This window comes from Danio rerio, chromosome 24 (genome assembly GCF_052040795.2).
Source record: "Danio rerio strain M-AB ecotype USA chromosome 24, GRCz13ab, whole genome shotgun sequence".
Taxonomy (NCBI): domain Eukaryota; kingdom Metazoa; phylum Chordata; class Actinopteri; order Cypriniformes; family Danionidae; genus Danio; species Danio rerio.
In genome coordinates this window covers 11,292,641-11,364,729 of record NC_141044.1, presented here as the reverse complement: position 1 = coordinate 11,364,729, position 72,089 = coordinate 11,292,641, and the positions used below count along the sequence as shown (strand labels likewise).

Below are 72,089 nucleotides of genomic sequence, written 5' to 3'. Positions count from 1 at the left end.
AACAGAAAAATTGCATGCACCTCAATGGAAACCCCACCAGTGCTTTCACTTGATTTTAGAATGAAAAAGACGCAAGTGACGTAACATGCTTTTTCCGCTCAGTTGACTTTTTTTTTTTTTTTAAATATCTGATCATACCAGTTCATTAAATTAAAAGAAGACATCATTAAATTTATTGTCTTTTTGGTACTAACACACCAGATACCCCTCTCTGACTCGAAATAAACCAATATCCTGAGTTATTCAGTTACTTGAACAGCACATTAGCTCATCTGCTGTGAAAAAGGAGACCTGGTGATGAGAAGTGTGAGCCGACTGTTCCCTCGCAGCTCGCTCTCTCATTCTGTGTGCTTTAACCTGACTAAGGTCATTTTTATTCTGCAGTATATTTTGTAAAAATCTATTAAGCAAGGTAAAAAGTAACTTGCGTTACATTAAAAAATATAATAAAATAACTTAAAAATTATAACTTTTTAAATGTAATGTGTTAACTCGATACTTTGGTGAATATGATTACATAACATGTTACTTATAATGCGTTACCTTTAACACTGTTAACCGCTCACTTCCATAGTAGTAAAAACAAACATTGAAATCAGTGTTTCCAGCTTTCTTCAAAACATCTTCTTTTTGTGTGTAACAGAAACCAGTTTTAAACCAGCGGAAGGTAAGTAAATTATGACATTTTAATCTTGCATTTAGGGAGATCTGAATAATTCTTGACCATGTCATGTTATAATGTAAATCTTTAGTTTGGTTTTCCATCTTAGATTAACAAATCACCTGTTTTTCCCTTCTGTAGATCTAGAAAAGACTAAAGAAGTCATAACATATGTTTAACTCAACTGACCACTCTACAACCATCTGCTTCTTTATATTTTGTACACTGAACATTTGCATGACTGATTTGAAAACAAACATTTTTTCCCTGTTTCAAAACAAAGTGGAGCTTCCAATAGCATTGCTTTGCAAAGGTTGACAAAGCAATATTATCACACTTTATCTATCACAGCATACATGGGACCATTCTTTTAACTGTCCTGCGTGATTAATGGTGATATGGATGAGTTCACATCAATGGTGCAGCAACAGGTGTCTAGACTTTGGTGTGTGAGCATGTACATGCACACGGAAATGTCCCTTTACACGCAATCTCCCTGAGCAGTCTGCTTGTTTAAATGACGACAACAGTGCTGTTATTTTGCATTATGTAACATGCGTGTAGTTTGTTTACACACAACAAATGTTGCCAACGATCCCTGACCTCTGCACTTAACCGTCATTCTGGAATTACAAACAAACAAAACTATCGGGAAGATCTAAACACATACTGAATGCACCCTACAAAAGCACAAAAAAAGCTTCTGTTTCAAATGAAAAGGCACATTTGATAAAGATTTACCCCCATTTCCAATGACAACATATACTCTTTCTTAGATCATTTAACACATTGTTTAACATTTCGTTAATGATGGTAATGCTAATGGTCACAAGATATGCAGGCAAGTATCACATATCTATCTATCTATCTATCTATCTATCTATCTATCTATCTATCTATCTATCTATCTATCTATCTATCTATCTATCTATCTATCTATCTATCTATCTATATCTATCTATCTATCTATCTATCTATCTATCTATCATCTATCTATCAAGATCTTTACGTTATGACAACTTGAAACTACAGAACAACAAAAAAAATCTAACAAATAAAAACAAGCAAAAACATAAAAACATAATAGATGATCTATAAAATTAACAGTTTCAATTAAATGTATATTACTTGTATAAAATATATTTTATTATAACATTTATCGCTATTACTGTAGGTCTAAGTCTAAATGAACTGGTCTAAATGAGTCTGTAGTAGCTGGGCTGAAATTGGTTTAGTCTTATTCTCAATGATAAAATAATCTCATCTCATAATGAGATGAGATTCTTCTCAAGAGTTATGAAGAAATGCTCAGTCTGGTTCCTGTAAGGTGATGTGGAGATGTCTTCCAATATGTTGCTGAATACTTTAAGCATGTTTCCGAATATCCATATAGATGTGCAGATATATTAAAAAACCTGCATCAAATCATACATGCGTATTGAGCGTTTTAAAATGTGTGCTGCTTATGTTTGTGCTGCGTTATGTCAGACTACAGCAGAGGTCATCAAACTTGTTCCTGGAGGGCCGGTGTCCTGCAGATTTTAGCTCCAATCCTAATCAAATACACCTGAACCAGCTAATCAAGGTCTTACTAGGTATACTTGAAGCACACAGGCAGTTGTGTTGAGGCAAGTTGGAGCTAAACACTGCAGAGTCACCGGCCCTCCAGGACCAGGATTGGTGACCCCTGGACTACAGAATACACAAGACATTCGTATACTTTTCAATGGGGAAAAGTATATTGCTTCAAAAGACCAGCAAAAGTGAACAAGCCATTATTCAGAGGATGATAATGTGTAACTTTGCAGAAATGATCAGATGTGCTCCAACATTAGGCACATTTAAATCAAGACTGAAAACAAATCTGTTTAGCTGTGCCTTTACTGAATGAGCACTGTGCTATATCCGACAGATCAGACTATGTCTTCTTTTTTTTTTTTTTTATCTTTTTCATTCTTTTAAAACCTGTTTAACACATTTAAATCCGTTTTTATTTGTTTTTAATAATTTTATTCTGTTTTATTTTTTTTATTCTTTATCATTTCCATTTATGTAAAGCACTTTGAATTACCAATGTGCATGAAATGTGCTATATACTTTAAATAAACTTATCTTGCCTAAATAAGGTTGGTGTCGTGATCTTGTTCCTTTCAAGTGTGCAACCTGAAAAAAAGCTTTTTTGTTTGATTCAAATGCTACTAGACTCAAATGGTTGATGGTGTTTCCAAATATGAAGTTTAAATCGTAAGCTTGGCAAACTGTTGGAAAATTTAATGTTTCCTCTTTCAAACAATATCCCGAGAATACTGCCGCCCGATGTGAAATGACTAGCCTTAAGGGACTTTAATTATGTGAAGTTACTTCTCTACCAAGGACTTAATTCATGTTCAGAATACATACAGATTTTAAGTTAGGAACTGAAAACAGTCTAAACAACGTTCGAGGTTACTAAAGTAACCCTTCGTTCCCCGAGGAGGGGAACGGAAGCACTATAAGTGGATTTGATTGTAAAATCCACGCATTGGGAGGTTCGGTTCAGAAGCTACTCGTCTGAAAGAGTATTGAACGGGCCAATTAAGAATGAATTGGCAGCGCAAGCCTGCGCAGGTGAGCGGCATAAGCAATCAACTGAGTATATAAGCTCACCTGGCGCCAGCAGACGCTATCCTTTTTAAGCTGAAGAGACTTTCAACAGCTAAGGGACAGTCATTATGGCGACGGAGTATAGTGCTTCCGTTCCCCTCCTCGGGGAACGAAGGGTTACTTTAGTAACCTCGAACGTTCCCCTTCGGGGGGAACTTCAGCACTATAAGTGGATTTGATTGTAAAATCCACGCATTGGGAGCCCATTGAAAGCGCCATAATGACTGCACCTTACCAACACCCCCGATGAGGAGATAGTCAAGCAAGCGTGACGCACCCACATCATGGGGGGCGCGGTCCTCCAACGTGTCCCTGGCCCTAATTTATCCTACTTCAACAGAAGTTTTACGGATTTATATATATTTTTTGGGAAGTCGTGAGCATCTAGATAATTCTAGGAAAATACGACAGTACGTTGGGAAGCGTGCAATCCCGATAGGGAGGACGCTGCGGAGGCCATCCGTTACCCAAGGGGGGATAGATGGCAGAATTTACATATGGACTAGCCCTAAAAAGGGGGAGTACGCATAGCAAAAGAGTGGTTAGCGGGGAGGGAAGACACGGGTCCGCCCAGGGGGGGGACTTAACCGTGGCGGAATAAGCATATGGGATCGCCTAGTGGGGATCACGCATAGCAGGCACCTTTACCCAAAACGCGGGCTGACCAGCGGGCAGACCTACAACGTAGTGGGCCAGCAAGTGACTCCTCCGCTGAGTCAGTGCTGGGGGCCACGGAGGAATCTGCAGGGCTCACCTGACGGGGAACTTTACTGACAGATAAAAAGGCGCACGTATCTCCGTGTTAGGGAAAATGGTGCAGCAAGCGTGTTTCAACACCCTACCGAATTGTTTCCTCAATCACCAAGGGTTACCTAATACCCTTGAGGAAACCGGCTCCACTCGCAGATGTAAAACCTTGCAAATGTGTTGGGTGTCACCCAGCCCGCAGCTCTACAGATGTCTGTTAGAGGGACGCCGCGTGCGCGCGCTCGAGAGGATGTGAAGCTCCGAGTGGAGTGCGCACGCGCTCTCGGGGGACGCGGCTCATCTCGGCTCTGATAGTGAAAGAAAGGCATCCACAATCTAGTGGGAACTTATTTCGGTACGGCACTTCCCTGCTGCCGACCGCTATAACAGACGAAGAGCTGCTCAGATGATCTAAACTCTGAGTGCGGTCCGGATAATACGCAAAACGCGAACTGGACAATAAGAAGGGCTGGGTCTGCCTCCTCCGAGGGCAGCGCTTGCAGGCTCACTACCTCGTATTAAAACGGAGTGGTAGGAACCTTGGGCACATATCGCGGGCGGGGTCTCAGGACGTGAGAGAAGCCAGCCCAATTACAGGCACGAGTCACTGACCGAAAAATGCCTCCGGGTCCCCGACCCTCTAATCGATATCAACGCGACCAGCAGAGCTGTCTTCAGGGACAGAAAGATACTGAGTCGAGGATCGAAGGGATCTGACGCGGCTTGTGTAGCGAGGGCGAGATCCTAAGAGGGCATGAGAGGGGGCGGGGTGGATTAATTCGCTTAACGCCCCTGAGGAACCGGATGATGAGGTTATGCGTTCCCACGGTGCTGCCAGCCACCGCGTTATGAGAGCGGAGATGGCAGCCACGTAACCTTGAGTGTGGAGGGCGACAGCCTGCTCTCCAACTTCTCTCGGCGTAAAGAAAGCACAACGCTGATCTGGCAAATTACGGGGGTCTTTTCAGCGAGAGACACACCATTCAGTGAATAGACTCCACGTCAGGGCATAGGCGCGCTCGGGGAGGGGGCTCTAGCCCGAGTGACGGTATTAGCCACCGCAATCGGAGGTTACCTAAGTCTTCCTCGCGTCTAAAAATCTCTTCAAAGATCGGCGAGGGTGCCAGGTGGTGCCCTGTCCCTGAGAGAGTAGGTGCTCTCTCGAAGGGACTGCCAGGGGAGGGCTATCGCGAGGGAGAGCTCTGACATCCAGGTCCGGTTGAGCCAGAGAGGCGCAACCAGCAACCTGTTCCTCGACCTCCCTGACCTTGCACAGTAACTGCGCGAGCAGGCTCACTGGGGGAAACGCGTATTTGCGCGTGCCCCGAGGCCAGCTGTAAGCCAGTGCATCCGTGCCGAGAGCACTCGGTCAGGGAAAGAACAACTGGCAATGAGCGATCTCGGGGGAAGCAACAGATCGATCTGGGCTTCCCCGAATCGCGCCCATATCAGCTGAACAGACTCGGGGTGGAGTCTCCATTCTCCAGGACGCAAGGCTGCCGTGAGAGCGCATCGGCTGCACGGTTGAGCTTGCCTGAATATGAATGGCGTGCAGCGATTTCAGCCGCGGATGACTCCAGAGGAGCAGACGGCGGGCGAGCTGAGACATGCGGCGAGAGCGCATACCCCCTATACGGCTGATATACGCCACCGCCGCCGTACTGTCCGTCCTGACCAGCACGTGTTGCCGCTCCAGCACCGGAAAAAAACGGTGGAGAGCGAGGAACACTGCCAACAGCTCCAGGCGATATGCCAATGCAACTGGGTACCTTTCCACAGGTCCGCAGCCGCATGCCCGCAACGCACAGCCCCCCAGCCCGTGTTGGAAGTGTCTGCTGAAACGACAACAAGACTGGACGCCTGTTCTAGAGACACCCAGGCCTGTAGGAACGAGGGGTCGCTCCAAGGGCTGAGGGCGCGGCGACACAGCGCAGTAACAGAGACTCGGTGTGCGCGCGCGTGCCATGCGCGTCTGGGGACTCGATCGTGAAGCCAGTGCTGAAGTGGTCTCATATAGAATAATCCGAGCGGCATGAAGCGGCTGCGGATGCCATATGCCCCAGGAGCCTCTGAAATAGTTTCAGTGGGACCACTATTTTACTGTCGAGCTCTCTCAGACAGTACAGCATCAGCTGAGCGCGCTCTCCGGAGAGGCGCGCTGCCATGGTGACCGAGTCCAGCTCCAGCCCGAGAGAAGAGATCCTCTGCACGGGGGCGAGTTTGCTCTTTTCTCGGTTGACCTGAAACCCCCACAGGTGGAAGTGCCAGAGCACTTTGTCTCTGTGCATAATCAACTGCTCTGAGAGAGGGCAAAAATCAGCCAGTCGTAAAGAAATTGAGTATGCAGATGCCCGCGAGCCGAAGGGGCGCTGAGGCACCCTCCGCGGGCTTGGTGAGGACCCGCGGAGACAGAGAGAGCCCGAAGGGGAGGGCTTTGTATTGCCAAGCTCGACCTTCAAACGCAAACCGCAGAAACTGTCGGTGGCGAGGAAGAGTGGAGACATGGAAATACGCGTCCATCAGGTCTAATGCTGCAGACCAACCCAGAGGACGAACGCACCGGAGGATGCGCTTCTGCGTGAGCATTCTGAACGGCAGCTTGTGCAGGCAGCGGTTCAAAACGCGCAGATCTAGGATTGGCCGTGACCCACCGCTCTTTTGGGCACGATGAAGCGTGGGCTGTAAAACCCGCTCTCCATCTCGGCTGGAGGGAGCGGCTCGATTGCATCCTTCGCCAGGAGGACAGCAATCTCCTCTCGCAAGACAGGGGCGGACAGGGGGCTGACCCTGGTGAATACACACCCGTGACTTGGGGGGCCGTTTCGCGAACTGAATCGCATAGCCGAGTCTGATTGTGCGTATGAGCCACCGCGAAGAGCTGGCCCGCGCTAACCAGGCAGGCAGAGCTCTCGCTAATGGACTCATCGCTACAATCGCTGACGTACCAGCAGTGGGGCAGCGCGGAGTGGGTGTGCTGATCCGGGAAGCTCGCGGGTCCCACGGAAAAGCTGGAGGTGAGATATTTGCTCTCACTCCAAACCCGAGCTCCGGAGGGGAGGCTCGAGGGGTGGGAGAAAGGAGACCGTCCTCCCAGCGCTCGTGAGCCACTGGCGAAACGCACCGAATCTGCAAGCTAGAAAGCATAGCGTCCCAGACTGGCAGATTTCGGGCTGTCACATCTGGGGAAGTGAAAAGTGCCCTTTCATAATGTTTTCATGGCAGTAAAAAGTGCCGTTGGAAATGGGGCCCCGCCCTCCAGCGGGGAAAGAGCAAGTTCCCTCTTCTCCAGATGGCCTGTCCCAGGGGCGCTTCGCGGTCCGTTGCCGGACTTAGCGGCGTTCTGGGCAGGGGGGCTGCCTGCTTCCGAGGTGTCCGACGCGCTCGCTTCGCCGGAGGCGTGTGCGGGGGCGGAGCAGCTCTCGTAGGCGGGCGCCTTCGGCGAGGAGCAGGTATGAATGGCACGGCGGGCGGAGCGGGCTACGGACCGCCGATAAGACATCACCCACCAACTGCTCTCTCACCGCCTTGAATTCCTGGGTGAATTCACAGACAGTGTCGCCGAACCTGGCTGGGGATATGGGGAAGTCAAGAAAGCGGACTTTGTCGACTTTGCGCATATCAGCCAGGGGTGGCGCTCCTGGACCACTAATGTGGACATCGTCCTCCCCAACGCACACGCAGCGGACTCAGTAGTCCGAAGAGCTAAGTCGGCGGCGGTGCGAAGCTCGTAAGCCTGGGTTGGACCCACCCTCGTGCAGCTCGGCCAGCGCCTGCGCTTGGTAGCGCTGGTAGGTGGCTATCGCATGCAAGGCGGAAGCAGCCTGGCCCGCAGCTATGTAAGCTCTAGCTCCGAGGGAGGTAGATAACTTACAGGCTTTGGATGGGAGACGAGGCGGACCCCGCCAAGAAGAGGCGCTGCGCGGATTTACCGCCATCGCGCACTCAACCTGAGGAATCGCCACATACCCCCTGGCTGTTTCACCGTCAAGAGTGGTTAGGGTGGAGGAACACGCAGCACGAGCAGAAAAAAGTGCTTTACAAGACCGCGTGAGCCTACTGTGCACCTCCGGGAAGAAGGGAACGCCCCTCTAGTCGGTCCGGCCGCGGAGCTGGGGGATAAACCATCTCCAACCCACGGCCGAAGCAGCCCGGGAAAGCACGGCTAACATGTCCGTTTCAGGATCCGTAGTGACAGCGCTCACCAGCCCGAAGGGGGCGAGCGGGTCTGGATCATCATCGGACAATGAAAGCCCACCCTCCGATGCCGCGGTGGACATCTGGTCTCCGGTGTCATCGGGCGTAAGGGCTACCATCTGTTAGACGGATCGCTTCCCCCGCCCGAAGCTTGGATGGAGCGCTTAGAGGAGCGGGAGGTCCGCGGGCCCGTGGGCGACGGATTATCTCTCGCTGAAACCCTCAGATCTGCCCGAGTGCCCGCTGCAGAGCAGGGGACAACTGGGGTGGTTCGCCCTTTTGCAAAGGCTAACCGCGATCTTGCGCAACAGTCATGGCATCGCAATGACGACATGAACTGCCCGCGAGCAGCGCATTAACATGCTGGACCCCCAGACATGTAACGCAGTGCCCGCGCCCATCATCCGAGGACAGGAAACCACCGCATCCAGAAACGCACAGTCGGAGCGCCGTCCTGATAAGGACGTGCTGCACGACTGTGTTGCTCTTTCTGTGAAGTTTGCAACTTTATACGCACCGCTCTGGAGGACCGGACCCAAAGAACGCCAGGCAAGGGAGAAACCCAGCTCGACCGTCTGCCACTGCGTGTACACACTCTGGACCGGGAGAATGCTCTCATTCGCTCAGAATCGCTGGTCACAGCAGGAGGAACCCTCATCGACTCGATCAGAAAGTCTCTGAAGCGAAAAAGGATAGCGTCTGCTGGCGCCAGGTGAGCTTATATACTCAGTTGATTGCTTATGCCGCTCACCTGCGCAGGCTTGCGCTGCCAATTCATTCTTAATTGGCCCGTTCAATACTCTTTCAGACGAGTAGCTTCTGAACCGAACCTCCCAATGCGTGGATTTTACAATCAAATCCACTTATAGTGCTGAAGTTCCCCCCGAAGGGGAACAGTAAAGTTGCATCTATTAGAATATATAGTCACTAGTTTCATCACAGATCTCAAAATGATGTTGCAAAAATCTTTCAAAGCCAAACTTTTACACTAAAAACAGGTTTAGTTAAGAAATAGAAACTGAGCTGCCATGAACAACCAGCTGTCCACCTGACAAACTTATACCGAATACATGTCCAAAATTCAATGCTTCTTGCTTCCCCAGAAAATAATAATAATAAAAAGTTGCTACTGTACATGTTTGTGACACACTTTGTGATTGTTTGTTGGAACGATGAATTTGGAAAACAGCAAAAAAAAAAAAAAAAACCTTGGAAACGTTCATTAGTGGAACACTAAAAAACAACACAATCTTTTGTAATTTTTATTATTATTTTTTTACTTGACATGTAGAAAATTTTAAACAAACACTATAATGAACACCAGACCACTCTGGAATATGAAACACTGTAAATTAAACAATGGACGTTTTTGCTGTGTAGGATTACAGTTGAACCACTAAAGCCACATGGAATGGTTTGACAATGTTTTTGGTTCCTTTTCTGGACTTTGAACTTCTCAGGGACCTTGCTGGAAGGCTAGAATTTCATCTAAAATATCTTAATGTGTGTTAAACAGATGAGTGTACGGCTAATTAATAACAGTTTCATTTTTATCATCTGTTGTGACTATTTTTATCTGGAAGTCGTCAAGTGAATAAGAACAACATTTGGCTTTAAGCCCTCTAGTAGCTTTTTTATGTTTTTGAAGACAACGAAACTTAATGCCAGGTGTAAACAGAGTCTGTCGAGCAATTATACTAGAAATTACTAGAAATAAACAGGACAACCTAACAAAATCCCACAAAAGCCCTGATGAGAGAGGTTGCAAGTGATCTATTACTGACTGTTATGTAAATTAAAGAACACAAATTATGTGTTCAAATTTTCATAGTGACCAATGCAGTCCATAAAGCGGAGTAAATTTGGTCGCAAACAAGCAGCCGATGATAGTTCATGTAAAATATGAACAATATTGCCAAATGAGTTGACATTTTTTTTTGACAATTAAAATAAGGCACAGATGTGTCTGATTAATTAAAATACACAAATCAGTATTTATTATTCACCTCAGATAATGACGCTGCAGTGAAAACTATAGCACAAGTTTTTACTGTACCTGCAGTTGTCAATTTGTCCTATTGTGAAATCTCAACTCTCGCCTACATGTCCAGCACAGTGTGTTTGAGCTATAGTTTAGATTACTAGCATTGTTTTTGTTTTGTTTGCAAACCCGGAAACTGCAACAAAGTGATATATATATAGGTCATGAATGAGGAGTATTTGTATTGATAACAAACGAGAGATAATGGAATCACAAAACAGAAAGCCCATGTTTACAATACAAACATCACTGTTGAATCATAAAAAAAGATAGTCCTGCTTTATTTGAGTAATGAGTCATTTACACGTTTAGCTGACAGTAGTAGTGACAGAGAGTGTTTTCACTGATGCTTGAGAAGATGAACAAATTAGACAGATGAGCAGTTGAAGAAGGAAAGGGGATGGGGTGAGCAGATAAAGATCTAAATGCATAACAAAGTCACATGGTGGGAAAAAATATCTCTGTTTCTGAGTGTGTAAACTACACACACTGTTTAAAAGGCATAATCAATTTACCAAACCATTCAGTGTCATTCAATGTCTTGTGTTACTTATAATAAAGAAAATAATATATGAAAACCACAAACAAAACAAAAAATCAATGGAAACAGTTTTCACTTAGAAATTGCTTGTCAATTTCACAATTAATTACAATGAACAACAGATAATACATTCAGTAAAACATTACATTTTGAAGACATAGGACAATGATAATATCTTACCTTAATTCATTCATTTTCTTTTTGACTTAGTCCCTTTGTTAATATTGGGTCGCTACAGCGGAATGAACCACCATCTTATCTAGCACATGTTTTATGCAGTGGATGCCATTTCAGCTGCAACCCATCACTGGGAAACATCCATACACACTACGGACAATTTAGCCTTCCAAATTCACCTATACCACATGTTATTGGACTGATAGGGGAAACCTGAGCACTCAGAGGAAACCCACACAACCACAGGGAGAACATGTAAATTCCACACAGAAATGCCAAGTGACCCAGCCAGGGCTCGAACCAGCTTGCTGTGAGGCAAACATGCTACCCACTGCGCCACCGTGCTGCCCTAGCCTTATAGTATTAAAACCTAAATTTTTTATTGTAGTAAATGTAGTAAATTTTTATTTGTTAAAAATTTTTAACATTTTTGGAAAATATAAATTTTTTAACATATTTATACACATTATTTGGACTGAAAACCTACTTTTCCCCCTGCAATTAAGTACGAAATGTTAATAATCTGCTGACCTCATTTAGAAACAAACCATAATACTTATATACACTGCATCCAGAATGTATTCATAGCGCTTCACATTTTCCACATTATTTTATGTTACGGCCTTATTACAAAATGGATTAAATGATTTTCTCAAAATTCTACACACAATACCCAATAATGACAATGTGAAAAAAAGATTTTTTGAAATTGGTATAAAAAATAGTTATTAATATTGATTAAAAAAAACAACAACAACAAGTACATAAGTATTCACAGCATTTGCTCAATACTTTGTTGATGCACCTTTGGTAGCAATTACAGCCTCAAATATTTTTGAATATGATGCCACAAGCTTGACACACCTGTCTTAGGGAGTTTTTGCTCATTTCTCTTTGCGGTACCTCTCAAGCTTCATCAGGTTGGATGAGAAGAGACTGTGTACAGCCATTTTCAGATCTCTAGAGATGTTTAATAGAATTTAGTTCTGGGCTTTGGCTGGGCCACTCAGTGACAATCATCATATTTTTGTGAAGCCACTCCATTGATATTTTGACGGTGGGCTTTGTGTCATAGTCCTGCTGGAAGATGAACCGTCGCCCCAGTCTGAGGTCAAGAGCACCCTGAAGCAGGTTTTTATTCAGGATGTCTCTGGACATTGCTGCATTACTCTTTTCCTCTATCCTAGTCTTCTAGTTCCTGCTGTTGAAGAACATCCCCACAGCATGATGCTGCCACCACCATACTTCACAGTAGGGATGGTATCAGCCTGGTGGACGATCGGTGCCTGGAATTCTTCAAACGTAACGCCTGGCATTCACTCCAAAGAGTTCAATTTTAGTCTCATCAGACCAGAGAATTTTGTTTTTTATTATCTGAGAGACCTTCAGATGCCTTTTGGCAAATTCCGGGAAATAAAAGGATTTAATTTATTTTGGAATAAGGCTGTAACATAAAGAAAGTGAAGCACTATGAATACTTTCCGGATGCATTGTACATGTACAGAAATGTAAAAATATACAAATCCTATAAATAATAATAAAAAATAAGTGGCTGAGAATGTACAATAATTAGAAGTAACAAGTTTGTATTAAAATTCTCATGAGGGCTTACTTCACAAACACACAGATCACACAAAATATCTAAATAAACACATATTTATTTACAAAAAGCACTTACAACAGAACCAGGAACATTAAACTCCAATAAACTTAAATATCCAGGCAGGACATAGAGTGGAACAAAACAATACCGGACAAAGAACTAAACAAATACAGGGGTATGAATATGCAGGACAAGATTGAACAGATTACAAACAGATAAGACAACAGGTGAACACTGAACATTATCACACAGCAGGGAAATGGTACAAAGGAGTATTATGACATAACCACAAGCACATGGAACACAGTACATGGAACATCACATGACATAACACAACAAAGACACACCAGACATGAAACAAAAAATATACCACAGATAAACTTTTAATTTCGTACAATAATTTTAAACAGTTTTAATAACGATCAATATATAATTTATTTCAATTTATTTTAATAATGGCAGAAAGCAGTTTAAAATAAGTTCATACAACAATATGTTGACTTCACAGTCAAAACATTAGGATTCTGTTTTAGGGTGGGTTCACATTTGGCAGATTTGGCTAATCAAACTCTTGTGTGATTTGTTCCCTTAGTATGGTTTATTTGCATAAGTGGGCATGCTGCCAAGGCCAAACAGATGCACACCAAACAAACTGAGACTGAGACCTGTGAAGATGCGAGTCTCCTCCTTCAAATGAAGTTCAACTGAAATATGACCAAAGACTACTAAAGAAAACAAAAACAAGTCACAAGTTCAAGCATACTGTATGCCACACTAAGTTCAAGCAAATATAGTCAAGCCCAAAAATATTTATACCCCTGGGGTATGAATAATTTTAGGCTCGACTGTAGTTATGGGTCAGGTTAAATTTCCTGAGGATTTGTTGTATCATGCTGCGGTCACAGTAGAGTTTGAGCGTGCAAAATTCTGATGTAAGGCACTGTGAAAAGGGGTGGGATTAAATAAGATGATTAGACATTTTAAAAAGCAAGGAATAGGGTATAGACTGATTTCACGTGGTCGCAATTTTTAAAGTGCAATCGAGGCAGCGGTGGAAAGTAACTTGGAAGTTTCGCCTAAGTCACAGAGAATATATGCTGTATATCATATTAAACAAGAGAAAGTGAGACAAATGAATCATTTCACCACCTACCAAGTGACCCTGAGATCCATTTTGAATGGATAGTAAAAAATAAAAAGGGACATTGCACTAGTTAGCTAGCTTTCTTTCCCAAACACACGTTTTAGATGCCATTTATCAAACTCAAGTTAATGAACTGATTCTTTTCACTATATTAGATCTTTCACGATACTGAATTTCGGTACTGAAATTTATGAAAATTGTCAATTTCCTGCTAACATTTAAGTGCTACTGTGCGCATTCTTAAACACTGCTGATTTTCAACTAGGGTAATTAGGGCAATTTACAGTGTGTACATTATCTCTGAAGGGGGGTAATAATATTGATACAAAAATGTAAATAAATTACTAAATTTAGCAAAACTAAAATAAAAGAGGTTTTCATCTCAGATGAATAATGACATTTTTAGTGCATTGCCTTCAACTGTACATTATTTGTTTTTGTCCAGCCATTGTGACAACCCATAATTCTCTTTCTGCCTTTGTGGCGTATGAAGAGGCCTCCGTCATTGTCTCATTGCACATGAGCTTCAAGAGCTCCCCATGAGAAAGGCTGCACATTCAAGTATGTCACGGTCTCTTTGAAATCGGGCAATGAAGGATCTCCTCATGCTTTTAACGTCCTTCAGGCAGGTCTGACAGAAACAACACGGGCTGTTCCCTTTGAAGGTGGATTCTTTACCTGAGTCAGTGGTTTCCAAGGCAGCGGAGATATCATCCGTGGCATGAATAAATGGAAGGCAGATACTTAGTCTGAATAATACAGCGTGTTTCATTTCAGCTTGTTATCTGGCATTATGAATGAGTGTGCATTAGTCTGGAGGGCCGCATCCTGCACAGAGCTGCTAAGATGAATCATGCGTCTCAACGGAGTGTCTTGTAAAAGCCGTTGTGACTGCTTTGTCTATTTGCATAACATGCATAATTCATTAGAATAACTTTGCTCCCAAAAAAGAGAGAAAAAAAATTAATCATTAAATGAATGAAGGAATATACAGATACATATATATTGTTCATTCCAATGAATATTTTTTTATTCAGTTTGCATGTAGTTACCAAGCTTTGAACATTCCAATATAGTAAAGGCTAGAGTATGTCTGTAAACTGTATCAATGAGATTCAAACAGAAAAGTAACAATTTTTATACAAATATTATAAATATTTTGTATTATTAATAAACTACTTGGTTAGCACAGCAAAAATGCCGTTGTTTGAGCCAGGATGCCTTTCTGTGTATAATTTGTCTGTGTTTAGTCTCCTGATGTTTGTGTGGGGTCTTTCTGGCTGCTCTGCAGTGTATAGATAAAATGGACAAATTAAATTGGCTATAGTTTGTGTATATGTGTGTTTGTGTAAATATGATAAATAACATATATCCAAACATTGAAGAGCAAATCCATCAATGTGCAGCTCCACAAGTCCAAACCAAGCGAGCTAGTGGCAACAGCGGCAAAGAACAAAACTTCCCCAATTGACGAAAGTGAAGGAAAAAAACGTTGAGAGAAACCAGGCTCAGTTGGGCATGACCATTCCTCCTCTGGCCAAACTTATTGTGTAGAGCTGCAGTCTAGGCAGAGGAGGCTGGACAATATTGGATGTCCATAGAATACTTCAGTGACTGGAGCCCTCTTTTTTCAAGAGGTTTTCACCTTTATTTGAATTGGACAGTGGAGATTATACCCAGACAGCATATGAATGTGGGCCACTTCAGGCAGTTATGCCGCACTGGTGGTCTTCCTTCACTAAAATAAACTTCACTAATAATTGCCTGCATAATATGTATTTATTTGTACATTTATGAGTTTAACTTCTTTTATAAGTTCCATGGTGGGCACTGCTAAACAGGACAACAATAGACTATTAACTAGTATTAATTTAAATTTTTACAAATGTATACAAACTCATAAATCTGAGATCAGGTAAAAACTTTAAAATCTGATCAGTGATTTGCCGAATGAAACCGTGACATTTATATTTATTTTTATGGTGTCATACAGATAGCCCCAAGTCAAGAACCATTACATGTTCTAAACTTTTTGAAACACGTATGATGTAACAACACTATGTTAAATGAAATCACATAACCTTGACCTTAAAATAATAGTTTGCATTTTAAATTTTGTTAAGAAATGCACAGACAAACAATTTATGTTTACCTTCAAAACCCATTTTAAGAATGACAAATGTTAGCTGGTACCGTATAGACACAATTGCCTGGAAATAAGGCCATTTTTAAGAAGAAAAGAGCACATTCTAATTAGAAGTTGATGATTAATAGCATTTGTGCTGGATAAACTATCCTCATGCACAGCTGTCTCGCCCATTAAAAATCTATATCCTGAGCCATTGAGCCTTATCTAGTGCCTGTGGGTGTGTGAAGCAGTCATGATTCACTGCTTTATGCTCTTTATGTGAAGCAGGGGCACCTGTTACTTTCTGTCTCCAAGAGAACAGGAAGTGCACAACCTCAAAGAGGTCCTTAATGTACTGTCAGACATTGTGTGAAATAGTTGAAATAGTTTTTCTGTGAGCCAAAGATTTATTACTTGTGCCCTGTTTAAATGATCAATCTATTTAAATAAAATCATTTTTGTTAGCACAACCCAAACACACTGATAGCACACAGGTATTGCATCATGGGTAATAATCAGGATAGTGCACATTTACTCAGACTTGAAGTTAGACCATAGACTGTAAAAGATATGGAAGAAGTATCCATGACGTCACCCATAGGTTTTCGAAGAACACAAATTAAGCTACAAGTAGGCGTGGCCAATCGTCACCATTTTGTTTACGCCTCATCGCATCGACTGGGGTGACCAAACAAGAGAAAAGATGCGGAGTGTCAATGGAGCTACAGAAGCCTGTTAGCATTTTGCTTAGACAGGCATTTCTTTGGGAGAAACGCTTTATACTTCATTACCTGCGATATATTTGTGATCTGACCCCTTGTGATTGGTTGTGTACTATATCAATAAAGTGATTAGTCTTTTAAAAACACTGTTGTAATACATTAAGCCACTAAGCATCATTCTTATGCTGCGTTCACACCAGACACGGAACGCGCGTCAAGCGCAAGTGATTTACATGTTAAGTCAATGCAAATGCGCAAATAGACATCCTGCGGTGCGATACGCACGAGTGAATGGCGCGGCGCAAATTGAGTGGTTTGACGCATCGCTCGAGTTCGAAAATCTGAACTTCAGCGGACATTTGCGCCGCCTTAACCAATCATTAGCTTGCTCCTGTTGGGGCGTGATTGTGACGTATCGCCTGTTGTGGGTGTCCCAGGGGAAATCCTCCAGCCGACACCGACAAGAAGTTCATCAAACTGGGCTGGGCTTAGTCAGAAGCACCGCTGACAGCCTCCGTCAGCCAGGTTAAGTTTCTGGAGGAGTTTATGAGCTCACAGAGCTGGATGCACCTCTGAAAGGATGTAGTGGGCTCAGACACGGCCCTAAACCTATCGACAATGTTTTTCAGCCTTCATAAAGGACATAAACAATGTTATTTTCTTTATAAAATCCATGTTAGCCATTTAGGTCACCGGGCAGACAATGCCCTGCCAATCACGCGTATCCGTGTCTGTTCTGATATGAATTTGATGTGCAAATGAAGCGAGTAACATCAAGTGTTCACGCGGGGATTTATCTGCAGAATTATGATGTTTTTAGGCAGGAGGAAAACGCAAATGTGTTTGCAAATGCAAAGCTACAATATTTATGAAATCCAGGCATAAAACTGTATGATAATGTTTCAGATGACCAATATAGCTTACAGCTAATCAATCTTTGATATTTTGGAGTGCGTTCAAATTCTAAAGAGAATTATAAATAAAAAATTATCCTACATGAAACAAATAAATTTATAGAGATTGTATATATGTAAAAATTGCACTCACCTGGGAAATGGAGGCAACTTGAATGGTTTGTGAGCACAATAAAGTGCACACAGCATGGCAAATTATTTGATTAATATTAAATAAATTCAAAAGGCAATTGACTGTAAGCAACATAAATGAAACAAAAATATGAGGTATATGCCGAGCTCAGCGGCTAAACAGCCGGAATCAGCTTAGGTGACATGATGGCGACCAGCGAGACCTAGCTGTCAATCAAGTGACCATGACCTTATTTATGCAGACTTAATATAACTTAATAAAAACAAAACAGATGAGTTCTAAAAAAACATTCACTCCTTCACAGTTATCATGACGTGTAACATTAGCTATCTGCACCAAAACCATATCTTGTTCCAGGCTGTAAACATGTTTTAATCAGCTGTAAAATTGGCCAATTTAGCATTGCAGTTAGTGAACATCTGGATATTCTGTAGCCAGCCCCCAAAGGCGAGTCGATGAATTGCAGTTTCAGTTACCTCCATATTGACTTTACGAGAGAAAGCGGGATGTTGCTGCTTGAGTTATGAGACATACTTTTTTTGTCACGGTTTATGGATCTGTGTGTTCCTTCTGTATGTTATGTGTCATGCCATGTGTGTTGTCGTGTGCAAGGGTGTGTGCTTGTTTACCTTTTTGTGTTGACAGCGTGCCATCGAATCAGCTGACATTATCAGCTGACTTAATCATCCTCCAGCTGATCCCTGTTTCACTGGCTATGTATTTCAGCCTGTGGTTACTGCTGGTTTTCAGTCCATTGTTTGTTCTTGTCCCTGTCTGTTCGTCTCTCAGAATTCTCTGCTGTCTGTTCGTCAGATGACGACTTTGTTTGGTCTGTTGGCATTCTTTGTTTTGAACTTTGCTTTTTCTATGTTTGCGTCTACAAGCCACTTGGTGTCCTTTGATACATATTTTGGTCCCACTTTATATTAAGTGGCCTTAACTAATATGTACTTTCACAGGAATTAATAGTTTGTTACAATGTATTTATTGTGTAAATACATGTATTTACTGTGTACTTAAGCTTGATTAAATACATGTATGTAACTACATCTGTCATTAACTTTTGTAATTACATTTGTAAATACACTGTTGACCATCCCTTACACCTTAACCCACCCTTAAACCTACCCATGCCACCAAACCTGTCCATAACCCAACCTCTACCCCAACTCAAAAGCACCACAAGTGTTCTCAAATACATTAAAAAACACAGTAAGTACATTGTATTTATTTTTTGATGTAAGTACATAGTAGTTAAGGACACTTAATATAAAGTGGGACCCATATTGTTCTTATTAAATATTACTTGCTCTTAGATCCTCTCTGTCTGGTGTCCTAACACTTTTCAATGGGCAGGAAATGTGCTAAATTAATTAAATTAATTTATATAATAAATTAAATAAATTTATATAGATTTGATTGTTTGTTTACATAAATATAAAACATTTACAAAAAATTTTACCCATACACATATAGTTTCTAAAAAGAGGTAGAAATACATACAATGACAATAATTTTATTAATTATTTTGTATTATCAATATACTATTATAAAGAGACTCGTCATAAGTAAACCTAATTCAAATAGGAGAGAGATTACTTAAAAAAAAAGCAAAACATTTCATTCTTGTTTCTTTAAATATTGCTCTTTAAAATGTATTAGTACAGTAGCTATACGTTCTGTATTGTTTGTTATGTTTAACACAGGGCAAAAACATTAATATAGCACTTACAGGTAGCTCAATATTGCATCATGGTTATTTACAGTGACAGTGCACATTTACACTCAATATCCCTCAGGATATCTTCCACTCATCCCATAAATCTTTTTAAGGCGAGCGTCGGTACAGTCCTGAGAAAGAGAGTGAAAGTGACAAGGAAACAGTTCTCCTACTTAATCGGTGTGAAAGCTTTATGACGGTGCAGATAAGATCATACCTCCGCTCACTCATTTCCCCTGTTGGCACTGAAGCGTTTGAGGTGTGTTTGAAAGGCGTTCTCACAAGGGTCATGAGGGCCTCTCTCACCACTGCAGATTTAAAGGTGTCCTGTAGCCTCAGACCCTCTCGTTCCTGGAATAACAGCCGGACATCAAAGTGTGAGACCTAAACATGTGCAACGGATTGAGAGAAACAGAGATGGTGAGGTGAGGGGGGAAGCTGTCACTTTAAAAGCCCGTAGCCTTTATGTTCATACTGAGGTAGAGGCCGTGAAGAAAGTGAGTGAAAGAGAGAGAGAGGAACACATTAAAAGATTAATATCCGAGCTGAAAACCAAGAAGCTCCACAAAGGGTTTCCAAAGCCCAAAGAACAAGGGCAGGAGCCCAACAATGAAAAATGGATAAGAGGATAGCAGCCAATGATCTGAATTTAAGATGAGCTACGAAAACTTAAATGGTATTTATCATACTTTTCGGGGGCAAAGGTGTCCTAGATATCACAATGTATTGTACTTAATGCAATATTTGCTATCCTACTGTTGCTTTCTATCTTCTCTGTAATAAAATGTTGCTTTTAAAGGCCCAACAAGACTTTTTTTCCCATTAAAATACCCAAAAATCACTTGAACAGTTTTATATATTTTGCTGACTTCATTTATTCATTTACTTTTTGGCTTAGTACCTTTAATAATCTTAAATCGTCACAGTGGAATGAACCACCAACTTATCCAGCATATGTTTTACACAGTGAATGCCTTTCCAGTTGCAACCCATCACTCATTCACTCCTATCCACATACATACACTGTGGCCAATTTAGCTTACCCAACTCACCTGTAGCACATGTCTTTGGATATTTGGGGGAAACCGGAACACCCAGCGGAAACCTACACAAACATGCAAACAGAACAATCCATACAGAAATGTCAACTGACCCAGCTAAGGCCTGAACCAGCGACCTTCTTGCTGTGAGGTGACAGTGCTACCCACTGGGCCACCGCACTGCCATATTGCTGAATTATGTATATAAATTATTCCAAATGTTTTGAAGAATGTTCACATCCAGAGAAGCAGACAACTTTAACTAGTGACATGGACCATGTGCTGTCTCTCTATGCCAGTACCTTTTGCTGTGTGCACCCCTTTCTAATATTTGACACCTGTCAAGCACCCCTTTCTCCAATTAAACTCCACATTTTTAACTACAATAATAAATATACATATTTTCTGTGCAAGCTATTTGTTTCTGTGATTAAAATAAAAATAATAAAATATGTGAATTTAATGGGCAAGCTTTTATGAAGCTGACCGTTTTCACAGCGCAATTAAGTACAGACAAAAGGTATGTTTTTGTTGCCATGTTTTTCATCGCTGGAGCTTTTTGGTGGATGCTGCAGTGTACCCAGAAAACTGATTCAGATGAAAGCTATTGCTTCTATGTGTCTCCTTTTTTCTTCTTCTGTAGTTTTCTTCTTCTGCACACACACACACACACACACGCACGCACGCACGCGCACACACACACACACACACACACACACACACACACACACACACACACACACACACACACACATATATATATATATATATATATATATATATATATATATATATATATATATATATATATATATATATATTTTTTTTTTTTTTTTTTTCTTCTTGTTCAAACTACCTAATTAAAATGAGCTGAAACAACACATTTCTTGAGAATTCATTGGGACAACTTTATTTTTTTTATGTTCAATCAACATAAATTTGTTAAAAGTGTTATTTTAATCGATTTGTGTTGGGTCAACCTGAAAGAATTATGTGGAAACCTGTATTTTTTTTTACAGTGTAAATGGCTGCGTCTTGTTTGTAAGTGCCGGACCATACAGTATATGAGGGCTTAAGACTGCTATAAGCTAAAACTTCACCACAGATGTGGATTTGGATTAGGGGTACATTTCCAATCCATGTAAAACCAAAACCAATGAAACTGTCACCATATTTGCATTTCTTACTTGACATTTTCTCACTAGCGTAGGCCTAATTCTCTTCATCAGTACATCTTTGCTGGATTTCTCTGTTCCTGCTGGCGCCTCTTTATCTTGTTCGTTATCCTCCAAGTCCATATATTCAAGGCCGCTGCACATCTCCGGAGAAGTAGATGGTTCATCCCTACTGTCACTTGCCTTATTTAAAGTGCCAGTTTTTATAAAGGTGTTTATTTTGATAAATATAGCAAGCAAAAAAAAGTGCTATCACTTAGCACCTAATAGGAAAGGGCAGGGCTATTGTGACGCAGATGTAAAACCGCGAGATAAATGAGTATCTCTCTCTCAGTGAATTTCTATTCTCTCAAAAATATGACATTTGAAGTTTACCCAAGATAAATGCATTTAATTTCCACCATTAAAAACGTTCTCTCGCACAGTCTGACCCTGGTGGTCACTGGTCAGACTGCGCACCCCAAGGGGTGCACGCACCCCAGTTTGGGAACCGCTGCTCTATGCCAATGATGTCATACACCCTTGATTTCTGTTTAAAGAAAACATGAAAACAACAAGGATGATTTAACATGTTGTGTGCTTTATAAAACATAACCTTAAAATGTATTTATTATAATAAAATATTAGTTTATTTTCCTCATTATCATGACCAGAAGAACCAAAAGAACCATAAGTGGTTGACTGTGGCATATTAAAAGCTCTGCTGTTTTTTTGTTACTTCACTCTCATCAGTCATTACTCATCAGTAATTTCTACAGTAGTCTCATTTTGCTTCAATGGCTCTCACACCAAGACGATGCCAAAAAAACTAGCAACCTCGAAACCTTACTGTGTTGTTGTCTTGTGTTGACTACATAGACTGTAAAGATATGGACATAGTATTAGTGACGTTACCCATAGGTTTCTGAAGAGCGCAAATGAAGCTACAAGTGGCCGTGACCACTCGTAGCCAATTTGTTCATGCGTCATCACGCTGACTGGAGAGCAAACAAGGGCAAAGAGACAAAGTGTGAGCGGAGTTACAGATGCCTGCTAGCACTTAACACTTAATAACTTTAAAACACCTAATACTTCATTACCTGTGACTTGTTTGTGTTCTGACCACTTATCAATATATCAATAAAGTGTTTAGTCTTTTAAAAACACTGTTGTAATAAATTGATCCACTAAACATTGTTCTTATGATTTTTTTTTACAAGAGGAAAAAGCAAATCACATTCAAATATTTTCAAATATATTCTGTGTGTTCGTAAATGCAAGGCTATTTATGAAATCCAGGTATAACACTGTATGACAACATTTAAGATGACTGTTCTAGAGCCTACAGCTAATCAATCTGTCAGATTCTAGAGTGAGTTCAAGTTCTATAGAAAATTATAAATTATAAATTATTAAAAATAAAACAAATACATTTATAGAGATATAATAAGGTATATAAGTATATAATTTAACTCAACTGGGAAATGGAGGCAACTTGAATGGTTTGTGAACAAAATTAAGTGCACACGGTGGGCCATATTTCTGATAATTGTAGGAAATAATTCCAAAAGGCAACTGACTGTGTGAAGCCACATACAACAAAACAAAAATACAATGTATATGCCGAGTTCAGCAGCTAATTAGCCGGAATCAGCTGAGGTGACGTGACTGTGACCAGCGAGACCTAGATGTCACTCAAATGGCCCTGTATGCAGACTTAATATAACCTAATATAAATGAAGCGGATGAGTTATAAAAAAATTCACCCCCTCCTCACAGTTGTCTTGAAGTGTAAAATTAGCAATATACACCAAAATCATTTTTGTACAAGGCTGTAAACACTTTTTTTCCTGCTGTAAAGTTGGCCATTTAACATTAGGGTCATTAGAAATGTGCTCTATTTTGGAACCAGGCCTAGTGAAATTCTGATTAATTGCAGTTTCAGTTACTTCTGTATTAGGTTCAAGAGGAACAGCGGGATGTTGTTGCTTGGTTGGCTTACATCTGATTCTGTCTGGACCAAAAAGCTGCTCGTGAATACACCAAACAGATGGCAGCCTGCTGATTCAAGACACTGACCGAAGAAGCACAATGGCTAACCATCAGCTTGGTGGGCCCTTGCACTGTCTGGAGTACTTTAGCTTATCCATAAACATGATTACTGCAGGAGTCCCATAGGCAGTGGTGGAAAGAGTACTGAAAAAGCACACTTAAGTAAAAGTACCATTACTTGCCTAAAATGTAGTGTGAGTAGAGTAAAAGTACTTGTAAATATTACTCAAAGTATGAATAAAAAGTAGCCCTTTTAAAAGAACTCAAGAGTAGTGAGCATTTTGCTGTTAAAAGTTGATGCATTTTCATGTAATTTGTGGATGTGTGTGTAAACGTAATATTCTGTAGTGCATTTAGTTATTGCCCAGCAGACACACAATGTCATAAGACGTTAATATTAGGTTAAATTTAGGTTGTTGTGGGTGAGGCAGTGGCGCAGTAGTTAGTGCTATCGCCTCACAGCAAGATCGCTTGTTTGCTGATACGAACCTCGGCTCTGTCGGCGTTTCTGTGTGGAGTTTGCATGTTCTCCCTGCCTTTGCGTGGGTTTCCTCCAGGTGCTCCAGTTTCCCCCACAGTCCAAAGACATGCGGTACAGGTGAATTTGTGTAGGCTAAATTGTCCGTAGTGTATGAGTGTATGTGTGTGAATATGTGTGTGGATGATTCCTAGAGATGTGTTGCGGCTGAAAGGGCATCCGCTGCGTAAAAACTCGCTGGATAAGTTGGTGGTTCATTCCGCTGTGAAGACCCCGAATTAATAAAGGGACTAAGCCGACAAGAAAATAAATGAATGAATTTAGGTTGTGATGTCAGGTGACCAAAATTCAATGTCTAGCCAGCATCTAAGGACAACGTTATTTTGCTGTCCAATAATGACATCAAATGACATTGGATTTTGGTCATGTTCTAACAACCTAAAATCAACCAAATATCAATGTCGTGCCAACATCTTAAACCAACATCCTATTGACGTCAAATACTGACATTTATTCAATAGTTATAGCAACCAAACACGTCATAGTGGTAACGTTGATGCAACGTCAAGCTGTAACATCCTTAGACATTGATATTTGGTTGGTTTAAGGTTGGACGTTGGACACTGACATTGGGCTGATGTTGAGTTCTGACGTAAACCCGATTTTCTTTTCTAAACAAAATGTAGCTTTTCCAAGATTTTGAACATCTTCTTGGACACTTTTATACTTGTGCCCTCCAGAAGCTTGCTTTGTAATTTTTCATTCATCATTTTAATGATTTTTCTAAATTTTTACTGTACATTTAGTGTTCCGTGTTCAATAGCTTTTAGACATTTAAAAAAATAGTTATTTTTTTAACATATAACCCTTCAACGTTAGCAATTTCTATTCTACTTTAATTCTATGTACTTTTTCTCAGTTCATTATATTGTAATTTTATGCAAGGCACTTTGACAACCCAGGCTCATTCTGAAAACGTAGTCTCGTGGACACTTCTGGAGACCGTGAAATACGTCCTGGGAGGTACGTATTTTTGCAGTTTTTGTTTTCATGAATCCACGAGAGGCCACTGTCGGCCGACCGTCTGACTGAATGATTGACTGGGCGACCGGCCAATAGACTGACCCACCCTCCTACTTCCCTAAACCCAACCAAATTTACTGCTTGACCCACCCACCCACTTACTTATCTTAACCCAACTAACGATTTACAAAAGCCATCCAGAAAAAGAAAAGCCCTTGTCTGATTTCTACCAAGTTTTCAGATTTTACTACATTCTCGCCCTGTTATTCACTTGTTCATTTTATTTTTTTGTATTGTGTTTTTGTCTTACCTCATTTCTGGAATCGCTCTTCTTATGTGCTGAAGGCTCCACATCCTGTTCTTAAGGACTGATATCATATTCCATCTCGTTTCTAAGCAAAGATGCTGATGCTGAAATGTACACTGTACTGCCATTATATATCACTGGTCTAAGCATCGTGCAGTATACTATTTTCAATGATTGTTGACTTGCTCCCAAATCTACCCATGCCATTTGTCATTTTCTTCATGTGTGTTGCATAATTTCCATTCATATTCTAAGCATTGACCACCTTCTTAATCAATATTTTGTTTTGAACTCAAACCTAGAAGCCCCATTTTTATTGTCATGTAGACTTCTTACAAAGTATTTTACAGTATATTAAAATACAAAAATACAAGAAACTAAAGTATTTTGATACAAAATATAAACCCATTTCATAAAATACAAATTACAAAATACTATTTTGTATTTAAAATATGTATTTAAAATGCATGTATCAGAAATACTGCCCACCCCTGATTCTGACTTTCCATTATACCATATGACGAACTACTGATCTGAAGCAGTTTTAATTGACAAAATTTTCTATCTATCTATGACAAGGTGCTTTGACATAATTCACATTTTAAAAAACACTATAGAATTAAAGATTAATTTAACTGAATAAAGACGTATGTAAGACACATGTAGCCAGAGGCCATTGTGTATGCTTTTTCACATCTCAAATTTCTCTTGCGAGTGCCATTCGCGCATGCCCTTTCCTAAACCCAACCATTCATTTATTCATTCATTTTCTTTTCGGCTTAGTCCCTTTATTAATCTGGGGTCAACACAGCGGAATGAACTGCCAACTTATCCAGCACGTTTTTATGCAGTGGATGCCCTTCCAGCTGCAATCCATCTCTGAGAAATAAACCCAACCAATGGTATTTAAAAAAAAAAGCAGATTGACTGTTCATAGCGTTAGTTTTAAAGGGTACCTATGGTGAAAAATCTACTTTTCAAGCTGTTTGGACAGACGTGTGTAGATATAGTGCATAGACTGTCATATTGGGGTGATATAAACACACCCAGTCTTTTTTTTTTCAATTTTTTTTTCAATTTAACAACAAAAACGGTGGACCAATTGGAGCGATTATGAGATCAACCGCAACTTGACATATAAGTGCGGTTCCCCTGCCCACCAATACTGATTGACAGGCGTGCATTACCATATCCTCAGTTTGTTGTTTGAAATTTGCCATTTTCAACCTTTAAGTTAAAGCGATGTCACCAAACGAACACCTTTGCTCAATTTTTAGATGTGAGGCTCATTGGGCTCAACACAAGATCAGCATTTACCACATGATCGCTCTCATCGGCGCCATTGTTTGTAACTTTAGGTGGGTTTGCAAACGTGTACTTTGTCACGTTTGAGAGATTGAAACAGGAGCAAAAACAGTTGTAGAATCCAAATGCAGATTTTAATGATGATCGTGCAGTGAAAGTGACAAAAAAATCCAAAGTATAAAGTAACAAAATAGCAAACAAACAAACAAACAAACAAAACAAGGAACTAAGACAGATTAAACTAGAACTAGACTTTGACAACTATGACAAGATACAGAGCAAGATCAGGAACACATACCAATAAAGACGATAACGGCCAACAGAGGATGACTGACTAAATATATAGTCCAGGTAATCAACGGAGAATGGAGACAGCTGTGGTTGCAAATCAGTGTATATGACAGACCGGGTATGTGCGCGAAAGAATGTATGGAAATGTAGTTCTTAAGCCACTGTCATGACACTTTCATTGCGTCTTCCTTAAACTTCAGCCATTTGCATTTCCCGCGGTCACAGAAGCTCCCTGTCATCTTAACTGGGTGCAGCTGGAAAGTGCAAGCATGTTGCCTCACGTGCGCGTCCCTCCATTGGAAATAACAAACTTGTTTTAAGCAGGTCACCAGAAGTGCCGCCACGCAGCGCCATGCATTTTAGAATTGTAAACATAGGTTTCTATGAGGGTACACACAGCGCCGCTGCAAGTCGGCAGCTGTCTGCGGTGCCAACCCACCACTCAGGACACTGTTCATAATTCTGCCGTGCCAAAGATTTCCATCTGAATAGTTTAATTTTTAAAAACATGTGAATGTGCGCATCTGATGTGCCGTGTTGCGACTTTGAGCAGCGCATCCGGTGTGTGATGCCCTTTAGTTATAGCCTGTACAATTGTACGATGTACAAGCTCGAAAATTTAAACTAGCACACAGTTAACTGTAAAACTATACAAAGACACAAATTATTTTGTGGTCTCTATTTGTTCTGTGTCCGAGTCCAGGTCGTACATGTATGGCTGAATGCCGCTCCTCTCACTAATGTTGCTTCTCTCTGTCTGCGTGTCTGGTGCCAAACACAATGGGGGGAGCTCTTGGCTCAGCCCCTTGTTAGTGTAAAGCCTGGTTTATACTCGACACATCCGCTTGTTCGCTTGAGTGCTTGCGGCAAATGTGACGTCATCGCGGAGTTTGCAGAGGGTCGCTTTGGGTTTGCGCGACATGATTTCGGCTGGCAGTGCACAGGGCATTTTTTGAGACAAGCGAAGAGTGCGCGTGGCGCCGGAACCAGGGGCGTAAATCCTGGGGGGGACGGGGGGGGGACATGTCCCCTCCCATCCGAGGCTTGTCCCACAGAGCCACCTCCCCCCCATTAAAAAAAGTTCATTATTAGAAAAAAACTCTGAATTGTGAAAAATATATATACCTAAAATAATTTTTTAAGTAGAAATGTAAGTAGATTTATCACTTAAAATGCATTTAGAAATTGTTCAGTTCCCCCTCCACTTCCTCAAAGTGGTTCGGTCCACTGTGTGCTTTTTGCCTTTTTTTTTTTTTTGCCTTTGCCTGTTTTTCACCTTAAATTAGGCGATTCTCTTCGATGTAGTTAATACAGACTTGTTCATATATTAGTTGTGGCAAAAATGCTGATTACCGATGTAATTCTCCATAAATCTGCTGTATTAGTTTAAATTAAAATTAAATTAAAATTACTTAGTTAATGTTAGCTTGTTGCTAACGCTAAAGCCATTTCCCATGCATTGTTTAATTTGTGACGACTTGGCATAATGTTAAATTACATTAACGACCACAATTAGCATATTGTTTAGCTGTGTATTTGCTAAATAAGCACTGTGCTACACTTCACACTAACCCCACTGTATTTTTGTATAATCAGTTTCTATTCTGTTTTAAGTGACTCAACTAATTTGAAATTAAAATGTTAACCTTTTTTAATTCTTTGTTTTTATTGTTGCAAATATTTTTATGATAGTTTTGCATTCTTTATGTAAAGCACTTTGAATTACCATTGTGTATAAAATATGCTACAGTATAAATAAACTGGCATTGCAGTGTCATGCATTGGCAAATACAAACAAAATGACAGAGAGAATAGACATAAGATAATTTTTCAGTGCAGCTAAACGCCAAGTACAAAAAGTTCACTTATTAAGGCAATTTGGCTTTAAGAATGAGTGCTTATGAAAATACTAATGTTACAATATTAATCACAGGCAAAGGAGAAAGAAATGATAGAGGAACAGGCAGAGCAGGGTCAGATGTACAGTGTCAGGTAAGGGTGTTGTGCTTTTATTGAAGGGATAATGACAATTCTTTTGGGGTGAACAATTGTTTTAATGTTTTCGGAGTTGTGTCTGTTTAGCAGATTTTACAGGCTCACTGATTTACAATATGATCGGTCATTTTAACTAGTGTAATGTAAACAAGTTAGTTATTATGAGTATGGAAAATGTCTTTTCCTGCATTAATTGTGCTTCAGGAGCCAGTCAGTTGACTATAAACAACACAACAAACAATGCAATAAATAGTTTTGAAGAAAAATTTGCTTTGTTATTGAACCTGAGAAAAACTTCATAAATCATAATGCCGTAGTCTCCATGCTATACTAATAATAATGATGAAACCATTTTAAACTGTGGGGACATATCTTTATTAGTACAATTCAGCTGTATTATTTGTGTCCCCTTCAAAAAAATGCTGGAAAGAAATTATATATTTTTGTCCCCCCCTACCGTTAAATCAGATTTACGCCCATGGCCGCAACTGATTTAAGTTGAATATGAACCACTTTAAAAAGATTTTATCTGAAACAGTACAACTATACACACATCTTATGACTCATGATCAAAGAGATAACCAGATAATCAATAATTCTTGGCTAGAAATTGCAACAGCCATGGGAAAGGAGAAAGTTTTTGTTAAAAGGTTTGGAAAAGCGTGAAGAAAATGTTTATTAAAACCAAAAGATGCCATGGCAAAATGGACACAATTACTGAATATGTTTTTCCACCAGGCATAGGTTTTGCACTGATGTATTTTGTTTAATTTTGTATAAAAAAACAATTTAATATTTACAAAACTATAATGAAGTCACAAAATTATTTTTGATAACTGAAAAGGAACACAATATACTGATGCCCTGTTTCTCTTGGCTTTATTGGTGATAATGGTCAGGAATGTTGGACCATCACTGCCTTTTTAGCATAAGAATAGGACAGAAACTAGCCAGACAGTAATGTGTGAATTGTGGAGCGGGCTAAATCTAAAATCATCTGTATTTTTTAATAAGTGTACTTTTTTTGCTTTTATTTTTGTGATAATAAAATATATTATTGTAGAGCAACTCATGTTCTGTTGTCATTAATATTTTAATAAATTGTAATAGATATACTGCTCGAGATATAAACAAAAGCAAGTGATGACCAATGATTATTTGTTAGAAATAGCAACAGCAGTGAGAAAGATGGAAAGTTTATATTAAAAAATTTTGAAAAATCTGAGGGATAAGTTTGTGTATGCCAAAAGAGGACATGACAAAAGTGGAGACCCGGGTACACAATTATTGAATATGTTTTTCGCCAGTCATAGGTTTTACACTGATGTATTTATTTGTGGATCGGGCTAAATCTAAAAAAAAAAAAATAATAATAAAAAAAAAACATCAGTATTTTTTTTGTAAGTGTACTTTTTTTGCTTTTATTCTTGCTATAATTATATATATATATATATATATATATATATATATATATATATATATATATATATATATATATATATATATTTGTAAAGTAACTCATGTTCTCTTGTCATTAATATGTTAATAAACTTTAAAAGGTAGAATTGTCCGAGATATGAACAAAAGCAAGTGATACATCAAAGTTTGATTTAAAAAATCTTGAATGGTTATAAAAGTGCTTATAATCATTATAGTAATGTATTAAAACAATACAAAATAATTAGTTAAAAAGTATTGAATGATATTAATGATATGACGTACTTCCGGAAAGTTCCTACTTCTCTGTTTATCCGTCTGATTTTAGGGTGGGTTTCTTTTGACCACCCCCTGTCGTTTTAAAGAATATCACAACGGTGAACGCGGCGAGTATAAAAGCCTCGGCCGTTTCCAGCAGTCAGCGGAGGTGCGTGATGCAGCGCCAGGCGCGAGTATGTTTCGCCCTTAAGGTCCACCCAATGTGTCCTATGGCGGTGTCCAATGGTGGTTGAAGGTTCACTGCCTGTTCGGTCTTTCCAGTGCACAATGTTGATTTACTTTAAATTTAACTCATATCTGACTCCAATTTGAATATGAGGTGTTTTAGAATATTAATATATTTATCTTTTATTTTATCTGACTCCAATCATAAAACATTAAGAAGATAACTTATATAATTTAGATAAATGTTTGAACCTTTTATCTTTACTTGTAATTATTAAATTTGTTCATTCGGGTGCTCGTGTTGCTCAAAAGAAATCACCCTGGCTGATGGCGTCCCTCACGGTCACACTCTTGTCAGTCTTGAATATCAAACAGAGGTAGATGACTACTACTTTTAGATGGCCGCTCCCATGCTTGCTCATTCCAAAGTATTTTTAATTAGTCCTCCTTAGATGTACACCCTTGAGTAAAGACAATATCATTTCCAATCAGAGGTTAGGGACATTATTTTAAATGTAACCAACTACTGTACTCTATAATAATTTTGGTTTAGCCAAGACCATGGTTTCCCATACACACCTGATTTAGAATAAATTACTTTCAAAAAAAGGTCGGGTACCCTGTCTAGGTTAGTCGTGCAACTCCTTGAGTCCTAGACGGAAGTTAACGCCCTTTCCACCTAAGTACATTTAAATCAATTTCAAGAGTCAGTCAGATCGCTAAAATACAATTAGTGTGCCCAATGCTCCATCTCAACAGGATTTCAGTCCGTCTACTGACCTGACACAGGAAGTGTGGAAACAAGGATACAGCGTAATCTACTAAAATGATTAATTACAGAGTAAGCAAAATATGTTCAAACATAACAATTTAATAGTCAGGTAAATATGAATTATACCAATTATTCAGTCAATTTATAAACAATCAATACAAAACATCATATCATGCATATCTGACTTCAAAATATACATAGCATGGAGCGTGGAGCTCCACATTGTGGGCTCAATTAGTTATAGAATCGCCCCGAACATTAAGAAACTTTCCCTCAAGTAGAAAATCCAAGAATCCCTCGAGGACAGGCATGTGTTGAATAACAAAAAGCATTTGCATTTAGTGGAAGAGTTTCTACCTATAGGAAAGGCACACCTTCACAGTGGTTCAAAAGATACCTGAAGTTATATATCTATTGTTTTGATTATGTCTATTTTTGAGGGAATGAGACCATTGTACCTGTTGCACTGAGACATTTCAAAATGGTATCAATCATGATAGATGGGTTGATTTAGAACATTCAGACTTTGAAATAACCATTCTGTGTGAGTACAGTATGTAGAGGGGGTGGTTGAACTAAGTGGTTGCAGGGGCTTCAAATGTCAATGGATGAAAGGAGGGGAACTGTTTTTTCCTGCATTTCCGTCTTCTGGGTTGTGGAGCCGATTGTCTCTGTGTTTTCAGCTCATGTTTGAATTGTCAAAGACATCAAAATATTTGTGGTATCTCAAGTCTTACATTAGGTAGGGCAGGAAGTCGAAACTAATTTTCATGTGAAGCAACACACCCCTAAAACAAAGACATGTGTACACGCTCCCAAAATGACACTTTAACACATTATAAAAGGAAAAATCTGGATGGTGTTTTAAACTGAACCTAAACTGACACACTCAGAAGACCCATTATATTAATATAAAATCTTTAAAAAGGGGTAAACTAGGTGCCCTTTAAAGAGTAAATGCAGCCATACATACCTGTAGCTCTGGCTACATAATTCGTGATCTCCAGAAACGTATAAAAGGCTATATTTTCAGAATGAGTTGAAATAATGTCAGTCTTGTCAAGATTGAAATTCGACATGTCTGTTGGCTATTACAAGACTTTATAAACAATGTCACAATAAAGCTTACGCTCAAAAAAATAAATAAAAAAATGCTGGATTTAAATGTGTACTTTTTAAAAATACTATTTCATATTATTGCATATTAACCCAACTGTTGGTTTATCCACAACAGCCTAGTAGTTTTAGAGAGTATTTAAAGATTTTAAGGCATGTTGAAGCTGAGGATTCAGCACAATCACTACAAAACATCTGGCTTTAAATCTTTATTGCAGTATGTACATTAAATTCAATATTACATCACATTATTTTTCATTTCACAGATTTGTGAAACGCTATAAGCTCAGTTTCATCAGAGGCTTAATCTGAACGGTTAAAAACAAACTGCACGCACAATCACCAGCATATATCAAAACAAAAACAATGTTGTCTCGTGATCAAGACCAAATATGGGCACATTGCGCAACACAGGGCATCATAATCTGATACGGGCAGGATTATAGTTGAATCTGTGAAACACACAGTAACACACTAACCCGCTGAACTGCTCCAACACAAACACAGGCACACACCTGCACTTTTGGTTCCTTTCATTCTACTGTTATTACCGGTAAGAACCCCTGCGGCCTCTGTAAAAATCACAATCTGTAAAAATCGGTCTTGCTTTCACTCTCTGTGCTGTTTCACTTTCAGCTTCTTATCTGCCCCCAAAAGCCCCCATCTCACTCTGTCTCTCTCACGTCACTAGGCATGGCCTAATTTCTGCCCTCAGCACCCAAACACTTGTCAGTGGAGAAACTGGTAAACAAAATCTGACTGGCCAGCAACTGTGCTCCTGTTGGCACTGTTGCTAGGAGACTATCGACCTTCAGATGGCATCTGGACACGCATGAAAAAAGTGACCTAATATCTATCTATCTATCTATCTATCTCTCTATCTATCTATCTATCTATCTATCTATCTATCTATCTATCTATCTATCTATCTATCTATCTATCTATCTATCTATCTATCTATCTATCTATCTATCTATCTATCTATCCATCCATCCATCCATCCATCCATCCATCCATCCATCCATCCATCCATCCATCCATCCATCCATCCATCCATCCATCCATCCCTGTCTGTGATATCAGTGACATTGTTTTCAACTTGCATGTTATTTATGTTTGTTAATGCTTTTCTAACATGATTTATCACATACTAATAAAGACTAATAAACATAATAATAATGAAATTAGGAAGCTTATTGTGATGCACACTATTCAAACATTCGTTCATTATTTTTTCTTGTTACCTAATGCATAAACTAATCACATTACAGTTTTTCTCAGTCACTTTGGTGCTTTTCTCACAACACTTTACATTTGCACAACAGTTAATATATTTCTCAAAACAATTAGTACAAACTGCAAAACCTAGCTGATAACCTACAAAAGTGTGTCACATGCTCAAAATGGATAGTTCATTCCTCAAAAGCAAGTATTGATGTCAATGAAAGTGTCAGAGTCATCAAAATGAAAATTCCTGACACTATTGTTTATGAACAAGATAGTCAAATGGCTTTGTCATGTTTTCATTATGACAGTTTACTCTGCACATTTTTTCAGTGCAAAATAGTCAGATTTTGGTGACACTTCCTAAAAATGGCCAAGACAGCACTGTATACTATTTCCACAATCATTTGAAAACTACAGTAAAGTTAGACATCACTGCATTTAGTGAGGTATCAGAGTACAAGACACTGAATAAGTACAGATGTTACTACTTCAATGTGTTCCTTGTGCCGCCATTCATGCCGCGGCGACGGCGGTACTTGATGCGCCAGCAGCATTTGACCGCTGGGTGGCACTTTAACCACAGATATTCAGCTTTGCCTTTTCACAATGCTAAACAGACTGTTCTGTAGGCGTAGCTTACTGTATGTGATGTGATGTGTTCAATTAAAATATAATTTTAATTTAGTTTTTCTGGTAATAGACATGCTCTTACACTATACTATGCTGTAGAAAAGATACATGGTGAGAAGTCAAAAAGCAAATATAAGAATTAAGTTATTAGCCTTCAGTGCCCGATTAAATTGCGTTGGGGTGAAAATAATGTTTTGATTTCTTTGACTATCATGCCAATGTTATAATCTCAAATCTTAAATGTGCGCATATGAAAAACAGCAAAATAATATAGATTATCCTGCCGGTAGAGCACATCACCTCACAGTTGTGAACTTGCGATCACCTCAACTTACATTTAATTTTTTTTTACCTGGTTTATTGTAAACTTATTAAGTGCAAAGAGGATTCGTTTTGGAAAATAGAATTGAAGAAATGAAAGACAACTAAAATGAAAGCACAAACATTCAGTACAAATAATTAGACTTAAATAAATAAATAAATAAATAAATAAATAAATAAATAAATAAAGCAGTCTTTTAGTCTAAATATAGAGAGATGTAGTGTTTGCTATTTTGATAGAACTAAAACTAGACATGTTCATTTATATTTTTAATTTACGTTTTTATTTACATTTTCGTTGTTGATTATATTTACAATCTCATTTTATGTTTCAATTATAGTACATAATAATAAACGAATAATGAAAATAAATTAATAATGAAAATAGGACATAAATTAAGTCTGGCAGGTTTATTTTTAATAATTTAGTTTCAGTTCCGTTTTTTTGTTTCAAAACGTCAATGTTCTGCTTTAAAGTATAACTGTTGTTTTGTTTTTTTTTTGTTTTGTTTTTTACTTATGGCTCAGTATGTTTTGTATTTTAATTTCATATTCAGTCACCTTGCATATGCGTGTGAAATATAGCCTAATGCCGCATAACCGCGGAAAAAGAAGAAAAGGCTGTCAGTTAAAGCTAATTAATCAAAATTGGCTATATTAAAATACAGCATTTATGTTAATACAGGCAGAGTGTGAACAAACTAAGGCTAAGATATGTGCTTGCCTTTTAATGCATTTAAAAATATTTGCGGCCGTTTTATAGGCTACAGGCAACTGGTGTATAATAATGTTTTTTTTTTTTTTTGTATGGTAAAGGACAATGCACATTATGTTATTGATGTAAACTTAGGCTAAAACTTACCATTGATAAACGTGACCTACCTCAAGCAGATCAATTGTAATAAAGTGTAATAAAGTGTAATAAAGTGTAATAAAAATAATGTTGCCGCAGGACATAAATGAAGTCCCGCAAGTTTATTTTTAATAATTTAGTTTCAGTACTATTAATTTTTTTCTCAAAACGTCAATAGCATCTTCAATAATCTAAACAAAGATGGACCGCAAGATGTGTTGAGTGGCTATGTGGTGAAGAACAATGGCAAAGCTAAGTGTGATTATTGTAATAAACTAATAAGTTATAAAGCAGAGTCCCGACCAACAGGACTAAGCATATGCGGTTGGCTCATTCTTCACGAAAATAGAATTAAAATAATGGCGCGTTAGGTTCATTGTGCATCCCGCATGTGCAACCAACAAGGGTTGTGCATATGAGTTTAACTTTTTGTGCGTTATAAGCAACTAGTTGTTAGTTTTTATTTAAATATATCGAGCCGAAACTAAGCAGCGCATTCTCTCCGCCTCCTCGTTTATAACCAGCTGGACACGCCACTGAAGCAGGAGAGACACTCCGTCGTTCATAATCTTAGCTGATGTGTCGGAGTCAAAGAATATATCAAAGAGGAATGTTCTTTTGACAGTCCCGATATGTTCAATCTTTTTTTCCCTGTCATTTCTCTTCAGCAAATTATATTTTTAAAGCTGCTTGATTATTTTAAAACCGAAAGCAGAGCCCGTCAATTGGTGTTTTTTCATAAGATACTTCTTTATTAATGTTTTATTTTATGCGTAGTCTTTAATGTGCTTTTTAATAGTTTTATTTTATTCAAAGCAGCACCTAAAAGCGAATTTATCCTCAAAACGTGGCATGAGAGCGATGCATGTCATGTGTCGCATATAGCCTTTTTTTCTGATCTTTTTGCATAAAGGTTTTAATCAAAAGACAGGTAATTTAATTACTTTCGAAGTAATTAAATAAATTACTTTCGTGCTAAAATATTTGTTAAATAAATGTTATTTCAAAAAAAAGCATATGCAATGTGCTCTGACAGGTAAAATCCGATTCTTTCTCTCTTTCAAGTTCAAAGCAAATTTGAATGCCAAAGGATTTTAGATATGCATATACAAGACTATGTAGTATATTAACATCAACAAATTAATAAAATAAGTAGCAAATGACAGATAAGTTGATAAAAACAGACATTATCTCTAATTATCAGAATTGCAAGATTAAAACAGCTTAATATAGGCCTAAAAAATCTAGAAAGCAACTACTGCGCGCTGATATTTATTCTTCTTTTTTTCCGAATAACGAACAATTTCAACCGCGGGGAGATACCGACAGCTTGATTTGCAGTATTTTCTAACATGTTAGAAGCGGGCAGCGGGCATCAGCTAGCCGTAAAGACGGGCCGGCACAAAAAAACATGGCTGCCGGTGGAGAAGCGGCTGTGCCCTCAGCAGCTGATTGAGACGGAGCTGCATATCCTGAGTGCACTAAATACTCCAAGATCCGGGAGAAATTCTACCCGATAATCCAACACATACAAAACAACTTTGAGTCCCTGTCGAACAGAACCCATCTTACTGGGGGAGTGTGTGTGCTGCTGTGTGTTCACCCAACAATACCCGCTCCTGTCTCCAACACACAAATACTGGAACTCTTTATGTGGACTTACTTTTGATAATAGGCTACTATTATTACCTTTATCCTGTTTAATGTTATCAAAAATCTATTTTTATTTTTATTATTATATTTTTATTTTTTATTCTATTTTTATTTTTATCAATCATTTTTTTATTATATGTTATTTTCATATTTGTTTGCACTACTGCCCTTTTTGCACTGTCTTGTTTGTGAGACGCGCACTGCTTTGGCAAAACGAATGTACAGTTACTTGTCATGCCAATAAAGCACCTCAAATGTGAAAATAGCCTAGGCAACAAATAACAAATAGTAGTGTAATAATAACAAAAAATGCCCTTTTCATTTTCATACAATAGGCCTATGTGTGGGTTTTGACAATATGTGTTTAATTAAGCTATAAAGATCAGATGAAATGCATAGTGAAATATGAAATAAATGTCTCTTTTGCTGAAAATTTAATTAATCTATATATTTATTATTTTAAAAATCAACTCATTTTTGCCCAGAGAAAGAGGCGCGCGGCACTAGCGGACATGGGGTGCTTTTCCAAAAAAAGACGTACAGTAACTTGCAGCTGAACTATGCACAGTTTGGGGAAAAAAATGATATAGTGATGCATGTCCCCCAAAACCCCTAGTTTCTCTGCCGCAGATCCATCATTTGAATCAGGTTAGTTATAAGTAAAACGCACATAATGATAAAGCACACCATAATCACGAGGGCAATTAAATAAACAACCTAAACATATTTTAATTGTTTATTTATGTAATGTGAGTTTTTATAAATTTGTTCTTTAAATTATTTATAACTTAGGCTATTCTATCGAGATGACACCATAAAAGGCCTTCAATGCATTGATATAGGTAATAGGGATACAATGAAAAGCCGATTTCACTATTGACCGTTTTTATTCATTGACGGCTTCCCAACGCCGCTTTTCTGTTGCGCGAAAAAAAAGCTGCTGCAAATAAGCAAATTTATGACAAAACAATTTTAATAGTTTCAAAGTAGTAGCTGGTGTGCTTCATCTGCGTGATTCTGATTTGACATTCTTCCGCTAAACTTGCACTGTGTTGATATGTAAATGGGCTATGATCTTTGCCTTTGAGGCTAAGGCATGAAGGTGTAAATAAGCTATAGTTCTCTTTGCAACTTTCAATTTCGAGGTGGGGGAAGTGGGAAGAGGCAATTCAAATGTACCATCTCTAAAAAAAAAAGGCCGCTTACGCGGCATTTGTGTTTATTATTACCTTATTTTTATTTTATTATTATTAATTTATTCATTCATTCTTCATTCATTTTCTTTTCGGTTTAGTCCCTTTATTAGTCTGTGATCGCCACAGCGGAATGAACCGTCAACTTATCCAGCATATGTTTTACGCAGTGGATGGCAGGAGGGCCAGCTGGGGCTTCGGGAGGAGTGAAAGGAATTTGCCCCGAGTCTGGGAAAGATGGGTTGCCGTAATTACACTAGTTTTCCTATCGCACACATGCGCCAAACAAATAAACAAATAAATAAAAAAGGAAAAGAAAACATCTAGACTTATAGGCTGAGGTCTTTTTGCTTATAATCGCCCTTATGTATTATAATCACACCATATTAAAGACACAGCAGACATAACCCAGATAGCATACAGTTCTGGGCCACATCTGGGCCAACTAAGGCACATATGGCTCACTTCTGGCAATGGCAGGAGACATATGGGCCAGATGTGGCCCGTATGTGTCACACCTGGTGTAGTGTGAGTTGTGGCCTGCTGTATGTGGGCCAGATGTGGCCCGTGTGTGACACCCCGGGTGTAGTGTGAGTTGTGGCCTGCTGTATGTGGGCCAGATGTGGCCCGTGTGTGACACCCCGGGTGTAGTGGGAGTTGTGGCCTGCTGTATGTGGGCCAGATGTGGCCCGTATGTGTCACACCGGGTGTAGTGTGAGTTGTGGCCTGCTGTATGTGGGCCAGATGTGGCCCGTATGTGTCACACCGGGTGTAGTGTGAGTTGTGGCCTGCTGTATGTGGGCCAGATGTGGCCCGTATGTGTCACGCTGGGTGTTGTGTGAGTTGTGGCCTGCTGTATGTGGGCCAGATGTGGCCCGTATGTGTCACGTCGGGTGTAGTGTGAGTTGTGGCCTGCTGTATGTGGACCAGATGTGGCCCGTGTGTGACACACCGGGTGTAGTGTGAGTTCTGGCCTGCAGTATGTGGGCCAGATGTGGCCCGTGTGTGACACCCCAGGTGTAGTGTGAGTTGTGGTCTGCCGTATGTGGGCCAGATATGGCCCGTGTGTGACACACCGGGTGTAGTGTGAGTTGTGGCCTGCTGTATGTGGGCCAGATGTGGCCCATGTGTGACACATCGGGTGTAGTGCGTGTTGTGTATTTTTAGTTCCGGTTTAACTTTAAATTAACGGGAGCCTTTGAAGTGGTTACAAATTATTAGAAATTGAAAATCAAAGTTAATTTGTCTTTCTAAGTCTGTACACTTTCGTTTTATGAAGTAGAAAATAGAAAATAAATATTGTAAATTAATGTAATGTGATGCAAGGATTTACATTTTTCCGATTGGCTACTTCTGCCTGTGGACTGCATACCTAATGAGTGGGAGGGGCTTTTCTCTCAAACAATACACAGACTCTGATGTGAAGCATCAGCAGTTCTGTGTTTCCTGTGTTTTATTAACATTATTGTCCCTCATCAGGCAGTGAGAGCGCTACACCTTCTCTGAAAATAATAACATTGCATGTTCTAAATAAGACTTTTTGTGATTGAAAATTATTCTTTAGGTTATTAAGAATAGGAATAAGCTATTGCTTATCTGGGAAAGTATATGTTTGTAACCTTATCACATATTAATTCAGTTTATTTCCTCAATAATGGATTTATTTTTACTTTAAGGCTGCTATGAATATAAATTTATATTATCTGTTAAATGTAAATGTTCCAGCATGAGTAAAATTCTTTTTTTTTTTTCATATTACCTGGTATGTCTATAAATGTCTATAAATGCAATGAGTTTCATTATTTATTATGTTTTGATCCATTAATGTTTTGTTCAGTTTCTCCATTTGAATGAATTAAGACAGTGTCCTACCGCCACCTACTGGGTGGATTTAATTTGCTATTAGTACTACTTTTTAATTAACAATTTTACAAATGAATTCATAATCTAATAATGCTGAATTAAAGTGCTGTTTTCTTGGTGTTATTTTTTGCAATTCTACATTTTTATAATGATTTTGTTTGATTAAATGCCACATACAACATTGTTCTTTTTTTATTTAATTTGAATATTAAATAGACATAAATGTTTTGTTTATGAATAAAATAACTATATATAAAAAATGTCAGAGAACTGAGCAGTAGAATGTGAATAACATGAATGTGTTCGTGAATAAGCTGATCTTTGTAAACAACACAAAGTTTTATTTACTTATTCTACAGAACACAAAAAATAATAAAAATAAATCTGACCAATTTTAATGCGCACACCTAACCCCGCTCCTAACCCTACCCCTCACTTTGATGTCACTAGCTCTATTTGAGTGCATTGTTTCTGACATTGCATGTCAAACTGTGTGTCTCAGCTTGCATATGCAAGTCTGCAATCAGATACTAATGCTTCTGCAACACAGCCCTGAGGGTACAATCCTCAGTGCTGGGAAACACCACACATTATCTTAATCACAAACTACAGCAAATTTAGTTTATCCAAAATTCACTTATACTGCAAATTTTTGCACAATGGAAGAAACTGGAAACCAACAGAAACAACATGCAAACTCAACATAGAAAGGCCCAAAAGTCTATCCTGGTTCTGTGTGTGTGCACCTGTAACAGTGTCAACAAACTTTATAGACAATATGCTATTAATAAGCATGTTAATTAGCAATTAGTTAATTGTAAATATATCTTAAAGTGTTATAGTTTTTATATAACAAGCTACTGAATATTAAAAATAACAGTAAATATTCTAGAATTAAAGCATGTTACATAACAGAGCAAGGACATGTTCACAGTATGTCTGATAATATTTTTTCTTCTGGAGAAAGTCTTCGACTAGAATAAAAGCAGTTTTTTTTAAAAAAGTGTTTTAAGGTCAAAATTATTAACCCCTTTAAGCTATTTATTTTTTCTACAGTTTCAGAACAAGTCATCATTTTTATAAAATAACTTGCCTAATTACCCTTACCCTAATATATATAATATTATATATATATATATATATATATATATATATATATATATATATATATATATATATATATATATATATATATATATATATATATATAAACATAATCATAAAACTGCCCCCTGGTGGCGAATATGTGTTTCGCTTCATCCTTGCATTACGGTGGAGTGGGCGGAGCCTCGTGAATGACGGTTTTTTTTTTTCAAACGAGGAAGTGAAGTCAAGTCCGCCATTTCATCTTCTTCTTTATATCGGGTAAGTTATTATTTTAAAATCATATTTGTGAGATATTTGTCGTCAGGTAATGTTTTTATTTGTTAGAAAAGCCCCTGTTTTGAATAGTGATAAAACTGTAACTTATATGTGGCTAATATGGCTAAAAACGGCTAAGAATGATGGCCGCCGTCAGTTCAGTAACGTTAATCTGTTAAGTTGATTGTGCTCGGGGTTTTAACAAATTCATTCAAATTCAAGTTACAATTGAAATGATCAATAAGACGTGTTATATGAAGAACAGCGTCGAAACGAGAGCTTGAATGAATGAGTCATATGCTGTCCGTTTTATACAGTTGTAATAGGTGCCGAGTTCTGCTTTTGTACTGGTTTTAGTTCAAACACTGAACGAACAGTCTCTTTTTGGTAACGTTAATCCTAATGATCTTGATTTGCTTGTTAATGTGTGTTTTATCAAGTTTCAGCAAAAGTTTGCAGAGTAACGTTATGTGGTTCATGCTGGCCACTGTTGAGACTGGTCTGCATTAAAAAAAATTTAAAGCCAAAACGTTTGAAAAAAAATCCACAGTTGAAACATGATGTGTTAAATGACTTATGAAGGAAATTAATTAGCTAAAAAAGAAGGCTAAGTGTGTTATGAAATATTAAACCTTGGTAAAAAATAAAATCAATTGTGTTAAATAAGCTTAAAAACCATATCTTATGTTTTATATTACATTAAAACAGCCTGGAAACTGAACTGCACCATTAATCTTGTACATATGTATCAAGTCCAAACAAATGGTTTTGTGGCAAGTAAAAATTAATTTTTTATAAATCGATTGTATTGTATTAATTTGTTACAGAAAAGAAAGGAATCATGCAAGGATGCAAGCTGAAGGAAAGGACAACTCTCACATCAGTGCATTACTAATTGTTTGACTTCATCATCAAGCACACCAGGTACAATATTGTACATATTTTGTAACTTGTATATGTCAGACTGGTTGTTGGGAACTGAAATAATATATTTTTATGTTTTATTTATTGTTAAAATATTACAAGATTTATTGCTGCTATTTTATCACTGTGTGAGGTCATAGCTTATTTAAAATATCTATTATTAAAAAAAAAAAAAATTTGAAAGAAAGTCTAAATGTTTTCACAAGGTAATTTATTGAATTGTTTTCTGAAAATGTAAAATTTGAAAGTATTGGTGAGCTGAAAAAACAGAGTCTGTTGAAGTAACTTTTATTTTTATCTTAACTTTTTATTTTATGTTAAAAGTAGATTAATTTACCTTGGATCGCATGTTTAAGTTATAATTTCACAGTGAAAAATGTAAAAGAAAACCATTGAAAACAATGGCATAATGATTTTGCTTGTTCACAAGAGGTACTTGATTTATTTTTCCTGTAGTGATACATAAGTTTTTAAAGACTAATGCTTGACACTTAAATTTTAAAGGGATAGTTCACCCAAAAATAATGACATCTTTTATCCTCCACTTGTTTCAAAATATTTTTTTTTTGTTCTGTTGAACATAAACTCAGGCGGTGTGGTGCACAGTGGATAGCTCTGTTGCCTCCCAGCAAAAATGTTTCTGGTTCGAGCCTCGGCTGGGTCAGTTGGCATTTCTGTGTAAAGTTTGTATGTTCTCCCCGTGTTGGCGTGGGTCTCTTCCGGGTGCTCCGGTTTCCCCCACAAGACTTGCGGTACAGGTGAATTGGTTTAAATGAGAGTGTATGGGTTTTTCCCAGTGATGTGTTGCAGCTGGAAGAGTATCTGCTGCGTAAAACATATGCTGGATAAGTTGGCTGTTCATTCCACTGTGGTGACCCCAGATTAATAAAGGGATGAAGCTGAAAAGAAAATGAATGAACACAAACCCAGTTTTTCCTACTATGTATATCAATAGTTCCAGGTTTCTAACATTCTTCAAAATATCTGCTTTAGTGTTTTACAGATTCAAACTGCTTTGAAACAAGTTGAGGATGAATAAATTGTGGCAGAATAGTAAACTATATCTTTAAATGTTTTATTCTGTATGTTATGTGTATTCATATTTGTCTTGTCTTTTGTCATATTGTCCTTTTAGCTCAGATTGTGATGGACCTGGAATGCGACACCAGTTACTCTTAAGTCAAGAGCCAAATGAAGCACCAGAGTACAGATTATGGAGGAATCTGAAGTTGAACTAACTAGAAGCAGGGAACCATACTAATAAAGTTCCTTAAGGTAAAAGCACCTGCTTTATTTTGATAGGAAGTATTTTTTATAGAGTTCTATTGTTTTATTCTTATTCTAATTTTATTTTATTCATCTACTGAATGGAAGTCATTCAAATTTCACAACGAATGATTTGCAGATTGAATATAAAATATAATGACATTTTAATACATTATTTCTTTTGGTTATTCTTTGCATCTATATATGGGCAAGTATTTAATCAATGAAAATAATTTTAAACAACTTAACTAACCAAATTACTCTGTTGGACCCTAGCAAAATCCTCAAACTAACACACACTCTTGTGAATGCATTCTCACATTCATACACTCAAAAACACACATTCATACAACAGTCTGTCTCAGTCTGACTCACACACAACATCCTCTCTCACAGGTTTTTCTAGCAAACCTCCACCACAAGCTTGTCCTTTTATGCTGCTTTTGTTTCAAACATTTTAGAGCATGATATAGTCCAGGTTTTTATCACTAAATATTTTTTTTCCATTCAGCAGTTTCCTTGTAAAGATGAACCCAGGGAAGGATCGAAAGTGGAGAAGACCAGATCAAGAAAGACTACATCAAGATCTGCGGTCAGTTCAAAGGTACTTTCACTAATTACCAAGATTTCAGACTATGAACTGATGTTGTAAACTTTGAGTGTCAGATCTTCCTACATCGCCTAGCAAAAATTCTTCCCAGTGTCTTGTAGTAGAAGTGATGCAGTCAATCGAGTTTACATTATTTCGTAAATTGCTTTCCGATTTAATAAAAATATAATAACCAAACTTGATTAATGTAACAATTTTGATGAAAAGGGCATGTTTTACTAAAGCTTTTAGCACAAAGGCACCCCCTTGGAATATTGCTGTGTCTGACGTCACGGGATTGGTATGCTGGAAACGTTTTTGAATGAGGTATTTGTATGATTTATACATAGTCTGTTTTAAAGCGTCACTAAATTGTACAGGCATTACAGGTCAAAGCAATCTGTTGTTACATTTATCAAAATTAACAATAAGGCTCTTAAAACACTGCTTTGAAAAATGTAAAGAAATGCAAATTCCTTTTTATGTAGTCTTGTAATTAAACAATTAAACCATTTAAACAAGTTTACACTTAAAAAAGGTTTGTAATGAAAATCCGATTTTTTTTTCCAAATGTAACTAACTAAAATAGTACCATGTACTTTTACTCTGTATTAGTATTATTTACTAAAATTTGTTTTATTTTAGCAATATAATAGTATTTCTAGTCCTTTAATTTAATATAATTTAATTTTCAGTTCTCTTTCCATCTACAAAAACATTAAAAAAATAATAATTTCACAAGCACATTTAAAATAGGTTTAATACTATGAAATATTATATTAATAATATATATATTTAGTTTTTATAAATTGATAGGTAGTTCGTATGGAATGTTTTTATGTATTGCTGAGAATACATTTCAGGTGTTCAATATGTTGCTTATCAGTCTTAAAAATAAAAATAGGTGCTTAAAGTGATTAAAAGTCCTTAATTTTAATTGAGTTGTGCCTGTATGTACTCTGCAAACAGCACCTTTTAATTGTTGTCTTCTCCTATTTTCAGGATGTTTTGTATTGGACAGTTTTTTTGGCTTTGATCCTTGCTCACCCCTGACCTCACTCTTGGACTGCCCTGTTGGATTTTCAGTTTATTTAATTTTTTTTTTTTTTTGTTCTGGGTAGATGTTAATAAATATTTAGTTGTAATTATTTAAATAATATGTTTTTGTTAAATATGCGATTTCTGTGTTTGTTCTGTCTACTCGTACTTGTTTATCTTGTTTCTGTAATTATCATTTGTTTATTTGACCCTTGCCTCGCCTCTGATCTTGTTTTTGGATTGCCCTTTATATATCTTTTTAATTATTAGTTCTGGTTATATGGTTATAAAATATTTGTTAATTGAATTAATATGCATTTTATAAAAAATATATATTTTCTGTGTTTATTCTGGATCTATTTATCTAATTTGTATATACATTTGTGTTTGAATGTTCTTCTTATTCTGTATATCCACTTACCTAATTTTAACTTTTATATATATTTATTTGCATTTAATTTGTGATAATTCTGTATGCATTTATTTATCTAATTCATATATTTATTTGTATTGCATTAATCAATCTGTTGTTGTTGTTTTTGTATGCATCTATTTATATAATTTATATAAATTATATATTTGTATTTATCAATTTATATGCTTCCTTTAAAGCAATTTTTTTAAATAAAGCAATTTAAACTAAGCATTCCTTTTAATGTGATTTATATAGCTACCAAATGTAGATGTGAGCCACATCTAACCCAAAAGTCAGCCGCAACTGAACCAGATCTGGGCCAGATCTGTAAAATTGCATGGGCCGCATCTGGGCCAGATCTGAGAAACTGCATGGGCTGTATGTGGGCCAGATCTGAGAAAGTGCATGGGCCACAGCTGGGCCAGATTTGAGAATGTGCATGGGCCGCAGCTGGGCCAGATCTAAGAAAATGTATGGGCCACATCTGGCCCAGATATGGACCATGCTTTTTCTGAGATATGGCCCAGATCTGGTTCAGTTGTGGCTGACTTTTGGATCCTTATGTCAGCCACAATCAGGTTGAGTCATCGCCGTCATTCCGCGCGGTATGTGGGCCAGAAGAAAATGGGGGATGTGGGCCATATCTGGGCCAGATGTAATTTGCTATCTGGGAAAGGTTGTGTTATTACCTAACTACCTAAATTACCTTTTGTAGACTCAAAACAAGTGTCATATCTTGATAAGCCTAAGCCACATTGAAATATAATTTAAAGAATTACATTATCGGATATAATAAAATCGCATTAAATAAATAAACCAATATAAAACAAGCAAAAGCAAGCTATAACAGTTTAGGTAGGCCTATACATAAATAAAACCGTTAAAGCCAAATCAAACTTTTATTTTACAAGATATTTTCTTTTAAAAGATTTTAGATATTTTTAAAAAACAATAAACACCAGAGAAGGTTTAGAATATTATTTATAAAGTATTTGGATATGATGATAATAATCAAATCGTGCAAACAGAGCATTTTTGGGAACACGTTTCAGGTCTCTCCAGTGCATTTGGGCTGAATGTTTGACTGTGTCTAAATGAGGATGTTATAAAATACATTTTCTACCGAGTTATTAACGGATGCACGATGCCAACAGTCAACAGGGCTGGGTTTGCGTTACGCGCTGCGAGCTATAGGCCGACAGTGGAAATGCGACATGACTTCGGTCTCGATGCCCATTAACACCTGAAAGACAAGCTTTTGGTTATGAGATGGGGGAAGGGGTATGTCTCCACTCTCAAGTGTTTTCCACAAACATGGTTACACAAAATCCAAAACTCCCGAGGACGGATGGCGTAACCGTAGCAAAACCTATGCGTTTTAAAACCAAACCGCATTAAATATGGGGCCTTATGAAAATGAATGTTTCTATGCACAGCAACTTCTGGACTGAACTACTTGTTATTTAAATATCTCTATTACGCTCTAGCATTCGCCAAAACGAATTTGTACATAAAAACACCGAGCCTAGCTGAATAGGGTGTTGCCTGCTGAGCCATGACAGCAGCAGACAATTCCGCACGACCATAAAGCCTTCACCCGACAGTTATTTTCTAATATTCACAACGCGAGCCACAACAATAGACATGCCATGCCCATCATCCTTACAGACAACTTCGCTTTAAACTGTATTAAGGTCCCATTTACACTGCACAGCAGTTTTATATAAAACGTTAATGATACATGTAACAGGCTATATTTTGATGGTGAAATAACCTTTTAAACGATGGCTTTTTATTTCAGTATTCAAACATTAAATAACGAATGCATCAAGTGAAATAATGAATATGCAAAAACACATGTATATAAATATAAAGGACTATTATAATTAGCAAAATGCTGCTCTATTTATCTTTGTATTTTTATAATTTTATTATTGTTATTTTTAATATTTTGAATTAATTAAAGCTATAGACAAATACTGCTTGACATTTTAGAAAATGTTTTGCGTATACCCAGTACCGAGAACAAACAAACAAAAGCACATGGCTTGTTAATCAATTTAATCAAGCTCTAGCCACGAATAAAATAATAGACTATTTTATTATTTTAATATTTTAGACGACGGGTTAGTAATTATATTATAAATGGTTATGTTCAGATCAATGAAATAATAACTTTAATAATTCTGCTTTGCATTTTTCTATGCATTACTAACATCACTAAACCATACATTTGTTTTATAAGTTAACCAAATATATGCAGAGATTCAGCAGTTTTTTTTCTGACGCGTTTGCCAGTCATGCCAGTCAGTGAAAAAAAAAAGTAACTGTGGCCCCGTTTGCAGGTATTCAGATTCGATTTTATTAATCTGATTCAACTTTTATTATTTACAGGACATAAAAATGCAATTAAAAGTTTCAAATCAATGTGCATTGTCCTTTACAAAAAAAAAAAAAAACATTGTTATACACCATAGCCTGTAGCCTATAAAATGGCCTCAAATCTTTTTAAATGCATTAAAAAGCAAGCGCATATTAGCCGTACCTTGAGTTTGTTCACATTCTGCCTGTATTAACATGCATGCTGTATTTTAATATAGCTTATTTTGATGAATTAGCTTTAACTGACAGCTTTTTCTTCTTTTTCAGCGGTTATGCTCGCATTATATTTCACACGCATATGCAAGGTGACTGAAATTGAAATTCAAATACAAAACATACTGAGCCATTAAGTAAAAAAACAAAACAAAACAACAGTTATAGCTACTTAGCTATAACAGTTATAGCTAAGGAGAACATTGACGTTTTGAAAAAAAAAAAAACTGAACTGAAACTAAATTATTAAAAAAATAAACCTGCTAGACTTAATTTATGTCCTGCGGCAAAAATATTTTTATTATAATCTGCTTAAAATGGGTCAATTTATTTATTTATTTTTTGCTTTTTATGAAGCTGCATTCAACTTAAGCTCAATGTCGGCAATGTCTTTAAATAAATAATATATCTAGGCCTATTTTCATTATTCATTAATTTTCATTATTCGTTTATTATTATCTACAATTGTTGAGACATAAAATGAGATAGTAAACTATAATAAACAACGAAAATGTAAGTAAAAACAGAAATAAAAACATAAATGAAAATGTCTTGTCTTAGTCCTGTCAAAATAGCAAACACTGAACATCTCTCTATATTTAGGTTAAAAGACTGCTTTATTTATTTATTTATTTATTTATTTATTTATTTAAGACTACTTATTTGTACTGAATGTTTATGCTTTCATTTTAGTTGCAAAAAGATCAGAAATTGATCTGGCACGCGCAGGGAAAAAAGGCAATTATGCCACACATGACTTGCATCGCTCTCATGCCAAGTTTTGAGGATAAATTCGCATTTAGATGCTGCTTGAAATAAAATAAAACTATCAAAAAGCACATTAAAGACTTTAATAAAAAATTAAAACATTCATAAAGGAGTATCTTATGGAAAAACACCATGGGCTCTGCTTTCGGTTTAAAAGAATCAAGCAGCTTTAAAAAATATCTAATTTGCTGAAGAGAAATGACACGAAAAAAAAATAAAAAGATTAAACATATCGGGACTGTTAAAAGAAAATTCCTCTTTGATATATTCTTTCGACTCCGATACATCAGCTAAGATTATGAATGACAGAGTGTCTCTCCTGCTTCAGCAGCGTGTCCCGCTGGTTAAACGATGACGCGGAGAGAATGCGCTGCTTAGTGAACCTAACGCGCCATTATTTTAATTCTATATTCGTGAAGAATGAGCCAACCGCATATGCTTAGTCCTGTTGGTCGGGACTCTGCTTTATAACTTAGTTTATTACAATAATCACACTTAGCTTTGCCATCGTTCTTCACATGTTGCCACTCGGCACATCTTGCGCTCCATCTTTAAAATGTTTACATTATTGAGGTGCTCTCCGGCGGCGAAGTTTCTGGCAGAGTAGCGAGTGAAAAAATGTGCTTGCAGAAATTGGAATCAAAATTTAAATTATATATAACAAGCATCGTATTCTTTCTAATCCTCCCCCAGTTTTAATACAAGTTGTGTTTTTTTATATTTGTGGCTGTGAAGTTTATTAAGAATATATATATATATAGCCTACTTTATTTTTTTATACTTTAAGTGATCTGCTTGAGGTAGGTCACGTTTATCAATGGTAAGTTTTAGCCTAAGTTTACATCAATAACATAATGTGTATTGTCCTTTACCATACAAAAAAAAAAAAAAAAAAAAAAAACATTATTATACATAGTTGCCTTTAGCCTATAAAAAGGCCGCAAATGCATTAAAAGGCAAGCGCATATCTTAGCCTTGAGTTTGTTCACACTCTGCCTGTATTAACATAAATGCTGTATTTTAATATAGCTTATTTTGATAAATTAGCTCTAACCTTTGACAGCTTTTTCTTCTTTTTCCGCGGTTATGCGGCATTATATTTCACACACATTTGCAAGGTGACTGAATATGAAATTAAAATACAAAACATACTGAGCCATAAGTAAAAAAAAAAACAAAAAAACAAAACAACAGTTATAGCAACTTTAAAGGAGAACATTGACGTTTTGAAAAAAAAATAAAACTGAACAGAACTGAAACTTAATTATTAAAAATAAACCTGCAAGACTTAATTTATGTCCTGCGGCAAAAATAATTTTATTATACTTTTGATCTGCTTAAGGTAGGTCAATTTATTTTTCTCAGTGTTTCACGTACTGTACGGCAATGTCTTTAAATAAATAATTTATTTAGGCCTATTTTCATTATTCATTTATTTTCATTATTCGTTTATTATTCGTTTATGTACAATTGTTGAGACATAAATGAGATAGTAAAATATAATCAACAACGAAAATGGAAATAAAAACAGAAATAAAACAGAAATGAAAATGTCTTGTCTTAGTCCTATCAAAATAGCAAACACTGAACATCTTTCTATATTTAGGCTGCTTTATTTATTTATTTATTTATTTATTTAAGACTACTTATTTGTACTAAATGTTTGTGCTTTCATTTTAGTTGTCTTTTACTTCTTCAATTCTATTTTCCAAAATGAATACTCTTTGCACTTAAAAAGTTTACAATAAAGCGTGTTAACAAATTTTAAATGATTAATGAAGGAATTATAATGCTTTGACTTATTGTTTAATATCATTTACAAGCACAGTAGCTGTATGGGCTATTTCTGTCCGTTCGCATCCCGTCCCTTTGCGCCCCCTGGCGGCTCATTCACAAACTGCGGTCATACACTAAAAACAGAGCGGCACCTATTTCAAACGGCGGCGGTATCAGCCGCGGCGTTAATAGCCACTTTGAACTCTCACCTACTGTATGTTTCACATTTTTACTGCATTTTCTCTTTACAATTCTAATTTATTCACAGCATTGTGAAAAACAATAAATGCACCCTTATTTACAACACACATAAACTTCCTTTGGGTAGAGCTGTGCACAACTGTAAACAATATTGCAGTACATATCGGAACTGAACCTACAACACACACAAGTCTGTAAATCATTCATGAAATTGTTCGATTTAGAAGACATTTTCGGGAAAATAAAGATTTAAATTTGTTTTTAAAATTTGCTCGACAGATTTTGACAACTAGTTCAACATTTTTGTATGTAAAGACTCAAATAATGAAATGAGGATTATTAATTTTATATGGAATGACTGTTCAGCATTTACAAGTCTAGTTAATTTTGACTGACGTGATATAAGCAAATGATAATAAACCGCAGAGAGTTGTATGAAAGCAATTGATGCATGTCCGAAAGCATTTGCAATTTACTGAAAGGAATGAGAAACTGCTACTAGGATGTGCACAAATGAATAATTGTTTTAAGAAATGCATGACCTGTTGTGCAAATGTAAATAGTGTTGTGAGAAAAGCACCAAAGCGACTGAGAAAAACTATAATATGTTTAGTTTACATAACATTTAGTACTGATGAATCAATGTCTTATTTGTTGTTAGGTCATGTTATGTAATCCATGAACCAATGTTTTAGTGTATGTGTAAGAAATAGTAACTAATTAGGCTTAATTATGTATTGCTTAACATTAATATGTGTTTAGTTAACATTATATATCGTGGATAACGCTTTGAAAGTATGGGGGTCAAACTATGTTCCTAAAGGGCTGCAGCCAGTAAAATGTAGTTACCACCCATGCTTCTACGTTACTTGTAGATTTATAGTAAACCTCATTTAGTTTGTTAAGGTGTGTTTAATTTAAGTTACAGCTTAATGCTGCAGTCACACTATAGTTTGAGCGTGCGAAATTCTGTAGAACGGTGCTGCGAAAAGGGGTAGGATTAAACAACATGATTAGCTATTACAAAAAGTGAGTGATTGGTCCATGTTTTAAATTTCTGTCCAGAGATTTCATTAAATCTTTGATTAGTCTCACGCAGTCAAGTAATGCAATTTTGCAGGTCAGAGGTCACCAAGTTTGAACTTTGCACTGCAGCGAACTGCGAGACTTGACGCCCGAGCTTGCGTTTCTGGTCTGAAGCATTCGCGTATTATTGGAAGTCTAGGCGGAGAAAAGTCTAGTGTGAGCGCAGCTTAACTGTGCAAAGCTGTGGCCATCAGTAATAAGCAAAATTATATTTAAATGTTTGACACTGGTGTTACACACTAGATTTGCTATACACGTTGATTGAACCTTTTTGTTTCATTGTATATAGAAAATGTATTAATTTCTGCTGATTTATTTAATTTTATTATACATTTTTTGTTGTATATTTGATTGCTGCCAAAACAATAAAATACATTTGTCTGAAGAATTTGTATGCTTTCTAAATTTAATAATAGCTAAGAATACTAATTAATTTTAGGAACACTACAATAACTCTATGGCGGTTCATTCCGCTGTGACCCCAGATTAATAAAGGCACTAAGCCGAAAAGAAAATGAATGAATGAATGAACAATAACTCTGCATGACACACCATTAATGTATATGCAGTATAATGCTGTAAATTGTGACATTACAGTACATTAATAACCTTACAGTGCAGCAATTTACCAAATTATAATAATTATGTATAATTAGAATACAGTAATTAACCAAATCAGTGACTGACTGGCAAAAACCTTGTAAGGTCTAACAGTGCATGTTAACAAATGCATTGACTAATATTATCTTATACACCCTTATTGTAAAGTGTTACTGGATAGTGATATGATGCATTGTATTCTGCAAGGATGTGAGCATACACATATGAGTTGCAGTGCAATTATAGGCATTGTCTCACTGAGGTGTGTGTATGCTATGTATCTGTACATGTGTGCACACGTGTATGATTGATGATCCTGGGCTTTGCTATCGTGGAATCCGTTTTGCCATTGTCCTGCTTTGATACAGACTTTACTGCAACACATTTATCTACTTCCTCTTTATACATTAATACATTTGTCTCTGTCCCTGAAAATATAATACACATTGAGGGCATGTTACACACTTTTTTACATACTATATCATAAAACCATAATATGATAACAGAACATTCATACAAAAATCAGATAGGATCGTGCTGTAATCCTTTGACTACAAGTAAATCAGTTGTATATGCTTTTCAAAGGCCTGTTTTATAATTCTAAGCTATTTATTGTGATGATTTATGTCATTAGCTGTAGGCAAGTTGTCAGATTTTTCACAAGTTCCATCATTCACTGCTTTATCTGCCTCCTGATCTACTGTGAGAAAATTTAAAGACCTCTTGAGCAACAGAATAAAATGAAGAGGCCTCTCATTCCTCATGTGAGTAGGGATTTTTGACAAAGTGAGTGATTTTGAAATAACTTCATACCCTATTTTACCACAGGACTAAACGAACAGTATGTTGAAACTGATTTATGAAGCACCTGGACATTATAGACAGCAGAGGAATACATGTAGACGTTAATTACAACTTCAGGCACTTGTTAGCATAAAAGGTGTCACAGGTCACATGAGCTGCAGATAGTTTTAATAATCAAAGCAGAGAGACAAGTTTCAGAATTCTGCGAAGGAATTGCTCAAGGTGAAACAGTTTGCCTTAAGACATTGTTTTGCTTGTTAAATTATTTGAGGTATTTTAATACATATACGCCGCAGGTGCTGAAAGTCTTAAAAATACCTGTTCAATCTTCACATCAGTATTTCACTTGTGCACATCAAAAAAGAAGTCTCTCATTTATTTGAACAAATTGCACATGCTTTGGTTCATACATGCAAATGTACAATCAGCTTTTCCCTTCATTAATAATTAATTACTCATTAGTTACTCATTAATTACATGTTAATCAAAATGTATTAGAATTGGTCTCTGTTGAATTGTCTTTGTCCAGAAAAATGTACTTTTGTGTTCACACAGAGCAGCATTACAGGAAATTACCGGTAATGTTACAACTTCTTTTTCTGGAAAATTGGTCGAACAAATTTACCAGTATTTTCAAAAAGGGCATGTTCATACATGTTCATTTTCTCCCCCTAAAAAACTGCTGGTAATTTTCTGAAAAGGTCTGTATGTGAGAAAAAGGCTAAAGAAGGAGTGAAAATTGGGTGCTCTTATACAGGTTGGTCCTGATGGGTAATGGTAATCAGGTGTGCATGAACTCAAAACTGAGGGCACACTCACATTATGCTATTCAAACCGTGCCCAGGTACGTTTTCCCTGTTAGTCGAGAAATGTGAGTGCTCTGATTTGGTGCAGTTCAGTTGGCTGGCCTTGGCTCGGTTGGAAGAGGTGTGCCAGAGCGCGGTTTACTTCAGCTTTGGCACGATACGCTTGTACGGGTGAAAGCAAATCGCGCCTGTGTCCAAAACTGAAGATGAGACGTGACTTTTAAGAGACTGCTTTGGTTCAGGGCAACTGTACCTAGTGTGAGTATGCCCTGAGTTTTTGGGATTAGTGATAATTGGTAGAGCATAAAACCCCCCTCTCTATTGACTACTCATAAGGGCTGTAAAATTCCTCGGAACCCATGATCTCTCCTCTGGTCTTTATCTCTTCCAGTCAACCAGGTATTCAAGTGATTCCATCCTCCACGATCATCATGTTGGAGGTTCTGTCATCAGGATTATGTTCTGGGGAAACGTAAACAACAGGTGAGTGATAGGGCTTGAGGATCTGGGGTACCTAATACCCCAGATTAGGTAGTTCATACAATATGGGGTTGACTTTGCCGATGATGTGGAAGGGACTAAAGAACCTGGGACTTTTTGCAAGGTAGTCTCAGCCAAATGTTACTGGTGGAGAGCCATACATTCTGTCCTGGACAGTATGTTGGAGTGGGGGCTCATCGGACATTCTCCTGGATGGTGTGATGCATTATTGCATACTGGAGGTGTTGGTGAGTCCCAGACTCACTCACTCTTCTGGAACCATTGATGGAGGGGAACAGAGGTGGTAACAGAGTAACCAGAAGATAGGCTGACTGTCACACTTAAGAGCATGACGAAAGTTATCCAGACTTGATACCTAAACTTAAATCCATGATTAGAGACAATGTCTTTGGGATGATATAGTTTTGGAACACATGGTTAAACAAAATTTTCCACTTTCTCGATAGCTGTAGGTATGCTCTTCAATGGTAAGAAACAACAGACTTTGGAAAACCAGTCCACTGCAACTAAGACACATGTGTTACCATCAGATGAGGGTAATTCAGTGATGAAGTCTATTCCTAGGTGTGACCAGGGACATCGAGGAATAGGGAGAAAAAGGAGCTTGCCAGATGAAAAATGACAAGGATTGGACATTGCACATTCCCGGCATCTCCTCAAGTACCTTCAGATGTTGATGGCCATTCCAGGGCACCAAAAGCAATCTTAAAGCAATGAGGATTTCATTGGTCCCAGAATGACCAGTGCTCAGTGAAGTGTGCGTTGCATGTATCAGAGGTTTTCTTTGACTGCGGGGAACATAAGTGGACACTCTGGCAGAGCTGGATCAGAGTTACTGGCATTTCTGATTTCCTCCTTCAGGGTCCACTGTATTGGATTGACAATTATTTTCTCTGGAAGAATAGGGCCAGGATCTTCAGGGGATTCGTCAGGATCATTGATTCTGGACAGTGCATCAGCTTTGTAAACACCAAACCCTACCTGGCTTGTCTGGGATTAGGGAAATTGGCTTCTATTAGGTACTCAAGGTTACAGTGATCTGAGTATACCAAAACTAGATGTTTAGCACCTTCATCCAATGTTTCTATCCCAACCTGCCTAACATGTCTCTGAAATAGAGGTGGTACTCACTAAGATGTTGAAGGGCCTCAGAAATGTAAGAGCAATGTTAAGCCATGGACACTGGTTAATCAGGAATGAGTTCAATGACACAGTCCCATGGTCTGTGAGGTGGAAGTTGTAAGGCTTGTTTTGAGTAGAATATGTCACTGAAGTGGGCGAAGCAATGGCGCAGTAGGTAGTGCTGTTTCCTCCGGGTGCTCCGGTTTCCCCACAGTCCAAAGACGTGCGGTACAGGTGAATTGGGTAGGCTAAATTGTCCATAGTGTATGAGTGTGCCTGTGAATGTGTGTGTGTGTGTGTGGATGTTTCCCAGAGATGGGTTGCGGCTGGAAGGGGATCCGCTGCATAAAAACCTGACACCGGATTAATAAAGGGACTAAGCCAACAAGAAAATGAATGAATGAATGAATGTCACTGAAGTGAGAGAATTCGGAAGAAATTTAAACGGAACAACTTTCCAGGGGACTTTCAATACACATGGAATTCAAGTGGATTGTAAGGCAGGATACATGGATTCTGTAAGATGTGGGAAACATTCAGGGAAACCTTACTTCAGTACTTCTCCAGTGACCCAGTCAATAGAAAGGCTATGGGAAACAAGCCATGGGTGCCCTAGAATGATCCCATTGGTGAAATTCTCTTCATAAACAGTCTGATCCATTGTTGAATGGGCCCAATGCATGTGACAAACCTGTCCCTGGCCTCAGAGACTGACGGTAATGGATTGGAGCTGGTAGGGGTGTCATTGTGTAGTTTCTTTAACCGGATTTGGTAGCACAAGTCTGCTGAGATGAAATTGCCAGAGTCAAGAAGAGCATGAACTGAAACACAGCAATGAGCTGTAGAGAGTTCAACAACTACAGTACATGAACAGTGGCTCAGAATGAGCCAAGGATTGCCAGTTTTCCAACAAATACATGATAAATTTATTGAAATGTTTAAAAACAATGTTTCTCGAAGAAAGACATTTGAATATTTCACCTTTAACAGTGCATAACATAATTAAAAGATTTTAGGAATCTGGAGGAATTTCAGTGCATAAAGGACAAGGACCCTAGTTGAGCTACTGTGATTTCTGATTCCTCAGGCAGCACACCATCAAGAATCGTCATTAATCTATAAGCATATCACCACATAGGCTCAGGGATACTTTGGCAAATTGTTGTCAAGTAACACAACACGAAGTTACATCCGCAAATTATAGTTAAAACTATACTGTGCCAAAAGGAAGCCTTGTGTTTACAGTTTCCAGAAGTGCTGTCAACTTCTTTGGGCTCAGAGGCATCTGGGATGGACCATCATACGGTAAAAATGTTTAATGTGGTTAGATGAATCAGAATTTCAGGTATTTTTTTTGGGGAAAAATGGATGCCGTGTGCTTAGAACCAAAGAAGAAAAGGATCATTCAGACTGTTACTAGCAACAAGTTCAAAAGCTAGGGTCTGTCATGGTGAGGATTTGTGTCAGTGCCCTTGGCAAAGATAACTTGCACTTCTGTGATGGCACCAATAATGCTGAAAAGTACATAGAGATTTTGGAGCACAATATGTTGCCTTCAAGAAGACAATGCAAAACCATGTGCTGCACACATAAGTAGATAGATATAAATCCTGGCTATGGAGGAAGTGAATACAGGTACTTGACAAGCATGCCTCCAGTCCTAAAATGTCTCCAATAGAAACTGTGTGGCACATTTTGAAGCTCTAAATGCAACAACAAAGACCCTGTACTGTTGCCCATCTTAAGACTTGTTTGCAGGAAGAATGGGACAAAATTACACCTGAAACACTTCAGTCCTTAAACGTCTTTAAAGTGTTGTGAAAGGTAATGGCAAAATTCAACCCAAGCTCATTCTGAAAATGTAGCCCCGCAGACCTTTCTGAAGACTGCGATTTATGTGGCCAGAGGTACGTATGGCTGCTATAATTTTTTCAAGCGAACGCTACGGGGTGGTGTGACGCCGCTCCTTTTTGCGCTCGTCAGCTGGGCTGACTCTCACCTCCTCCGTGTGGAGGGCTTTCCCGCGCAACCAGTTTGTCCTGTTAGCTTGTCGTGTTATGTCGGCGGATCGGAGGCCCCGAGGAGGAGGAGCCGGCCGCGTTCCAGTCTTGGAAAAAGCAGTTCCAGAAATCAGGTAAGACAAAAAACAGAATCCAAAAAATAAAACGAACGAGTGGCGAGAATGCGGTGAATATATTCAAATGCCTGACCCTGTCTTGCACTTTCAGTTACGATTGTGTCACGCATAGAACAGAGCTGCACATTTAAAGGCAGCTCAGGGGACCTTTAATCTGAATGCAATATAAATGTACAGTAAATTTCATATATACTATATACAAACCCGATTCCAAAAAAGTTGGGACACTGTAACAATTGTGAATAAAATCTGAATGCAATGATGTGGAAGCTCCAAATTTCAATATTTTATTCAGTATAGAACATAGATGACATGCCAAATGTTTAAACAGCGAAAATATTTAAATTTTAGGGAAAAATAAGTTGATTTTATATTTCATGGCATCAACACGTTTCAAAAAAATCACAAGACCATGTTTACCACTGTGAGGCATCCCCTCTTCTTCTTAAAACCTGGAAACTGAGGAGACAAGTTGATCAAGTTTAGGAATAGGAATGTTCTCCCATTCTTGTCTAATACAGGCTTCTAAGTGCACGACTGTCTTAGGTCTTCTTTGTTGCATCTTTCTCTTTATGATGCCCCAAATGTTTTCTATGGGTGAAAGCTCTGGACTGCAGGCTGACCATTTCAGTACCTGGATCCTTTTACGCATCTATGATGTTTCAATTGATGTAGTATGTGGTCTGGCATTGTCATGTTGGAAAATGCAAGGTCTTCCCTGAAAGAGATGACGTCTGGATGGGACCATATGTTGTTCTAGAACTTGGATATATCTTTTAGCATTGATGGTGCCTTTACAGATGTGTAAGCTGCCCATGCCATATGCACTCATGCAACCCCATACTATCTTAAATGCGGGCTTCTGAACTGAGCGCTGATAACAACTTGGGTTGTCCCTGTTTTCTTTAGTCCTGATGACATGGCATCCCAGTTTTCCAAAAAGAACTTCAAATTTTGATTTGTCTGACCACAGAACAGTTTTCCACTTTGCCACAGTTCATTTTAAATGAACTTTGGCTCAGAGAAAACGCCTGCGCTTCTGGATCATGTTTAAATATGGCTTTTTTTGACCTATAGACCTTAAGCCAGCACCGGCAATGGCACAGTGGATTGTGTTCACCGACGATATCTTCTGGAAGTAGTCCTGAGCCCATATTGTTATTTTCATTATAGTATCATTCCTGTTTGTTATGCAGTGCCGTCTTAAGGCCCAAAGATCACAGGCATCCAGTATGGTTTTCCAGCCTTGACCCTTACGCACAGAGATTGTTCCAGATTCTCTGAATCTTTGGATGATATTATGCACTGTAGATGGTAATATCTTCAAACTCTTTGCAATTTTTCACTGAGAAACTTCTTTCTGTTATTGCTATACTATTTTTTGACGCAGCATTGGCAAAATTTGTGATCCTCTGCCCATTTTGACCTCTAAGAGACACTGCCACTCTGAGAGGCTCTTTTTATACACAATCATGCTGCTAATTGACCCAATCAGTGGAAAATTGGTCCTCCAGCTGTTCCTGATATGTACATTTGACATTTCTAGCCTGTTATTGCTACCTGTCTTAACCTTTTTGGAATGTGTAGCTGTCTTGAAAACCAAAATGAGCTAACATTTGGCCTGCAATTTAAAAATTTCTCACTTTCAACATGTGATGTGTTATCCATATTCTATTGTAAATAAAATATAGGTTTATGAGATTTGTAAATTATTGCATCCCTTTTTTATTCACAATTTGCACAGTGTCCTAACTTTTTTGGAATTGAGTTTGTATGTATAAATCTAAAATGTATTTTTCTAACTATTTGGATAATTTAAATCCAAAATGAAATATATTTTCTGTAGAATTTTATTCATAACATAAAGTGTCTTTGCTATTAACTTCTATTTTTTTAGCACTTCAGAAAATAAACGAGAATCATATTTTCCTAATATCTCTGCTACGTCTTATATTTTTATGAAACAGTTAATTAAGCACTTATAAGAACACAGAGATGATTTATGATTTAGTCATATAAGCAAAGTGGTTATTGGCCCAATGTATGTGCTGATGAGATCAAAGACAGATAAGGTGACCTGTTTAGCAGCCAAACCCACTTCCTGTTAGCATTTTTTTATTGGCCCTTTAGAATGTCACCATTACCATTTTATGGATAATAAAGCACACCGCATGCTTTCCCGTAAGATCCTTTAGATAAGATATTAAAAGAAGGATACAGGAAAATCAGGACTTTCTACTGTTTTTTTGTTGTATTGTAGTGTAATACCTTAAACACTTGTATTTATATTTTAATTTAAATTATAATATTTAAAAAAAATACACAAACATAAATAAATACACAAAGGCAAAGTTGGTGTGATCCATACAGTGCTGAAGGGGCATTTTGTAACTGTAGAACATGATAAAAACCATGAATAATTAGCACAATGGATAACATGTTTTGACAGAAACTGTTTCTCAGCTGTCTGAAGCTTTCAAAGTTGCAGATGTAAATGTCATGCGTGACAAAAATTTGAAACAGCACATCCTTTCTTTTCCTTGAATGAAAAGAGGCTGTTCTCGCTTTTCTAGGAACACCGCAATTGGCATGGAGTGGAGGGAAATAGCAGGTTTTACTGACAAGGCCATGTACATGGACAGAGGATAGCACTATTATTTAGCAGGAAGTAACAGACCTATTGAACATGCAGAGCTGGGCTTACAGGCTTATCACACACCATATCTGCCTGGTCAGCAGCCAGAACAAAGTGGTTCATTCAACAATTGTGCAGCCTCTCTAGCAACCCAGCTAAATCTGCTAGACGAAAGGCCCTTTATTGCATGCAACATGGTTAAAGTTACCATTGCAATAGTTTCTCATGTGTGAAATTTTTCTCCAATGAAAGCATTTGAGGGGATCCTAGAGCTATAAAACTATGCTCATCTTGCAATTTACAAGAATTTACAATAATTGAGCTCTCGGTTTTTACAGTGACCCTACATGGCAGGATATTTGTGATAAGTGGATTTCAAAGTGGATAAAGAAAGATGTGATTATATGCTTCATTCGGGACAGGGATAGGTCTCTTACTGTGGTTTATGCCTACGGGCCAAACATTAGTGCAGAGTACCTTGATTTCTTGGAATTCTTTTGAGGGGTGCTGGAAGGTGCTTAAACTGAGGACTCTGTTTTTCTACTTGGGGACTTCAAAGCCCACGTGGGTAATGATAATGATTCCTAGAGAGGCATGATTGGGAGGAATGGCCTTCCTGATCTGAATCTGAGTATTTTTTTGTTATTGGACTTCTGTGCTAATCACAGTTTGTCCATAAAAAACACATTTTTTGAGAATAAGGGTGTCCATCAGTGCACATGTCACCAGGACACCCTAGGGCAGAGGTCAATTATCGACTTTGTGGATGTATCATCTTATCTCTGACCATACGTCTTGGACACTCGGGTAAAGAGAGGGGCAGAGATGTCAACTGATCACCATTTGGTCGTCAGTTGGATCTGCTGGCAAGTGGAAAAGCTGGACCTGGCAGGCCCAAACGTATTGTAAGGGTCCTCATGGAATGTATGGCTTAACCTCAAGTCAGAGGGATTTTCATCTCTCATCTTCGGAAGACCTTTGACCAGATCTCAAGGGAGACTGGAGACATTGAGACAGAGTGGTCCATGTTCTCTGCCTCCATTGTTGTTGCAGACGTGAGGATCTGTGGCTGTAAGGTCTGTGTTGCCTGTTGAGGTGGCAATCAATGAACCCGGTGGTTGACACCGGAAGTAAAGGATGCTGTCAAGTTGAAGGAGTTTTACAGAGCTTGATTGGTTTGCAGGACTCTCGAGGCAGCTGATGGGTACCGACAGGCCAATTGTGCTGCAGCCCACGTGGTTGCGGAAGCAAAAACTCAGGCCTGGGAAGAGTTTGGGGAGACTATGGAGGAAGACGACTGGTCAGCCCCAAAGAGATTCTGGCAAACTTGCCGGCGCCTTAAGAGAGGAAAGCAGCTTCACAAAGATACTGTTTACAGCGGAAGTGGGGAGCTGTTGACCTCCACTGGGGATGTTTTGAGACGGTGGAAGGAATACTTTGAGTATCTCCTCAACCCTACTGACAAGTCACCCTCCTCAGCCTCCCTGGGAAAGCTTATGCCAGGGTACTGGAGAGGAGTATCTAGCCAATGGTTGAACCTAGGTTAGACTTGAATAAGTCAGACTTGTTTCCAGTGCATATTGGTCTCCAAACAGGGCTGCCCTTTCACACCAATTCTGTTTATAATTTTAATAGACAGAATTTCAAAGTACGGCCATGGGCTGGAGACCGTCTGGTTCAACGACCACAGGATTTCATCTATGTTATTTGCAGACAATGTTGTTCTGTTGGCTTTAGTGAACATGGACCTTTAGCATGCACTGGGATGGTTTGCTGCTGAGTGTAACGCTTCTGGGATGAGAATAAGCACCTACAATCCAAGGCCATGGTGCTCCAATGTAAAAAGGTGCTTTGCCATCTCCAGGTTGGAGGAAAGACTTTACCCCAGGTGGAATGAAAGATGAAATGTGAGATTGACAGGTGGATTGGTGCAGCGGCAGCAGTAATGTGGTTGATGTATCGGTCCATTATGTAAAAGAAGGAGCCGGTCAATCTACATTCCTACTTTCACCTATGGTCATGAGCTTTGGGTCATGACCAATAGGACAAGATCTCGGATACAAGCGGCCAAAATGAGTTACCTTTGCAGCGTGGCAGCGCGCACCCTTATAGATAGGGTGATGAGCTCTGTCACCTGGGAAGAGCTCGGAGTAGACCCGCTGCTCCTCCACATTGAGAGAAGTAAGCTGAGGTGGCTAGGGCATCTCTTCTGGATGCTTCCTGGAAACCTACCCAGGGAGGTGTTCCAGGCATGTCTCACCGGGAGGAGGCCTCAGGGAAGACTCATTCTCCTTTTACCTCTGGCATCAACAAGGCATTTGTGACCACAGAATTGCCGCTCACTGCATACTTTCTCTTTTTCGGACCATTCTGTGTAAACCCAGACGGTGTGCGTAAAAATCCCAGTCGATGAGCAGTTTCTGAAATAATACTCAGACCAGCCCGTCTGGCCTCAACAATCATGCCACATTCAAAGTCACTGAAATTATCTTTCTTCCCCATTCTGATGCTCAGTTTGAACTGCAGCAGATTGTCTTGACCATGTCTACATGCCTAAATGCATTGAGTTGCTGCCATGTGATTGGTTGACAAAAAAAATAATAAATTGCATTAATGGGCAGTTTGACAGGTATCTAATAAAGTGGCCAGTGAGTGTGTAATATAATATAATTAATATAATATAATATAATATAATATAATATAATATATTAAAATATGGGGCAAAGCAGTGGCGCTGTAGGTAGTGCTGTCGCCTCAGCAAGAAGGTCGCTGGGTCGCTGGTTCGAGCATAGGCTCAGTTGACATTTCTGTGTGGAGTTTGCATGTTCTCCCTGCGTTCGCGTGGGTTTCCTCCGGGTGCTCCGGTTTCCCCTACAGTCCAAAGACATGCGGTACAGGTGAATTGGGTAGGCTAAATTGTCCGTAGTGTATGAGTGTGTGTGTGGATGTTTCCAAAAGATGGATTGCGGCTGGAAGGGCATCAGCTGCGTAAAATAACTTGCTGGAAAAGTTGCCTTTTCATTCCGCTGTGGCGACCCCGGATTAATAAAGGGACCAAGCAGACAAGAAAATGAATGAATGATTAATATGATATAATTGTCATGATCACCAGTGATCTAAAACACCATAGATCGCTGGAAAACATCCACAATTGCTTACGGACTACAAATTCGCCATCTTATTGACTACATCTCCATACATGCACTCCACTCACACACACGTTCCTTATTCTCACTGACTGCACACACACCAGCGGAGGATTGTTAAGGACTGATTACACACACTATATAAGCAGCAAACACACTCTCTCTAGTCGCCGAGTCTTGTTTACAATTTGTGACATTACAATGCGTACAATTTTTCTTGTTTTTCAGTGTTTTTCTATTATATAATATAATATAAAAATATTCATTCATTATAACAACATTCATATTATCAATAGTAATACAGACTATATTAATATTAATAATACATTCATTCATTTTCTATTCGGCTTTGTCTTTTTATGTTATTAATACAAATGTCAAAATATATTTATTTTTATTCATTTTTTCTTAAGCAAATATGTCTTAGTTAGGAAACATAGTCACAGTTGAAGTCAGAATTATTAGCCCCCCTGAATTATTTGCCCCCCTGTTAATTTTTTTCTGAATTTCTGTTTAACGGAGAGAAGATTTTTTCAACACATTTATAAACACAACAGTTTTAATAACTCATTTCTAATCATTGATTTATTTTATTTTTGCCATCATGACAGTAAATAATGTTTTACTAGATATTTTTCAAAACACTTATATACAGATTCAAGTAAAAGCTTAACTAGGTTAACTAGGTTAACTAGGTAGGTTAGGGTAATTAGGCATGTTGTTGTATATCGATGGTTTGTTGTGTAGACTATCGAGAAAAAATATAGCTTAAAGGGGCTAATAGTTTTGACCTCATAATGGCTTTTAAAAAATGTTAAACTGCTTTTATTATGGCTGAAGTAAAACAAATAAGACTTTTTCCAGAAGAAAAAATATTATCAGATATACTGTGAAAATGTCCTTGCTCTGTTAAACATTATTTGGGAAATATAAAAAAAAGAACAAAAAAAAAAAATCAAAGGGGGGCTAATAATTCTGACTAAAACTGTAGATGTACATGTTATGTTGAGATTAATAATTATTAATAGCACATACTGTATGAGAATTAGATGCAGCAGCTAATAAAGCATTTTTTTTTTTTATCTTAACCCATTGCTGGTTCTTTTGTTTAGGTTGAGAAACAACAGTGTCCAGTCATCATCATGGACTAGAATGTTCTCTTTTACAATTAAATAATTACATCTTTTATTAAAAATTTAGGTTTGAAAATAGTTTTGGTGTCCGAATATAGCAAAAGCTATTTCTAGCATTGATGTATATGCTCTGCGTGTATAATGTCCAGTGTCTTTAATATAATGATGCTCATGGTCAAATTAAAATGGGTGGTGTCATCGTGTCCAAAACAGACGGACAGGCTTGGCTTGTGTTGCCATGCCAATTCTGGTAAAAGTCGATCAGAGGTATAGCTTCCTAATTAGCTCTGGCGAAGAGGCTGATTATTTCTCTTGTTGGGTGTAATGTGGCGTGGCATTTGTTACAAGCTGCCAGTGACCTTTGGCTTTGCCACCCGTCCTACAAAGCAACCTACATGTCCTAATGCAATTAGCCAGATTTTGTAGCGCACTTCTCACAGCAAGTCAATGTCGCTTTGTACAAATGAACATCCTTTCTGACATTTGAATGGCAGGATAGGAGCTTTAGAGCATTATCTGTTCAGCTTAGTTAATTCTGAATCTGAGATGAAATGCTGAGGGACTCTCTTGATGCTGAGAGATTTTTGTGTTCTGTGTATCTGCTAGAAAATCAAAAGACGAACGTTTTGTTCTGAGACAATTTTATCTAAAAGCAAGCAAAAAATGCCTCGAGTTCTGCCAAGCAATCATCACACTTATCTGTTTTGTCAAAATTATCAATTATTTAATTTGGATCTTATTCATGTAAGAATATTAACAGGATTTATCAGTTCAATTGTGTTATTTTTAGTTTCAGCTTAATATGCTGTAACAAAAAAATCATAAAGTGGTTTGACAGGGTCTGTTTTGCAAATGCATTAGATTAAATCACATCGCTCAACAATTACAACTGTAACATTTGGACTAAATTAAATTATTAGAATAACCTTTTATGGTTCTAAAACTTTAATTTTGCTTCCCTTTTTGGTAACACTTTATAATTATACACAGTTTAAATCATTTATTAAGCATTAGCAAATTGTGAATTCATTATCTGTTAAGCATTAACTCTACATTAACAGATGTTAGTAAGCACTTTATAAATACAGCTACAAATGCTCTAATATTATACACAATTGTGTTTGTGTTTTTATACTTTGTTAATGATAATGTTTTTATTAATTAAGTATTGCATAATTTACAACCTAGTTATGTAAGAATAGTTGGTGCTATTTTAAGATAATTTAGAACAGTGTTTCTCAACTGGTGGGTCGCAAACCAAAAGTGAGTCGCGGGAACATTTTCAGAGTTGCAGAGTGTGTGGTCAAAAAAAATTTCATTTTTAACTTATTTTGCTTATGTCGGACTTTTATTTTGAAATATGCATGCGACCACCGTACTGTTTGACATGTGAAATTTCATTTAATTATAGCAACAAATATGTCGAAGCGCAAGTACAACCTCAAATATGTAAAGTATGGATTTACATATATTGATGAAAAAAAAGGCTTAAAACATCAGTGTGTCAAAGTATTGAGGTGCTCTAACAAGAGAGCATGAAACCTTCTAAATTACAACGACATTAAGAAACTAAATATCACATTTGCAAGGACAAACCTGTTTTCAAAGATGGCTCTAATAGCTGAGGGCATCACAAAAGTGCCTAACATTTTCATGTTTAAAACAATTACAGGCATTCTGCACATCTTACTGTGCTCACCATGTAGCAAAGGCCAAGAAAATCCACACAATAGCAGAAGAGCTTTAATTTGCTGGTTTGTTCTGTTCACCAGGATCAGTGTTAATGTTTTATTAACAGTTCAGTTTAGTTATTGGTAACTGAACTTTTTCTTACCCTAACCACCAGTATTTATCGTTTTTACTTTGTAACATTTCTATAATTTCATACATTTTGTTAAATGACAGCAATAAAATATTTTTTTATTTGTAAGTCTTGTTGATTTTCCCATGATTTATCTGTCAGTACTTGTGAATGTTAACAAATAAATGCAAATGAATTATAAATGATGCATGTAAAAATGTAGGTCCCATGGCCAAACCAGTTGAGAACCACTGATTTAGAACGCATAAGTAAATGATTAATAAACTATTTAAATTAACTTTCATATATCTTAATATTCAGCACTATATTCGTAGTTAAATTGTATGTTAGGAAACAACTTATTTTTTATGATTTATAAATCCCTTATAAATGACAATTTAAGGCTCAGTTATATTCTAAACAGAAAAAAAAGAAATATATAACTTTATTATTTTTATTAAATTGAAGATACCTAAATGAAACTGTATCAAATGAAAAAAAAATCTCTACTAAAATAAAATTACTGTAGTTTGAACTTAGTTTAAACTTCCCTAAATAACTTTGAAATGTTGTATCATACTAAATTGTTATTGTTATAATTATATAATTGTTGTTTTATCCAATTTTAATGAATTGTTTTTTATTTAATAAAATTTTAGTTACACTTTAAAATAACTACACACTATGAACCATTTGTTAAGCATTAACAAATATTGAATTCATTATCTGTTAATCATTAACTCTACATCAATAAATTCAATTCAATTGAATTCAGCTTTATTTGTATAGAGCTTTTACAATGTAGATTGTGTCAAAGCAGCTTCAGATAAATGGTCATAGTAACTGGAACAGTGTAGTTCAGTTTTTAGTGTTTAAGTTCAGTTCGGTTCAGTTTAGCTCAGTTCAGTGTGATTTAATCATTACTGAGAGTTCAAACACTGAAGAGCAAATTCATCGATGCGTAGCTCTACCAATCCTGAACCATGCGAGCCAGTGGCGACAGCGGAGAGGGAAAAAAAACTTCACCTGATGGGAGTGAAGAAAAAAAACCTTGAGAGAACCAGACTCAGTTCGACACGACCATTTTAATTTCTCCGCTGGCCAAATGTCAGTAAATGTTAGTAAGCAGTTTATAACTGCAGCTACAAATACTCTATTCTTGACTTACAAATACATTTATAATGTGCTTAATACTTGTACTCTCGTACTTTGTTACTTATTTATTTTTCATTACTAAATTAAGTATTGCATTATTTACAAACCAGTTATTTAGGAGTAGTTCGTTGTTTTTTAAGATCATCCAGAATGAGTTGTTAAATGATTAATAAACTATTCAAATTAACATTTATAATTCTTATTTTTCAGGCCTATACTAATAGTTTATTTGTATGTTAATAAATGCTTTATTTACTCAACTTCATCCAGTTTTGTGAGCAAATCTAAAGTGGGGACTATTTATGCTTTATAAATCCCTTATAACTGACAAGCTTAAAAACATTATTTATTCCTATTTGTTTGAAGATACACAAATTAAACTGTACTTCAATTAAAAAGAAATATTTGTAACCTTTTCTAAAATAAAATTACTGTTTAAAAATTGCATCCTGTTATATTGTTAAATTATTATATTGTTGTTGTTGTTTTATTTAGTTTTATGTCGTATTTTGACACACCTGTTATTCAGCAATGATTCAACTTTACAGTAATTTGACTTTTTAGATAAGATTGCTAAGATTTATAGTTTATTTGATACTGAGCCTTTAATTGTCATTTATAAGGGATTAATAAAGCATAAATAGTCCTCACTTTAGATTAGCTCACAAAACTGCATGAAGTTGAGCTAATAAAGCATTTATTAAAATATATAGTAACCATTACTATATGCCTGAATAATAAGATATATAAATGTTGATTTCAATAGTTTATTAATCGTTTACCAACTCATTCTGAATGGTCTTAAAAATCACCAACTACTATTAAACACAAATGGCTAAAATAATGATGCAATACTTAATTTAGTAATGAAAAATAAATTATTAACAAAGTATGAAAGTACAATTATTAAGTACAATAAAAATGTGGTTGTAAGTCATAAATAGAGAATTTATATCTGCAGTTATAAACTGCTCACTAATACTTATTAATGTAGAGTTAATGTCTAACAAATAATGAATTCGCTAGATGCTAATACTTAGTAAATGATTCATAGTGTGTAGTTATTATAAATTGTTACCAAGTTTTTTTCTAATTGTATTTTGACATTCCTGTTATTTTGCAATGTTTAAAGTTTACAGTAATTTAAATTTTTAGATAAGAATGCAAACATTTATTATTCATTTGAGCCTTTAAATGTCATTTATAAAGGATCTACAGAACAAAAAAACAGTCCTCACTTTAGATAAGGTCACAAAACATGTGCATTTATTAACATACATAGTAACATTACTATATGCCTTGATAATAAATTATAGAATGTTGATTTGAATAGTTTATTAATCGTTTACTAACTCATTATGAAAGATTCAAAAGCTACTAGCTAATCTTAAATATTAATGGCTTTTCAAATAATGCAATAATAAAGAACAATTAAAGTAGGTCGCTCGTTTGAGCCTCAGCTGGGTCAGTTGGCGTTTCTGTGTGGAATTTGCATGTTCTCCATGCGTTCGCGTGGGTTTCCTCCGGGTGCTCCGGTTTCCCCAATCCAAAGACATGCGGTAAAGGTGAAGTGGGTAGGCTAAATTGTCCGGAGTGAGTGTGAATGAGCATGATGTCTCCCAGGGATGCGTGGCAGCTGGAAGGGCATCCGCTGCACAGAACATAATATGCTGGATAAGTTGGTGGTTCAGTCTGCTGTGGTGACCCCAGATTAATAAAGGGACTAAGCTGAAAAGAAAATAAATGAATAAAGAACAAATTAATAAGCAATAAAGTATGAATACACATGTGTTTTTAAGTCAAATAGACATTTGTAGCTCTTTTAACTGCTTAACGTCTATTAATGTAAAGTTAATACTTAACAGATAATAAATAAACTATTTGCTCATGCTTAAAAGATGATACATAGTGTTTAGTTATTATAAAGTGTAACATTTTTTCTAATTGCTATCAGCCTGTAAAGAGACTTTTAATCTGTATTGTCAAATTGTTTAGGAAAATTCATACCAGCTATAACTGTAAGCTTGTGTTACTTTTTCGCCTTGTTCACTTTATAGCTATCTATAACATATGATTGTTCTGTCTGTCTGTCTCTCTGTCTGTCTGTCTGTCTATTTCTGCTTAGTTCTATAAAATATGGTAGTATATACTCAGAAACACGATTTGCAAGAAATTACAGTCAAAATTTAAAGCATTAATACTGAAACAGCACTCATTAGATTAAATAATTACCTGCTCCTATTAACCTATTGACCGTCGTCTAGTTTATCCTTTTGTCCCAGTCTGTAGCCTGCCTTCCGACCTCTCTCCTGTTGTTTTCTGGACTGCCTTTATACACCTGTTTACACCCGTGTTGACCATTGGTTGCCTGACTGCCCAATAAACCTGCGTGTGGATCCGAACTCTTCTGTCTCTGTCACTACCCGTGTTACAGAAGACTCAGACCACAACATGGATCCAGCAGTTTTATTGGTTCATTTACGCCAAGGTAATCAATCCCTCGAGAACCACATCCAGTGTTATTTAAGTATTGCTAACACCACTGACTTACCAGACTGTATGCTTATCGACTTTTTTTTATTTATAGGCTAAATGTACCGCTAAAGGACACACTTTCAAGTGTTCGTTCTCGAGGGACACTGTCAGACTTTTTGGACTTTGCACTGCTCACTGTAGGCTCTTCCTTTACCGTTAGAGTGGAAGCAAAAAAAAAAAAAGAAGAAGAAGAAGAAGAAGAAGAAGAAGAAAAAAACATTTATTTATTCATTCATTTTCTTTTCAGCTTAGTCCCTTTATCATTCAAAGGTCGCCACAGCAGAACGAGCAGCCAACTTATCCAGCACATGATTTACACTGCAGATGCCCTTCCAGCTGCAACCCAAGCCACACACACTTTCACACACATAAACTATGAACAATTTAGTTTATTCAATTCACCTATACCACATGTCCTTGAACTGTGGGGGAAACCAGAGCACCTGGAGGATACCCACACAAACACAGGGAGAACATGCAAACTCCACAAAGAAATGCCAACTGACCCAGTCAGGGCTTGAACCATGCAGCAACCTTCTTGCTGTGAGGCGATTGTGCTACCCACTGTGCCACCATGACGCCTGAATAAAAAACAATTAAAATATTATAAAAATAATGTAGAGCTTTTTTTTTCTAGCCTCTCTTGAAACTGTTGAAAATTCATGAATAACAATAACAGCCTAATTAGTATTAAAAGTAATTTTAATATGGGCTGTTTTTGGTGCATCGAACCATTTCATTGGTGAATTTTTCTTTCAAAAATAAGGTCCAAGATTTAGAATAAAATAAAAAAATAAAAATCTGTTTGCTATTTAACAACATTAGATCAATGGCGAAAGCTGACTTCAATTATGTCATATTCTGTGTGATCTTAAAATCTTTGATGGGTTATTTCCCCAATTTATGATGGCATAGCAATCAAAATAGGAAAAATGAGAAAATAGAGTCAAAAATTTTGGACTAATGGCAAATTCTAGACTTTTGTCAGTGAGGGGTATGTATTTCGAACAACCTAAACCATTTTTATATCTGGTACCTAAACTTTGAAACAAACAAAAAAAAAATTCAGCAGAACAACATTTGACAATGATATAATTCCTGTAAACTAAAATGTGGTGTGTATTTTAAAAGCCTAACACACTGATTCCATTAACATTAAATGATCTCATTAC

The 72,089-nt window shown here is 37.5% G+C and overlaps 1 long non-coding RNA gene across 3 annotated transcripts; it reads left to right on the top strand.

Annotated features, from left to right (window-relative positions):
• Window positions 1–41,836: 41,836 nt before the first annotated feature.
• Window positions 41,837–46,342, top strand: LOC147837972 (uncharacterized). Of its 3 annotated transcripts, none has more exons than XR_015524802.1 (5): window positions 41,837–41,887; window positions 42,712–42,808; window positions 43,944–44,083; window positions 44,586–44,678; window positions 45,666–46,342. It is a non-coding gene; the product is annotated as an uncharacterized LOC147837972 (long non-coding RNA). The 3 variants fall into 3 exon arrangements; XR_015524803.1 differs by having other exon boundaries at window positions 44,589–44,678; window positions 45,666–46,218; XR_015524801.1 differs by lacking the exon at window positions 45,666–46,342 and having other exon boundaries at window positions 44,586–45,374.
• The last annotated feature ends 25,747 nt before the right edge of the window (window positions 46,343–72,089 follow it).